Source organism: Hyalella azteca, unplaced genomic scaffold (assembly GCF_000764305.2).
Source record: "Hyalella azteca isolate HAZT.00-mixed unplaced genomic scaffold, Hazt_2.0.2 contig10017, whole genome shotgun sequence".
In the NCBI taxonomy this organism is placed as follows: domain Eukaryota; kingdom Metazoa; phylum Arthropoda; class Malacostraca; order Amphipoda; family Hyalellidae; genus Hyalella; species Hyalella azteca.
This window is the reverse complement of record NW_025940070.1, coordinates 80-72,168: the sequence shown is the minus strand read 5'-3', so window position 1 is coordinate 72,168 and position 72,089 is coordinate 80. Positions and strand designations below refer to the sequence as shown.

At 38.8% G+C, this 72,089-nt stretch overlaps 1 protein-coding gene across 1 annotated transcript; it reads right to left on the bottom strand.

Moving 5' to 3' along the window:
- Nucleotides 1-43,010: 43,010 nt before the first annotated feature.
- LOC108669035 (transmembrane protein 94) lies at nucleotides 43,011-69,209 on the bottom strand. The gene is made up of 29 exons (XM_047882241.1): nucleotides 68,977-69,209; nucleotides 68,700-68,843; nucleotides 68,144-68,280; nucleotides 67,566-67,762; nucleotides 65,310-65,576; nucleotides 64,545-64,973; nucleotides 64,014-64,131; nucleotides 63,629-63,738; nucleotides 62,792-62,796; nucleotides 61,002-61,397; nucleotides 60,635-60,728; nucleotides 60,113-60,244; nucleotides 59,096-59,175; nucleotides 58,632-58,804; nucleotides 58,185-58,315; nucleotides 57,566-57,714; nucleotides 56,869-56,979; nucleotides 53,562-53,603; nucleotides 52,885-53,022; nucleotides 50,588-50,831; nucleotides 50,100-50,308; nucleotides 49,391-49,556; nucleotides 48,925-49,045; nucleotides 48,546-48,670; nucleotides 47,655-48,001; nucleotides 46,927-47,021; nucleotides 46,525-46,618; nucleotides 45,870-46,043; nucleotides 43,011-45,554 (listed from the first exon to the last, which is right to left on the bottom strand). Exons 1-29 carry the CDS (start codon nucleotides 69,072-69,074, stop codon nucleotides 45,482-45,484), a joined length of 4,599 nt encoding a protein of 1,532 aa, XP_047738197.1. The 5' UTR covers nucleotides 69,075-69,209; the 3' UTR covers nucleotides 43,011-45,481.
- Between the last annotated feature and the right edge of the window lie 2,880 nt (nucleotides 69,210-72,089).

Sequence of the window (72,089 nt, the reverse complement as noted above, 5' to 3'; positions counted from 1 at the left end):
GTACACTTCACTGCTTGTGATGCAGGCACACTTCACTGCCTGTGATGCAGGCACACTTCACTACTTGTGATGCAGGTACACTTCACTGCTTGTGATGCAGGAACACTTCACTGCTTGTGATGCAGGAACACTTCACTGCGCGTGATGCAGGCACACTTCACTGCTTGTGATGCAGGTACACTTCACTGCTTGTGATGCAGGCACACTTCACTGCTTGTGATGCAGGCACACTTCACTGCTTGTGATGCAGGCACACTTCACTGTATGTAAAGTAAAACTCTTAGCGCTTATACACCTAAGCGCTATAATGTTTATAAGCACTACCCTGCATTTGACGAAGCTGCACTATACCATCCGAAGAATAAGCCCTCAATTGAGCAAGAAACTTTTTATCCTCGTACGAGATTTTGGATGTCGACTACATGTAGGGAAGCTGTGCAAAATCCACATGCGAATGGGCGGACTCGTTCGCAACTATTCGGCATTCAGAAAAAAAACTGCTGTGATGGAAGCCTGCAGGCGACGCGAATTGGTCAAAGGGAATTTGTGATGCTTGCTCGTGGTAGCATTTGTCGTTAGGCACTTTGCATTTCTCTGTCTCTGCTAACGTGAATAATTCTCTCATTTGAATAAAAGCAATGAATAACGAATTGGGGAGCTTTTAGATGCTTCTTCGTGGCATTCTGATGTCGAAATGCCAGCATTTTGCGTCGTAAATTTCGAAAAATGGAACATAATTTGAATTGAATAAGAAACCCGTGTATCTATTTATGCGTAGATCTGGCCTACATAGACCACAGATTTAACATTAGTTTCAGGTATAAATAATTATTGTTCTAATGATTATAACGTTGTTGCAGGACGACTTCTGCATTAAAGCGGCTCACGATAACAAAAGGTTTCCAATTAATTTGGGGATTTAGGTAAGTGTACATAATCGTATTTTTAATCAATGCCAGCAATTACGATCAAGTGAATTCATTAAATATCACCGGAGACCCTCTCATTTACACCTGTATCTCTGATCCACAAACAGATAACAGCCATTCCCAGCTATATAATAATATAAAATTCACTCGTAAATCCTGGCTGCTCATGATAAAGGGCACGTTTAGGGCGGAATGCGAATTTCTTGCATTCCGTCTGAAAGATGATGGACGATTTCCTGTTTTACGTTTCCTTTGATTCCTCTAATTCCATTTGGCGAAGTGATAAGAAGGAGGCCTGGGTTTTGCCCAGCCTGCGAGGAGCGTAATTGAGACCCACAAGAAAGCCATTGCTCGTTCTTCTCACTCATCACTCTTGAACTGCCGCTTAAAAATATAGCTCCCCGCCGACCTGTATGCTCGCTGCTTCCATAGAAAAAATCTCTCAAGAGGTCCTAAAAAATAGGTGTCAACCTGCAAGATGACTTATGGCGCTGCAATTTCAACAATACAGTGAGATTTTGGTGTGGGGAACGAGGTTTTGCCCTGGAATTTGTTACCAATTATCAGGGTTTTCTCTTATGTTATTAAATTAAATAATTAACAGACGAATGATTTATTGTCACTGATTAAATTGATTCATATAGGAGCAAGAACTAAAGCAAAGGCATGAAGAAATATTTGCCACCAATAGAGTAAAAGCATTGGAGTGAAAGTACTGAATTATAATAATTTATGGTTCTATGATTAATGAACTATACTGACAAGTTTTTTTCGGGAATCTATCCTTGTACAGCAAATGTACCTGCTTTGGCGTTGCGTATACTAAAATTGAAACGATACAGAGAAGATTGACATGTCCCTTCTTAGCAATCAAAGCTCTTCTAATATTCCACGATAATTTCAATATTCTCAGTAAAACACTTATCAACGGAAGACCTGCCAATCTTGACTCAGAAAATGGCAGTTAAGCGACTTAATCTGCAGATCGGCAAAAACATGTGTACTCGAGCGTCCGCGAGCCGGGCGAGCAAATGTCACGGCTCTTGTTTTCCGGGCTCGTAGACTCGTTGCCTACGAGCTGCCCATTAAGAAAACACGATCGTCCGAATTAATGAAGGGACATTCAGCCCAGCGCCAACATTTACTAGACGCGTAAAGGTTCCTAAAGTCTTCAAGGTACCTCAACGACTCATATTGGGTTTGCTCCCGTAATTATTGTTCCCAGTGAGTTTCTTGGAAAAAAATAACATTTGACAAGAAATGTTGAAGTTTGACAAACATTTTGATCGGAAAAAAGCGCTATGGAAAATTACCTTCACAGGTTGCAATTAGTACCGAAAATCAAATTAAGTTTTTTTAAGAATTGTTCTAAAGTTAATGTGTCAAATTATGAGTTTGTATCAATGTTTCCGCTAAAGATTACAACTAATTTATCATTTTGACTAAATTGAAAGAATATTCTCTTGTTCTGGCAGAATGCAAATGAAAAAAGACATACAACAATCAATTGCGATTTCACAATTAAATACAATTAATTACGCGGTTCCAAGAGAATTCCGTGCTGCTGACTGCTTAAAAATTATTAGCAGGCTTCCCAAAATTTATGAGTGAAGCAGCAAATAAAAACCTGCTTTAGCCCATTAGAAGTTGAGCGTTACTTAAAACTTGGTTCCCTGGACAACTCAAAGATGGCAGCGCCTCAGTGTTGCTTAACTTGTGCGTCCGGCCGCTCGCTCGTTCATGGCGAAGAACAACTTTCATCCAGGACAAAATATTTTTCAGGCATAATAATGGATAAATTTAGCCGTGAGCCAGGGGGCATTAATTAAGCACATGGGATTTCATTAAATGCTTCGCAAGGTGCAATATGAACTGAGCGCTCAATTTAGACAAACTGCCTGAATCACAGCACGCTAATGGCATCTTAACGTGAGAATTTACAGGCTAAGGCAGAGGAAATCAGTAAGAGTCCCGGATAAGTTCTACACGGGTCTTTAATTCAGAACATTAAAATTTTTAATTAGATAATAATTATACGTATTGATCGAGAAAAGTACTTTAGGGGGAAACGGCTTGGCATAACATCGATATAGAAAAAAATTAGTTCTCTTCAACGCACGGAAGCGCTTCACTGATTTATATATGCAATAACAATAAAAGTAGTCATGATCATGCAGATATACTCACAATTTTTATCTCGATTGTATCGAATCTTCAACTGAAGCCTGGACAAATGAGCAAGACAAAAAACGATCCTATAGATTTTTTGCGCTTGCAAGGCTCATGAGTATATTTTGTAAGGCTAAGATAAATTATATCTACTTTTCAATTAAAATCATCATGCTTCTGAACATAATTAAATTCAAATAGCTGAAATTTCAGTTCAACTTCACTGTTCTATGACTGAACATCGGTCATTTCGGGCAGGTTGATTAGTCACAGGCAATGTTCGTGCACAATTTTATATGTATGCATTCATAACTATATCATTGTCATCAAAGAGAGATTAAGATTGTATCTAACAAATTAATTTATTTAATTTTTATTTATTTATCTTACAAATTTTTTAAAGAGGTTTTTGGATTTAATGCAGAAATTAAAGGCGAAACTGCATGCACTGTTCTTCGCATGTGAGATATAAAATTTCAAATTTTCTCAACTGGCAGCAATTTTAGAAGAAGAGCAATGCGAGTACTCTCGGGAGTAGAGGGGAAGGACTGAGTGACACACAACCTTCCGGTCCGGCAGCAGGCCTGGCACTGAGGTAAGCACAGTGCCACGAGTATAATATCATTACATTTGTAAATAAAATTGTTTAATCGATGAAGAAAAAACATTGGAAATGTCCTAAATCATATTAGCATTTGAAACCTGTCAAAAAACAACATTACAAATTGCGTTCGATCTAATGAACGTCTGTGCGGAAAACATTATTGGCACTTCAAACGATAAGTGCGAATGATAAATGATACGAATCATTTATGAATATTTACATTTTGAATTCCTGCATCTTCATCAAGTATTGAAATGGGGAAAATTTTTGCTGCAAATCGTGCGCATGACTCTTCATAATCCGCAAATCGGCTTCCTTCGAGACATGATAGTGAGTGATTTCGTGGAATTTAACAATATTGCAGGCATTTATTATCTACATAATTTACCCTCTAGATATTTGTTATGATGTGTTTATACTTGCGCGAACAGTCTATCATGCCAGACTATCACAGACTATCTGTCATATAGTCTGTGCCATGCCAGACTGCAGTCCTCAAACCTGTTACTGAAATTTTTGAAGCATTCTACGTAGACTTTTTATAAGCTTTTTATAAGCTTGTACACATAAGCTTTTTTTATAAGCTTGTACACAAATGTATATTACTGTAGAAACGATCTGTAAAGTACGGACTCTATTAGTAAATTCAAATTTGCCAATTTTATTATTCTGTTGTTTATTCTGAGACAAGATCATTATTTCTCAAGTGAACGCTTCCTCAAAGTATACAGAGTATATATACAACAGAAAAAATCTCTGTCAGGGTGCTTCAAATTTATTTTATTTTATTTATTTTATTTTCTATTTATTTTATTTTTAATTAAAATAGTAGTTCTGTTTTCAAATTAAAATTAATTACTACACAGAATATTTCTTCATTTATTAAGTATAACCTTTGATGCCAACATTTATAAACAATGCTGCAGTACTGTTGAATTGATGGCCAATTTTGTATAATTAAAAGTTGTGTTCGAGATATGCTGGTAATTTAACGTTGACCTAATCGTCAGATAATCAGTGAGAGTGGAGGACATAGAGGCTACTCGACCCAAGCAGGTTGGCTTACTCGGCTGCTGAGGAAGGCCGGAAATAGGCCCACCCTGCTGCTGGCACGGGCCGGAAATGGGCCAATTATCGATTGTTTTGAACAGAGTCCCGTGAGGAACCTGTCGTAGATGGCATTAGATCAGAAGAGATGGATGAGAGCAGATGACGTCCGCTGAACTCCATTGAATGACGTTTTAGTTAAAGAATAACTTTAAGTAAATTTCTAACTAATTATATTGAATGTAGGTGGATGTGCATGTACTTGTGACGTATTGTCTGTTTTGCTTTAGAATTTATAACCTATCTCAAACCATGGCGTGAGATAAAAAATTAAGCGGAGAATTGCATCTTTTACATCATATATGTATATAATTACCCAACGGATAAGTAAAATTGAAAAACCATAAATCGATTAACTGAAATTCTTCCATATCAAAAGTGAGATGAAGCATTTCACGACTCCCAGTTATCTTCTGTCAGAATTCTCGTTTGTGCGTCAAATTGTGCGATGCTGAACTTCTGGACCACAGCTCTGATCCCTCCGAGCCCTGCTGTCATTTCCGGGCTTCCTTCTGCAGCTGCGGGAGCGGACGCGTGGCGCACTCGAACACGAGTTGCCTGTCTCTTCGCTACAGAGATAGGAAATGTAAGTCGCATTTCTAATTTCAAAGAATTAATTAATTACTGTCACAATTCGTTTTTGTATGCAGTTTATTGGCTGTGTGTGGAAAATTAGGACTCGAAACACAAACGAAAGTTTCATACTAATAATTGAATCGGTTAGAAGTCCACAGTAAAATGTAAGGGCGAAATAACTTTAATGTCCATCGTTGTTGAAGGAGCACACTAACTATCGTTGGCTGTTCCATCAAATCCTCGTCGATGATTACGTCAATGAGTGAGTTAATCGTTATTTGTATCGCAAACACACTTCGAGAGCATCGGATACATACATTGAGTTTTTAGTACCACATTCGGTAAAGATGAAGATCGAGGTTCTAACTCTTATATTTTTCGACGGATGTTATTTGCGTAGTATAACACGATAGCTCGCTCCCTTCCTCCATCAAAGGTTTCTCCGTTGATATTTTTGAATGTATTTACGTTCCTCTTCTCTCTGTCTGGATCAGCCCTCAGGCAGAACTCGTCCCCGCGCCTCAGAATGAGATTGCAATTTACATCGTTTTTCCCCTGGAAAAAATCCCATCGGGGCTAATCTTGCAATGTGTACGGAGACACAGCAACCTCCTCTTGTGTTATATTCAAGCCTCTATAATCAACACACAAATATTCAGAGCTTAAACATAGTTTAATGAAGCAGGTGTTATTTTGACGGTTATTTTTTGAAATTTTGAAATTTTGTTGATGCATTTGAATCTAAAGATGTTTAAATTAAACTAATATGATAATCTTAGCTGCATGATCACAAATCAATTAAGAACAGAACAAGCGAAAGATGATTAAATAGATTCACAGTGTAACTTCGTGAACTTTCTTATCATATTAGAAAACTTAATCAATGTCAGAACAAAAAAAATATGCCAGAAGATACAATTTTTCTGAATTATGAATTCCAGACATGCGCTTTAATTTTCAAATTCAGGCTTGCAAATTCAATAGGAAATATCCCACAATTAAAATATACGCAATCTGCAAAATTCATTGTTGAAAACCAGCTTAGATACACCTTATGAGAAAATGCAAAATTATTTGGTATAACTCAAGTGTTTTATAAACGATTAGGAAACCAGTCGACGCAATGTCTCCATGCAACACCGCAGAAGGAAAATCTGAATCGGAGCTTGAGAGGTTCAGTCGGTAAGTAATTATGAGAAAATAATTCGGTAGTTCATTTCCCCAAAAAAACGCGTTAAAAGTCTAGTTTCATTTAAATATGTCGTTTTAATAAACGTGCGATGTAAGAGCGCGCTAGGCGAGAGCTGCTATCCGGGTTAATCCCACAGGGAAAAGGTTCGCTTTGCTGGATGCTTTTATAAAATGAACAATTGAGCCAGAAAGAGCATTTGAAACTTTGTGAAAATGTAAACTTTTAATTTGGTGCCTTTCACTTGCCGCGTTTGCAAAAGGTGCCACCAAAGCAAAGTCTTGCATGCGTTGCGTTCAATGCTTTGCGTCGGGGGTTCCCGTGTCACAAAAATTGCGTCGGACCAACAGACCGAAAAAAACTGTGTATACAGCGTATGAATGTATATGTTTTTAGTCGTTAGTCTACGTTGTTTGCAAGAACTAATGAGGTCGAACTGAATTTTACCAGATTTAAACTATTTGTACGTTTATTAAATTTTATTATGTACGTGTAAAATGTAAAAATATGTATAAATTATGTACGTTTATTATCCCTCGAAGCAGAAAAATACTTTTTAACCTATTCAAGTCAACATAATGTCATGAAAGTAGAATCATATCTAAAATTTAATATCGATGTAGTGCTGGAACTTACGGTGCATTGATTTAAATGACACACGTTGTCCTAAACATACAGTAAATGTCAAGAATCTTTCAGTAAAATGCAGCATGTAAAAATAATTTCCTTTCAGGACAGTCACTATACCCATTGCTTGAGACTTCCAAGGTAAAGAAGGAAAATTCGATGACAACTGAATACTGAAGTTTATTGACCAGGGAGCAAACAAGCGTGGACCGTAAGGCAACACCATTACTGAATTGCAGGCCATCAATTTGAATGAGTGTGTGTACTGACGCCCGCCCATGCCCATAGGCTTGGCTGATGCAAGGCCTACAAGTTTCACGATTGAACTGTTTTAGAAATTAAAAGCACATCGATTATTGAGAGAGCATCAACACTGAAAATATATCAGAAGTACTATGAATTTCAATGCAGATATATATTAAAAATACATTTAAATTTCAAACTAAGAACCGTGAACAGATTACATGTAAAATTTTACATGTAATCAATCAAGTTTTTTACATGTAATAAAGTTCTTTACATGTAAAGAAATTGATTCGTCAGTTCAAACTATTTTCAATACTCTAACTCAAAATTTACATACCTTAGATGGTCGGAAACTAGGATTAAAGTAATGAAAATTTTCCATCGAAAAGAGAACATTACACAGTCACACACACACATGCTGTAGTCTTTATGGATTACTGTAAGCTTTGTGTTCTTTATGCAGGTTTGATGTATTGGAAAAGGGAAGATCACGAGTCAATAGATCATTTTAAAAAATTGTGGCGGCAATTAATAAAGCAAATAATAATGGCTTTAAATAAGACACAACATATAGTCACTAACTCTAACAAGTCACGACACTAAAAGGCACTGACAGATTAATAGACTGTCGGGCTGGCCTGCAATCTCCTGTGCGTGATACCGTAATGAATCTGATGAATGGGATACACGAGACAATAATGCTTGGCTTGATAAGCACAGCCTACGTTTGAACAAATGACTGGCAATGTTTGACTTGCACGCTCATGCACGCCAGATGACAGCATTTTTTGTCCCCACAGTAACGTTGTCGTAACCGAGAGTATAATGTAATTTTTTATTGAATCCACCACTTAGATAGAAACTTTGGTTAACTTGGTAGAAAATATCATCACTTTCGGAAACGACGCATGTAAAAATGTAATGGTTGAGGTAAAACTTTTCCGTAAACATCCTTATTTTTCCTTACAATACGCGTTCGAAATTGAGTGTGTTATGATATCAAACTTTAGTGTAAGCAGGCCCTGGAAGTGAAATCTTGCTTGGATCTAACCTGGATGAATTCATTCGTAAGACAAACAACATCGACCAGAAATGGTGGTTTGTTGCGAGGTTTGAAGACGCGCGGTGTTTGCGTTGAAGTTTGGAGTGGCGGAAAGCGAGTATTGGCGCCCGCACAGCGACGAGGCAAAGGCAAACACTACAAGCCTTGAGCCTGAGCTCTACACAATATGAAGCGAGCCTCGATATGTGCCATACTCGAGGCAAGTCGCCTTTATACCAAACACCACTCAATATTATCAGCAAAGCAAGCTTGGATGAAATTCAGATATTACGTAGACATGAAAAAGTATCGATCAGTCGTTTTCTGTTTGCATGTAATTTTGTTAGTTACGAGCACCATGCTGATGCAGTGCCAATGATGGTCAAATGGGTAGAATGAAGCATTAATAAATGAATATTTTGTTAGGCATGTGATATCTACGACGCATGAACCGAGAGAGCCAATATCACCACACTAAGATGACACATTGACGAAAAACTTTTCTTGAACAAAAATACCCCCTCGATATTATTAGCAGTTCAAAATATAATGAATATGGTGCATTTACAACGTCAAATGAAGCTATGTATATCACATATCATTCGGCAATCGCATCATTTGAGGCAGCCGTGTGTGTTCACCACAAGATCAGCATTTTAAATCTTTCATCACAACTCATCTCTGTAACATAATTAATACTGAAATTTTAAGCATCGTGTCTTGGACACGTTGCTTCAGGTCACTCGTGAAAGCTTCACTATCGTTTCGTTCGTTTCCTTTAATGGAACCTATTACTTCCCACATGACAAAATCCAAACAGTATGTAATTGAATATTTAAATTGAATAACTAATTTCTCTTCACTAGGTTAGTCATTGGCAGCATATACCATTTTTTTACTTGAAATTTGAATGCAACAAATATATTTCTTGACGAAATTTAATTAATTTCATTTTATAAGTTTTAATTTTGGATCATCTGTCAAGGACAAAATACAACAATTATCTATAACAAGAATTGATATGCTCGGTTATTGGTAAGATAAGATATCATATTTCATAAAATGTGAAAGAGATGAATGAAATTTTAGAAATTTTAGAGTGCTTCGTAGTATATAAATGTGTTAGAGAAACCTGTAGTTACATCATGCTTCGTCAACCAAGCCCTTGAAGACGTAGCGGCATAGATAATCTCGCCCATCTTGCGTGAGGCGCATAAAGTCACCTGGGCAGGGCAGGTTACAACATCATCCTGCACTATTGTGCTTAGTTTACTTTAGTTCAGCCATGGAGCTCCCCAATGGGTGATAACACAAGAGCGTGACGCGCATACCAAGGGCCCTTAATGCTGCTAGAGACGAGCGCGATGCGGCCTGGGGCTACTGTGGCGGTCTGAGCGTTTCTGGTCGATGCTCCAAATGTCGTCTTCTTGCTTCTAAAATTTTGATTACAACAAGGTGTATAATTTATCAGCGCAGGTTAAGCTTTAAAGAATCCGGATGGGGCAAATTGTACATTTCGTGAAGATATGTTGAAAAGAAGTCGCATTTTGAAAGTTAATTCGAGTTTCAATACGCTGCATGGTATTTGCCGTCCAATTTTACTTTTAATTTTGCGGATTCATTGGATGAAAACAGCAATTAGGCCTCGTAAAATGTCTTGAACAGTCTGTATGCCTATTAAAATGCACACTTCTTAAAAGAAATTTCCTAGCTACATTTTTGATGGCCACTTAAAGCTAGCCAGGTGCGAAACGATATAAATGAAAGTCATTTTAATCTTCCTTTATCTCCTTTCTCTTCATTGTAAAACTGCGGGACATAATTTCGCACTTCAGTGCAAATGGCATACAAATTTGGCAACGTTGCAAAGTATGAAAACACTGGCTTTAATAAATTTTCCAGCAACAAATAAGCAGGTGTGTCACCTAACGTTCAATCTCAAATAAATGGAATAGTGTCAACATAGGAAACCATTTAAAAACCTATAGGAACTTATATGTGAATGTTGTGTCCAGGCCTATAAATTCAAAAGTTATCACGGGAAACTTACTCAGTCAAAAATGTTAATTATACTTTAAATTGAAGAACTGTAAATCGACTACGATAATATATGAGCAAGAAATATACTAGACAATTATAGCATATTAGCCTAGGAAATGGCGCTACTGCCAGCATATAACGCAATGAGCGGTGGAAGCATGGTTGAATTAATATGTATTAATTCAACCATGGGTGGAAGATCGTGACCCTTAGCAAAGCTACGTCAGCCTTAAGGTTACGAACGAAAAGTACAAGACGCACGCGTACTGGACGTGACAATAAAATATTTGTTTATTTCTTTATCAAAGAAAGAACCATTAAGATTAACAAACAAGCTTCTATAAAATAAAATCTAGAAATTGTCATTAAAATAACTCCTATCTTCGTCTCTACCGAAACAGTTGAAAATTCTTTGCAATGAATGTATTAATAGTTTGACTGCTTAAATCATAATTATCGTACCAATTCCTCAGTTTGATGCAAATTGTCATTTTCTTACGCTTCTCCGCTTTTGAGCTGGCGCCTTTGCCTAGAAACTGTTACCCGCACAAGATATCCCAAATTGAACACAAACCGAGTTTCCATTACATATGGTCGGCAAAGACAAGGTTCGGTCGGGGATCGTCACCGTGGCGTTGCGCATGCGGCGATTATCCACACTTGTCTCGCTGACTTCCCCGTTACAAAACTCCACAAAGTTTGTGAAAAATTTCACAGCTGACGGTGAACAATTCCTGTTTCATTGTTTGGAATTCTTTTGGTCAGAGCTCGGAAGCAAGGAAGTTGGAGAGCGACAGCCGTGTTGGAAGTTTGACTAAACATGTTGAACGGTGAGCGGAAGGAATGGCTAACACTAAAGTTCTATTGCAGCATTCCATGGGCGAAAATAGATTTATTTTTTATTGTAAGGGAACTTACAGGCAACGTAAACTGGCAATTTCAGCAAGAAAACTCTACAAAGTATTTTCAAATCGACTTGTATGTAGAACAGAGTGTTCATCAAACACCTAACTCATGAGTAATGTCATGCAATTGCTCACAGCCTATGGAAGCCTGAATAATTCCATACCTTTGAGATAGGAAAAAATTAGGCCATGCTTCTTGTGAATGACAAGCCAGGGAATGAACTCCAGGGTTTGGATTAATGGAAGCCATTGCTTACTCCTGGGGCTTGTGTGAGTCGTACGTACGTAGACTGCGGGAGCGTAGAAAGAATCTTTTGTTAAAGTATAATTCATGATACAATGCAAAACATTTTGATAGCATAACTCTTTTGTGAATAATCGAGATCGTTTTAGAAATCTTATTGTATACTAGAACCAGTCTATATGTGTTAATTGCAACACTGACTAGTTGTCAATCGCAAAATCACTTTTTAAACCGTAATAAAAACTTGAAAGTTTAGAACACATGCCGGTTGCTTTAATGTTCAACCATTGTTTTCTGAACCTTTAGCCGAAAAATATTGTCAAAGTCGAAATTAAAAACCGAATTTATACCTATTGAAAAAATGATAATTTGATATATGAATTAAGATGAACGTTCCTAAACTAATCAGCACACAAAACTACATTCAAGAAGACAAGCTTTTTGAGGCGTATGAAGGTGTGACAACCCCAGAGAGATCACAAGCGTCAGCAACTGAATCTTTTTGTGTCATATCAAAGCCCGGAAGATTTTCTCGGCAGCGCAGGTCAATTAGGACGTTGTGGCCCTGAAGAGAAGCGACCTCACTCGTGATCCCTTATTAGGAAGAGAAGATTTTCCCTCACTCTTTCTCATGCCCTCGCTTCCATGCAGTGCGAGGGTTGGTGTACAATACTCGCCGTACAAGATAAAGCTTTATTTAAATTTAGGGAAAATCAATTTGGCAGATGGGCCAAATCAAAACTTTATTTTAAAATTCATTACGATTCAAGCTATTGCATCCAGAAAATTTTTTTTTCATTGTAGCCTTCAATTAGGACAAAATATATATAATCGCCCTGCAAACGAAATATTCATTCATTATTGATATTCATGGCGTGTACTTCACGATTGCAACTGAAGAGGCAGCGTAGCTTTATTAGTTAATTCTGTAAGCATCCTATGCGTTCTAACTCTACGTTTGTTCTGAGCTTCCACTTATCACAGTGCACGACACACGTGAAATTTTACGCATTTTATAAGGCACACATTACACGAGAAAGCACTATACCTGAAGTGATATTCTGATTGCTAAAATGTATTTCTTAATAATCTTCGATATTATTCCGACAAAAATTGTGAATGCTTTCAAAACACTTCAAAAGTTTGCTCTCAAAAGATTTGATGCAACGAAGTCAGATTAAACAAGTTTACGAATGTCATAAAATATTGTTTGGAGTTTGGACCGCCTTGGACGCGATTTCACATACAGCGACAATATCTGTTCGATTCGCAGCTGCAATTATGCATGGAAATTGATGCAGGAAGTTCTTGTCGGCTGTGGGGAGCGTAACAGCGTGGGCAGAAAGCTTTGCCAACTCGCAGGTTGTGCAGGCTGGGGAGATTGGGAGTTGTTGCAAACGGAACTTGCCGAGAATGTCGCAGTCGCGTCTGATCGGACCAGACGCCGAATTGACTGCAGGATCTTTCGTAGACATTGGCCACTCTGATCACTGTGATGGATACAAATTCTTCAGCATGCATTTAAAATGCGTTGATGTCAATCAGAATATTTGAAATTAATTAAATTTTCATTCAAGATTTTTGACATTCCTCATAGAAGTCTAATGAATTTTTTTCCCTAACTTCACCGCGTGGAAAACTCTTCCAGATCAGCCCAAATCTGCTCAGCAATAATCTTCGCTAACATTTTTTTTTTTGTTTCCTTAGTGGAAGTTAAGCGACGCAAATCCGATTAAAAATACAGTTAATATTGTGCATTATATTACCATTACCTAAATTACAGTTGCTGTGATTTAGATACTAACTCATCACTGGCGAGATCTGTAAACGAGAATCGGATGCATATGTTTTATTATCTCATTTCATTTCATATTGATTCGAAGAGAGTTGAAAACCAATAGAAGATTGATAAACTATCATGCTTTCATATTTTTCTCAACCGCCACGATTTTTACAGCAAGCTTACGGAAACATGGCTGGCCCGATAGATGTGTTATATTCTATCTTTAAAACATCAAATAGTCCGATATAAGAACTCCTTTTGCTAGCAGATTTATTAACATCCCTGACCGTAACACCCTGGCATTGACAGATCGGGTTCAATTTGGGTTCAATAGCCGTCGTCATGCTCAACAACTCCTGCCTTTAATAAACTGCCCTTTGTAGACAACAATATCCTTTGTTCAGCCGCCGCGAATAATTATGAGTAATGGAAGCATAGGGCGGTGGACCTTGTCCAGCTTCAAGCTATTGCTAGTGAGACGTGCTCGAATTAACTTCAGTAACGGCTATCACATCCTTCAGAAAGATGACCATGAAATTTGTGCGTCAGGTTCAAACAAATATATATTTGCTCAATGACTCAAGTCGTGCAAAATAATCATTCCATTGAGACCAGTTTCAAATATTAGCCACAACATTTGAGTGACTATATTATTCGTTTAGACATCACTTTTAATGTTACATCCATTAATCTTAAGGCTGAGCGTGAATTGAATGTCTCGACGGAAGAAGACCGTGTTTGTTTATAAGAGGAACGGCGTGCATGGGTGGCTCCGCCCCGCTTCCTCTCATCTAAACTTGTAATTGAATGGCAAATGAAGAGACGAATTCCAGTCCCCATTTATTTTAATCTGGCGATGAAAGCCACTATGCTCAATGCTGCATTTTGTCAGCTTCCGTGCTTACGCAATTCAATGCGATTGCAAGCTCAAATTAACTCATGGTTGAATGAAAAAGTTAAAATGACTAGCGGGATGAAAATTACTTTCAATGCTAGGTTGAGCATGATTAATTTTATCTTTGTTTTCAGCTGGCATGTCACACTGTAATTAAAATATTCAAATAACAAGAGACGCCCTGAAGCACTTCAAACACGCTTCAGGATATAATGACAGGCTTTCAGCAGACTGAGCATAGGCGACATGATCACTTTCATTATCTGAAAGGAGCTGTAAACATATTTTTAGACGGAAATTCGTCATTTTATCTTTATAATTCAAGAAACACATTACAGGTAAATGGAAATGAGGAAATGGAAATTAAAATAATTTCATTTTACAGCTCTCAAAATTTTTCTGAATCAATAGAAGCTCTTGTGTATTTATATGAAAATAATGCATTCGACGTTAAATGCTATCCGTAAAAAATTCTTTGTTGTGATATCGTTGGAAGACTGGCCTTGAGAAGCCTTCAACTCTTGCACCTTATACCGTAAATTTTTTAGGATTTTTGTGTTTCGTATTTTTGACAGTCACAGTTTGTTCCGAAAATCAGCAAACTTCAAGGCCAGGCTCGTCTTGTCTTCTTTCTATACTCACTTTAGTGGCAATCTTGTCCTTTGCCTCTGAATATTCATGACTGCGACCAACCTCCGGCAAACTTGACGTAAAAAGCCAGAAAATGCTTTAACTTTACCGAGCTAACTTGTTTATGTACAGTTTGGTCCAGTGTCTGGTCCTCGCTTCAAACGTGGTTCTTTTATTCTCAAAAACATTTACGCGCTAGCAAAGTGCTCACCTTACCCTTATCAATTGTTGACTTTGTTTAAAAATAATCTAACAACTGAAAAATTTACAAGCCTGCATGCAATAACATCACAAGAGGTCGCTTAACAGCTTTAGAATTGGGTGAGAAGATTCTCACGGAACAACCCCGAGCAGTTTGAGTAAAAATCGTTCATTTTTTTAGGAACATAAAGATGAACATAAATCAGGTCAATTAGGTTAACGTCAATTTTTCAGGTTATCGGTCAATTTTTCGAAGAGCAATGTATCTATCAACATTTTGCCGAAACATGTACCGGCATGCTAGCATCTTCAGCAGTTTTTCGAAGCTATTTTTCGATTTTGATGTAACGAGCGATGAATCCTGACAAGCATTGTGCATGCAGCAACGGTCTCAATATAGAAGCGTCATCGTTTTTGGCTGCATGCTCTTCAGTTTACAGCTTTCCGGGGCGACTTGTAGCGGATCTCTTCATCATGGATACCCGCAATCTAGAGACTTTATTGTGGCCTTTTCATCGTTGGGATAATAAAAAAAGCCAGCATCGTTGAGGTACGTCAGACATTTAGGAAATGTTTCGACCACGGAAGCGTTTCATTGGTGGTCTCACAAAAGCAGTGGCAGCGCATGGACGGCTTCGATGATAAAGACCTCCTGATTGAAGAAGTCTTAGGAGTCCTCCTCCTCTGAAGGTATGAAGAAGAAGCCCTTGATGGTCCAGCCAGCACGAGCAAGGTTCACCAAAATATAACATGGAAATCAAAAATGATATTTATTTATTTGCTACTGAATATTTCTATACATGTAGATACGGAAGAGAGATGAATTTCATCAATGATCTGCATAAGAAGTGATATTTTTACTCTGCAGCAAGAGAAGCATTTCATTCTTCTAAAGAATAATCGATTGCGCTAAATTTTGAAAACTATTGAAACATCATCTTTGGAAGGAATGGTGATCACAAAATTGGGCATGAATCTAACATTTAACTTAGCATGATGTGATTGACTCTTAATATAAAAATTTGAATCAAGAGGATCTTGTAAAAACCACAGCCTTCAACTGATGTATGAAGTCACATCCGAACAACATTTCATGTTATTTGAGGTTCGTTGGTGAATATGTTTTACGCACAGAGAGATGGAAAATCTATCAGCATAGTTATTCTTATTTGTAGCATCTATTACTATCTGGTGTTTTTATTCTAATCACTTGATTGAAAAAGACTTGGAAACGAATTTTCACGCTGAAATGAAGTATGTAACCCCGACGTAAAGTAAGACAAAGACTCATCTATTGACCGATAATATTGTAAAAAATTAAATATGCCGGTAAGGGTGAAGGGAGGAATCCTATGTTACAGCCATGTTCATTTATATTGCTTCATTTAGTTTTAGGATTTTAATGCTTCGCGGTAGGAATATAATAAAAAGAGGTTTATTTTATATTTTATATTGTTTACAACAATCGTATGCAATCTTGTATGTAGATATCGCGGCGTCTGAGTTACTGAGTAGTTACTATAAATCCGGTGACCGAGGGCAGGATGTTTTCATCTATAAAAGTTTCTTATCGTAATCTCTATTCCAATGAATCATAGGGAAATACAGTATCATATTATCAGCGAAAAAAATTTTATTGCTGATTACATTTAAAAAAAATGTTTAACAGATCTTAATAAACAATCGATCTTTGTTGGTTCAACGCACATGGTATATATATAGACTCCTGATCTGGTCGCTGCAACCTGCCTATGGAAGACCTGCCGTTACTTTCGTCGCCGAGATTACAGAATATTTTGTGAGATCATAAATTGAAATTTATTGGAGCCATCAAATCAGATACTTATTCATTCTATAGCCTATTATTCAGCAAAATATGACACAAATTTTCTTCTGGCGGAAGAGTGGGGGAACTAAGGATCCGATGAGCTTTAAACGTTGTTCTACTCAACTGTGATTTCGCATGTATAGTTGAATTCCTTACATGAGGAAACAGAGCACTTAAATAATATATTTAATGATCGCATACGAACGTTGCATGATAATCAATGATAGATTAACTGAAAATTTCCAAATTATGTGATGAAGAAAACTGTTGCAATAACACGAGCATGGAGCCAATCCGCTCAAATTGAAGGCGTCTGGAAAACTACTGCAGTTAAACGTCGGCGCGATCGCTGGGCTCGATTATGGCGCAGCGGACGCTAATGTGAGAGCGATGAGGTGTCGCGCCGCTCAATGGACCAATCGATGTGCACAAGAAGACTCCAACTTGTCGCTGTCGCTGACATCGCCTTAGGTAACGACTGGCCCCCCAGGACGATGTCTCATCTTAGTGATGTGAGTGATGTGATCTGTCCACACGAGTAAAGGCCTCTATTGTGCATGTTTAACTCCATTCAATATATGACAGTTTAGACTCTAAGAAAATATTAACATGCGATTAAATTATGAAACGACAAAATAACCCGAATTTTGAAGTATCACTGCGAAGGAGCCCTGAAATGTAAACTCAAATGGCGTTTTCAATTGAGCCTTTTATCTTGCGTGGATCTACCCGATAATTCATTTCAAATATAGATTTGTTTCCTCATTAAATTAATTCCACTTGTTTTTGTTAGGTAAGAAATTCAGAAATGAAATACCTATTTTTCCATATAAAAAGGCTAGCACCTAATTTGGATAACGTTCAACCCACGATCCATATCTGTTAACCGATTAAGTTCATTATTGAATAAATTCGACCCCTAGGAAGCTGGTTCACGTTTTTCTACGCAGCTTCTTCTGATCAAAGATGAATCATAAGTATCAAGGCTGGGAGTGCTTCTCAATTACGATGCCATTAAAGTTGCCCTAAAATTGGCTTAGAATCCTCGCTTCAGATTAGGTTTTGATGAAGCAAATGCGAGTGCCTGTGAATATTCACCCCTCGATTTCTAAGAACTTTAGACGCCTGTCAACCTACGGCGTCTCCACCAGAGCAACTTATCGATCAAAAGTTGTGGAGGGGCGCATATAACGAGGGCAATCTGACTTTGATATCCTCTGTGCTTTGAAACGGTCGCCGGCCTTATTTAGCTTCGAATGATCTTTCGAGGGACAGAAATATTATACGTGGCAAGTTGCCAGTAATGCGAATCCAAGTCCTGATAAATGACCATGTTTCACAAAATTTACGCGCGAACTTGAACGTTGGAGCGTTAGAATGATTGCAAACTTCCAGATTTTTTATAAATATCAGAAATAAAATGTAACTGCATAATAAATACCATCAGCTCCTCAGTCGAGTCAGGAAAGCTCACTCACGTGGTGTTAATGAGTATTATTCAAGAGTAGCATTAAACTTATTTTATGTAACAACAATATCACCTTTTTGCTGCAGTTTTATGTTATGGAAGATAAGTGAGCTTTGAGTGCCGATCGATAAGTTTTTAGCATGAGCTACGGCACAATTTTATAGTAAAATCAACTCCTATGAATGAATGGCCTCGTTATATTTCTTTTAAATCAAGCACAACAAGACCGAATGTTTAAGAAATATATTCTAAATAACGCTAAACATTTAGGTTCTTTGTGTGGATATTTTTGTACAAGATTTGTTCTGCGGTGGCTTCAATTAATCTTTAAGATTTTTCTTCAACTTATCATACATATATAAAAAACCTAACAACTCATTTATTGGACATTGAAAAAGATTCTTTCAAACCGAATGCTTGATTAATATAAATATTGACTGTCGGATGATGACAGTCGTTCCACGGTCAACTGAATTCACAATAATCGTGATTGTTAACTCCAACTTTTTCTACAACAATTCGTCACATCTTGCTTTCATGATCATATACATTGTACGAACGTTTTTCTTGACTGGTTTGAGAATTTAAATTCACTCGTTTGTTTTTATGAGTGTCGACAGCCTCTTTGATGGCCTCAAGCGGATATTGCCAACCTGCCCGATGCGGGCGGCTCAATATCCCTGGAGTCTTTTTTGGAGCCATCAAATTTAAGAGAAATAGTATATTTATAGAGTAATAGTGTATAGAAATAGAGTAATAGTGTATATGATTTTGTAAAAGTGTAATAAAGCTTGCCAAATATGCCAAGAGATATAGTATATATCATAGAGTAATAGTGTATATGATATTGTAGTAGTGTAATAGTGTTTGCCAGATATGCCGAGAAAATAGTGTTTCATGAATTCTTGACAGAAAAAGTCTCTATGTAGACTAGTAACGAATAATAACTTTATTCTCCGATGATTATATTAGAATATACTTCTTCTTGATTCTAAATCAGAATGTTCGAGAGTAAATTATCTTTCTTCTCAGCTCGCGATGGTTGGAATATTAAGCTTCTACTTATATTTTTCCTAGGATACTATAGGAAAAAGATCAACGATATGAAATTTTATAAAAGTGCAAGAGAATTCATCCAACAAATCATTTTGAACAATTTTACTGGTGCTAAGATGGTTGGTTGCGAAAAAATTATGACAATAAACCAGCGCCCTCTGGTTGCGCACGCACACTTCACACATACTGTACGTTGCTCTCATGCAGTAGACAAGATTGCCTAAAATATCTTTATTTGTAATAAAATGTAAATATCTGCATGGTTGTTAGTTCATTAGTTAAAATGTAATGAATTTTGCACTATGACATTTTCTGTTTAATATTTTGTGAGGTTATTGGTTTAATTATTTCGATAAAAAGAATTCAATTTACCTTTTACATTCCGATTGACAAAGTTCAATAATCACATTACGCTCAGCAATACAATTTTCTGTCACACCAATGGGCCAAAGTTTATTAAACAATAGAACTTGTCATTGATCTTGAGCACCACAGTGCAAACAACAGCGACTAATTGGACATTTCTCTCGCTGTATTGTTTGACCCACGCTACTGCAGGCTTTGTTTTCTGGTTACAAAGATGACATATCGCCTCGCAAATTAGGAGCTTGTTCTCCATGAAGTCCTTGGCAACTATCACACCTAGTCACATTACCTTTTTCATTTGTTCCGTTCACTGCCTCGAGTTATTAGGATTGAAGAGGCATTAAACTTTCCTTTAATTCGGAAAATTTTCTTTCATTTGTGGATTTACTTATTCTGGAAAATCAACATATGTTTTTTAGTTTTAAAATAGGCGATCGATAGTTTTATCGTCTTTATCGTCTTAAAGCCCCTGTGCGATTAAGTTAATATAGAAACTCGGAAGATTCAATGTCTACCTTCGCAAAATTAATGCAGACGTCCTCTGCTGCAGGCCATCGAGCTGATTTGACAGCTGAATAGATCTGATAAAAAGACAAAAATAGACGCGAAGTTTAGTACACTAGAGTCGTTGAATAAATAAGGGCGCAAGGATCATTAGTTTGGCATCGCCCTCTGAAGGCGACTCCACTTGCGGCAAGAAAGCTTGTGTGCCAAACACGTTTATCTGGCGTAGACGTCGACTCGTCGTTCGCTGCTTTTTAAAACAGATTTTGTGGCAGCAGATGTCGCGGCGGCTCTTGTTGCTGGGGCTGTTGTTGAAGACCGTTATTGTGATGGCTGTTGATAACGGTTATGTATTGAAAGCTGTTGCTGTAGGCTTTGTTGCCACTTGCTGTTATGTTACTGCTGCTGTTATGACTGTTGCTGCGCATGCTATTATAATGGTTTTCTACAAATCTTTATTATCGATATAAATGCTGTTACATGGATTTGAGTGACGTAACAAATAGAAGCTACTTAATGGTTTTTGCTACAACAATTAATTTGTGCCATTTGTTTCGCCTGTTTAATCTCAAACAATGTTCCCGAAATCAGCGGAGTAACAAAATTTTCTGTGTCCCTGTTGACGAACGCAAGTGACGAACGCTAGAGACGATGATGAACTTTAGTGATGAATGCTAGGCTCAATGCACAGCACGAATCCTGCATGCAAGGTCATGCCTTCCTTTTATTGTGGGCAAGAGCGGTTCCAAAAGCAATAAATTCGCAGCGTAGGAGCTCGTCCATCATAAGAAAGTGAGAGAAATTTCTCGAGCCATCAAATTCTGCGAACGCTCCGGCGGCACGAACGGCAGGTCTTCCAACAGCCGTCCAACGCTCCCGTGACCTCCGGCCAACGCCGGCCTATGAAAATTACTCGTACTTCACGCCCATTATGAAAAAATTCTTTTGCTTGAATCTAAAATTATGAATTAATCCAGTAAAGTTTTTCAGCATAAAATCTTCATTCTTCATTGGTGCTGAATTTGAGACAGAACATGTGGACTTCTCCAGGATGTAAAGAATAGGGCTGACTCGTTAATCTCATTTCATAGCCAATGCCGAGACGATTCTCCAAGTAGCTAAAAAATCCCGAAATGTACTTTTTTCATGCCCATATCATATTGTTTGATCCAACTTGGAAGGATCATTTTATTTTGGCAAGCACATCAGTTCGCTCTGATATCGCTGATAACTTTACAACAATACTTTTACCACATTTCTCCTCCGCGCGGCTATATTACCAAGCGGTTTTAATGTAACTGTTCTTGTTATGTTCAAAATGCGTCTCTGTCACAGCCAGATGCAGGAATAAAATGTTAATCAGTGACAATTTTCATTTCATTAAGAAATTTTCAGAGATAAATGGAATTCATTTGACAAGGATATTTTTCGGTATAGTCATAACTAGATCCAAAGAGCATATATGACCTTTATCTATTTTTACTGCAGTCCATTGTATTTTCAGGTCTTAAATTGAAAAATTGCATACTTTACAATTTTCTGATACAGAATTTGTTCGTGATGGCGTTCAGGGTCATCAACCTCCTGGTTCCGATTCTCTCACATCATTTCAGAGCGTGAATTTCCATGCGAGCAGCAGCCGAACAAAACGAGAAACATACAGCCTCGTAAGATTGATGACGACGGCTGTCAGGCAAATTACTGCAATTACTACACGCACTACACCCCTCTACCCGATACACGCTATTGAACTCATGCCACTCTCATCGATCCATCACCCAGTGACGTATTTAGGCCCACTCCCCGAATGACATTAAAGCATCCACGTTTCCGTTGGCCTCTTGAATATTTCTTTGAGAAGTGATTCACTTTTTCACAACTTACATTTGCAGGTCGTAGCTATACTGGTAATTGTTCAACCTATATGCATACGAATATACATACTTATTTTTTATTTAAATCATCCATATTCAGCATCTAAAAGTGTTTCTTTAGTAAAGTATTTTGCTGCGCACCAAGTAAGCAATTTTCAACCTCAATTAATTACTTACCATTCTGTGAACTCAATTCTTTCTTTACATGAAAACATCGAAAGCATTTCTTCACAGACACCGGCTTCTATCTCCAGTAACCAAACATTAATCCGTGTTTAAGGATTTCTCTCGCGTAGAAATTGAACAGGTTATCTAATATTCAATGCAGAATTAACCTTCTCGGGATCTTAGATTCACCATCAATATTTATTTGAACCAACTGTTAGACTTTCAGGTGACCATAACTGAGGCATGATTAGGTTGTACGCGAAGTTGCTCCAGCCCAATAATAATTACAGGCTCGAAGCTCGACAAGCCTGACGAGAACTTTGCGTGTTCATTAAATTACAGTGGCTTTCAGTCATGGCAATCGAGCTGCTTTCTGCTTTCAAGACACAATCTCACACTTTCCAGGGCTGTGTTATTGTGAGACGTCCTCTGAAGAGCGTGCTCACCGCCACGAGGTTAGAAACATATCCTCAAACATCACAGTTTGATTATTTAACTACTCTCAGTTATAGCGTTTAGCAAACAGATTAATATTTGGCTTAATTGTTTTCTGTGCTATTTTCTGAGCGAATAGCTTCACTGTTGAGTAAAATATAAAAATGATGGGAGCATAGCAGGGTTTAGAGTTAGGTATGCTGAAGGTAGGATTATTTTCTAGGAAATTTATAACGGTTAATGTATTCGCAAACAACTGGATCATTTTTACGTCATTTATAATCAAACTCATTATCATCGAACCTCAAATAAATGAGGGATTTTGTGCATTCTGTATAGTACGAATTTAAGTTCCGTATGAGAAGAATCAAAAGAAAGGTAATGGGAACCGCGATTAAAACTGTTGTTACTCATATACCTCACCAGCACTAAAGTTTACCACCTCGCACCACCAGTGATAATCATCCCCGACACATTACATGCTGATAAAGCGTGTACAATTTCCGTGCAATTTTTAATGCAATTTCTTTAGCCTGCGAACGTGACTGCTATCGGAGAAAGTAGCCGAGGGGCGTTCCCGAGAAAAGAAGATCCCGATATCTCAGCTGAAACTTTCCAAGCTTCGTCATGCGACGATGTGGGAATGGATGGAAGGAAGAGTTGCGTGCTTCATGATCGACATGTTTTATTCAGTATCGACTGCTGAGACTAATGCGTGCAATGGACCAAGCCTCCAGGCAGCCAATATTCCTGCAGACTGCTTCTGATTTACATGGGTACTGGTAACGGACCAACCCATGCATACAGCCTTGTTTATTCGTTGAAAAGACAGCTTTTATTGCAAAAGTGGTTTTGTATTAAACAAAAGTTAAGCAAACTATGTGTCAAACCTTTTGATTTCCAAGGCAGGAATTTGGAAAATTGATTGTTTATCATGGAGATGGGATGCATCAAGCTTGCGATTGTTTGTAAAATTTCATTAAACATGGAAACATTTGCGCATCATCGTACCAAATCTCATCGTCAAAACATAAAATTTTCTTTGATACTTAAAAACACTTGGCTTGAAATTTCTGTATCGGGGCTAATTCCCTCAAGACTCCAATAAACTAGAAATATTTTGCGAAAGAATCATCGATCTAAATAAATTCTCTGAAACGATTCATATCTGTTTTGCATTGAAGCTAAAAACTGGCAATTTTTTTACTGACAAATCTGACGAAGTACAAATCTATGCATTTTCATTCCCTATCTAGAATTTGATAAAAAATATAGGTACTGTCATCATCTTGATCCTTTCAAAGAAGAGTTGAGAATTTTCTCAAGTTGTCGTTCACTCTTGCTAGCGTCTATCACCACGTTCTGGAAAACTGTCGTCTTGACCCATCGAGAGCATCCGGCCAAGGTAACAGCTAGGAAGCAGTTAGCAAAAATGGAATGACACAATATTCTTTGACAAAGAAATGGTTATTCGGTGCTCAGCGTCCTAATACATTGGACCTTGAGACTCCTCCATAGAGATGTGGACGAGCTTTCTGATTCATGTTAAGGGTAAAAGGCTGGATGTTCGACAACATAAAGGTACTTTATGGAAGCAAATGGGTCGTGTTACTGCAATCGATAGCTCGCTGGTCGCCCAATAGCACCCGGCTTCTTTTGTCGCTCCTGGAGCTTATGGGTTCGGGAAACGTCGGTTGCTTTAACTGGAATCGTCGAAATTCCGACGTTTGTTGAAAGCTCAATTATACAATTCGCTAATGAAACTTAACCTTTTTTCGAATAATAGTAAAAATAACAATCTGAGAATTCGTTCCGATAATTTTTGAAGACAAGCACGGTTTGATCAGTCAAGACCGATTGCTTCAGAATTGTTGAGAGCATTTATTAAGCCGAACAGGACTGTCATATTAGCTGAATTCTCTGCAAGGCCATGATATCCCAGGAAATTGAAAGTAGGGTATGGGTGATTCGTCAATTTATATACTGGATTTGACTTTCAGCTGAATCCAAACGCTTCTACATGCAGTCATGTTTTTGGATTGCCAACAGAATTAAATTATGTTAATTTGTCGACTTAACAAATTCACCTTAATGCGTTCGAATGGTATCAAAATTCACGACCATTTCACTACCAACGACAATCTAAGTACTTTTTAAAACTACTGCCTCTCCAGTGAAAACTATCATGGCCTCCCTCTCTGCACGCGCGTGTGCTGCGGCCAAAACTTCTTCAAAGTGACGAAGGAGCGGCCCAACCTGAGACGGCCTAAGCCCAGCGGGATTGGGTTCAAGAAAGATGATATTTGTCACACGCACGCAAAACTCCATTGGGAGAATATCCCAGAAAGCTCCCGAAGATTGCGCAGATCTATTCTAATGCATATTGATTCATGGGAAACTTCTAGAAATTATCTACACGAATTGTAGTTTTCTAGTAAGAAAAAGCGCTGCGACCGCTACTTGGAGTATCATTCGGAATGAGGCATGAGCATCACTCAATCTGAGTAAATTTATAATAGAAAAAAGTTAACTAAATAGCAATTACGAACTTTACGACGTGACATAAATAACGTATTGACATTGATTCCGACTGCCTTGCAAAATTACTTAAGCATTTAGTATAATCATTATTTCATTTATTGGTGATTATTTTTCACTTTGAAATAAATTATATATTGAAAATGCACATATTCGTACATATATAATATGCACTCATGCCTATCATAAAGCACTGAATAACATAAAAATTGTCTGAATTTTTTATTGTTTCACTATGGAAAGTATGTGACTACATTCTTCAAGAAGTGCCGCTTTTCCGTTTGATTTTAAACCAACTTTGATTTAGCCTTGCCATAATTTTCTTATCGCCCATTCGTATGGGGGGTAAGTTCCCGATGATCCTGTAACAATTAACCATACACCTAAAACCCTTCATTCGAGAGGCTTCATGAATGACCTGAACATCTAAATTCCTCTCAGGCCGAGCAAGAATTGCAATCTGGTCGTCATTTTTGGCTCCCGGCAAGAGAATTTCCTCGTTATGCCAAATTAAAGCCTCGCCCGGTGCCTCCTGCAGCCCATTGAGACGCTCCACTTGAGCTGTCGCGTGCTGCTGGTGGTGGAGAGCAAATTGTAATTGCTGAACTCACGAGGAAATCATTATTCGGAAAAAATATTGTGCAGAATAATTCAAATAGTTGTAAAATATGTAATTTTAGAGGTGACATAAAATAAAAGTAATATTAATGTTAGTTGAGCTTGACAAGCTGACAAGCTTCGATAATCAATTGTTTTACGGAGGTTGTTGTTGCTTAATTGTGTGCTGCTTGAAGTTGCATGAAAGAAATATAAAGGCCCAAATAATTTCCAAGCATGAAACATACGAATAATACTTCATTATCGGTAAATCTTCACTCTTAATTTCATTTTGCTCCTAAATACTTCGTTCGCTGTGTTTCACACATCTATATATGGGTTCGTCGAATTGACAAAATAGTTCTTCCGTGCATGGCAGAACCCAGCGACTGCAAACAAATTTTCTTTTGGTGAGGGCGACATCATCAATGCATGATTATATATTAGGCTGATCTTAAAATGATCTTGTTCGATCATCGAGTGGCATCATGAATGCATTTACGTTCACGAGCTCTAAGGTTTTTCTTGTTTCCCAATTGATGTTTCATCAAAAGCGCCACAGTTTATAATTGAGGTAAAAGTGGGTCCTTTGATGTTGTCCGCCATCGACGCAACTTCACCGCCCTTTTAATGAGGAAAAATTTCTCCAATTAAGATCTTTTAATGAATGCTCCAAAAATTGCGGCTTTGATGTCAGAAGCATTTGCACGTTGCTCTAGCATCTCTGACGTAACTTCAAATGCTGTTTGTTCGACTTGTACCGACGTAACTAGGAGTTTTTCTAATAACGTAATTCGCGGGCAAGCATTCTTGGTTAGCATCTGGAAAGAATATCATCTGGCAAAGATGATATTCTTCCTAATCTGCGTAGAGATTATTTGAACGACAATTTCATCGATTGATTATTCTGCCAATTGTATCTGAATATGAATCGATGGCCAACGTCGTTATAAAATAAACTTTGCATGCCACGAGTGAGTGAAATTGCTTTAGATTTGACTCATGTATTCGAATACTTTCATTAGAATACGTATCCAGACACTTGTTAAAAAAATAGCATCAAAGTATAGTAATTTTTTCAGTTGTAAGGTTCTCGCACACAACTATTAAATCTTGTGAGAACATTCAGTACATCTCATATGAACACGAGTGTGAAATGATTTATTTCTACTAAGAAAACACTCTCACCAAAACTTAAAAGCAGCAATAGCTTGAATTTTTACTACAGATTTAACTAACAACGCAAAACTTAAAAACGCGTCGAGGCTACCGATATATGACTTACTGCATCACTTGTGAGAAAACTCGGCGCACTGTCAGCCTTCAGATGAAATAGTCCTATTATAATCTATTTAAGCCCTTAACTTTTGTTATTCATCTAAAAACTTGGATGTTGGCGATGACTGAGAGCTGGGTTGAGCCTGAATAGCATCTCGTTCTTTCTATGCAATCCCGTATTTTCTATTTTCTAACATTCTTCATGTTTCCAGGCACATAATAAATCAGAGTAATTTTAACCCAAGACTTTTCCGAATCAAATAGTAATTCTTAGCTATATGACTCGCGGCTTTCTAGATCAGGTAAAATTTATTGGCCCCACATTATCCCCGTTCCAGATTTATGCAGTATTGCTGACGAAATGATGATGATATAAGGACGCTTTTTATTATCTAATCTATACTAGTGAGCTTCGTTCAAATTAAAAAAGATCGTGATACATGGTAAATAATCTAAACAACGCCTTTATAAACTAACGATTGAGAATGAAACCACTTTGCCGATGAAACAATTTGAGAAATTCTCCACGACTTTTTTAGGTTCTATCATACTATTCATTTATTTCAACTCTGATTAATTTGCTATGCCAATTCCTGTTGGTAATCAATTTCTGTGTTGTAATTTTCAATAGCTTCAGTCCAACACGGAGATTTTCTTGCTGTGAATTTGAGGTTCGATGTGAAGCCTATGCGAGGAAGATGGCAGGGCTGGTGTAGGTTTGCCGGGCGGCTGGTAGGAGAGATTGCAGTCAATGGAGCATTGAACCTGAGCCTAATCTGCGTCACTGGCGGTATTGGGAATCTCGAGAACCTGCAGAGTATTGCTCCTCTCAGCAGTAGCTCGGAAAGAAGCCAAGTCCTGAAAGAAGTGAAAATTACCGAGTTGTGTTATGAGTTGAGAAAATATGTATTCGGGTGAAGAAAAATAACTTCTGGATAGGGAAACATAGCAGATCCATTATGTCCTGCTTAACTTTAAAGCATCGGAACATATCGTGGCCGTAACTCATTTCTTCACCAGTAAATTTAATTTGGTCTCAACGAGGAAATTAAATAAAGCAGTAAACATCAGCATACATTTATCTCTGAAGCAGCTTTTAGTCACTAAGTGTATTGTCGGCGAAATCGAGTCCATCTTGACTTTGCCATGGCCTGCGGACCATCGCTCATTTAATGCCCCAGCCACAACGCACTTTTCTTCCATTATTTACAGCCGCTTGCCGCCTCATTTGTTATGGAGTTGAGCGCACCGACATCGGAGTACAAAATCAAATAAACTGCCGTGAAAAATGGGAAAATTTTATTAAAAGGAGGCACGCTCGAAAACACCTTGAGAGAAGCATAGCGTCTGCAAAATCCCTGAGCAATATTAACGACAGCAGCGTCCGGTGCTTGACGGATTTATCCCAAGCTTCTTTCTATAAAGCGGACCCTGAAGCGTCGTCTCGAAAACAGCGGCGGCGCGACTGCACGTCCCGATCTTTGTACGAGGTCACAGACGCCGCTCATGGTAACAAAATCCGTATTCCTTTTAAAACGGCCGAGAATAATGACTAAAAAAGCTTTAAATTTATGCCTATGATGGTCTTTCGTTTGTCACTAATATCAACATTAGTATGTATGGGGACAAGCTAACAAACAATATCAACTAATCTTTAGTTTCAGTAGGTGTAAATTATTTACACGCTCCTTGTATACATCGCTTGATACACACTATAGTGATACTGAATTTATGCTCGCTGCTGCTGTCATCTCCGGCTGAGTGCTGGGCTCAATTTAATTAAGCCTGGATATGAGCAGCGGCCTTTGAACAGCTCCACGTGACGTCATCGGCACCGGAAGGCACGCGAAATCTTATCAACAATGCGCGTTACCGACTCGTCAACAGTATGCGTTACCATCATTCATGGTATCCACTATCCAGCAATCAATTCATCGCAGAGGTGCGTTACCATCATTCATGGTATCCAGCAACCAACTCGTCGCCGGTATAGTCACGTTACCATCTCGACAAGTGAGTGCGTTACCACAATTCGTGGTAACCCATTACCATCTTATCAACGACGTGCTTTACCATCATTCTTGGCATGCATGTAATATTAGTGTTTTCTGAGCATGTTGTTAACATTGTTATCAAATGTATACGTAGTATTCAATGAGGTTGAACTTCTCTCATTATAGTGTTGTTGTCATTGTTTTTATATTATTTTAGTGACCAGTTTAAGAGCAATTGGACTTCACGGTATAACTTAACCTTTACACACGGCATGATATATCACTCAAGTAAAAATACCTTTTTGAATTTAGTTGTAATAAACATATGTCTTCAAGTTTATTGTTGATGTAAAGAAAACATGCCAACTCCGTTGCACGAATCGTGAAAATGTCTGGAAGGGATGTCATCTGAGATCTTTTCAGCCGCAGGTTTTGTTATGATAAGCCTACCTATTAATCTCCTTAGCAAGTATTTTGAAATTTGCTATCTGCTTTTAATTTTTCAAAATGGCATCACTGCCTACAAGACATCGCGCAACAAAACTGTGATGCCATCACTTGAGGCTCAGCGAAGCAGACGATCTTTCCCTCCTTTGAGCCCACGCTTCTAAGCATCTTATTATCTTTTAGCAAAACAATTAGCAACTTAGCGAGGGAGCCCCTCTTGGGTGTACTCAAAGGGCTCCTAAGGAAAAAAATTTCCTGGCTAAAACAAAGTTGTTTTAGAATTTCAAACTTTGATTTCATTTTAACGAGATTAAAGCTCACTTTGAATCACGAAAGGCTTCATAAGCTTATCAGTTCAGAGATAATGGGACTCGAGAGATGCACTTTGAGTGACAGCCACATTTGCATCATCCGAGCAGCATTAATGCTCTGATAAATCTAGTGCCACGGAGCAGCTCTGATGTCGTCATCCACACACAATCAATCCAACTCCTCAGCATGGCGTCTCCCCCAACTAACGATCTGCTAACTCTGAACTATAATTTAACAAATAATCTCGTAAAACATAATGATTATTAGGCGTTATCTCAGAGAGTTATTGAATAAATAAGTCATTTCAAGAACTTTTAAGTTGAAACGAATTTCATTGAGCTTACGTTCAACGTAGGGATGTTTGCCAGGTTAGCATCACCGGCCGGCCCGGATCGTTGGTGCGAGAGGTCGGTCGATACTACAGAGTTCTTTTGTCAGTCCCTGGATTACCCTTCACTTTGATCCTGAGGCATTTACTGCACTGCTCTGAGCCTGTGATTACATACGTTGAACTCGTGTATTCCAGTGTTTTATCGTGTGTTAAGAGGCAACAAAAAAAATCTGAACAATTCATTCTTTTCACTTTGTAGAAACTTTCAACACAACAATAGACTCCCTTCCGAATGAAACTTTAATCATTTTGTATCCTTATTCCGGCTAAAAAGTTTATCGTAATTTGAAATTTAGCATTCGTTTAAATATTCAAATAATGGTTTTTATTTGCGTTAAAGCAAGCGTGAGGTAAGAAAATCTTATATCTGTTCTATTCAAGTCTGCCGGCAACTCGTAATAACTCGTTTGCATTAGATTTAAACTTTGGCAAGCGAATTACTTTACGTATATGGTCGCAAAAAAGTTCCATAAAATGCTTTACTTCATACACTGGTTTGCAATTGATGCTGTCTTATCATGTAAATGTCAATCACCACTCATTTGCCCTAACTTATTTATTCTATCCTACTATTTGCTCTTTCAATAAGCAAAATGTAGTAAAATGTTCACTAGGAAACCTATTTTTGAATTTGTCACATCTGTTTCTAACTGCCCTCATTAATTCAAATTTCAGCATGAAATTGAAAAACTGCCCGCTGAAAGGTCAGAAGAAATTTTTAGCATCGGTTAAATTAATAGCTTAATAAATAATATGCGTTTAAAAATTACTTTTTAAAGACAACACTTCTGAACAATCCAGTGTCTTGGATGTTACACATGTACAATGAATTTCTAATTTTATTTTCAAATATTTAAAAGAAAAATTATTTTTCAAAATTTTTTTAAGATATCAAAATTTTGTAAATTTTCAAAATTATATATTCTGTCAATTGATTCATGCATTGTCTCTGACTTTGCAATCGTGCAAAATTTCAGATCAATTGGACATTTCAAATTGTGCCATATATGGATTATAAGATTTGTAGCAGACGAAATTATTTTTTTATTTTTTTAATAATGAAAAAAAAATTTTAATTTATACAATTATTTATTCTGTCAATTGAATCATGCACTGTCTCCAACTTTACGCAAGTGTGCCAAATTTCAGATCGATTGGACAGGTAGAAGTGTGTTAAATATCGATTATAAGATTTGTAGCAGACAGACAGACAGACAGACAAACAAACAAGAAGTGAAGTTAAAGAGAAGTCTTGTAAGAAAGTTACTGAGCTTATTACTACAATCTTAAACTGAACACAAACGATTTCTTCTAGTTAACGCGATCAAACGAGAGGAGATTTAAATATATTATACTCTAGAATAAATAAAATATTACTGGGCATAATACTATAGTCTTCAACTGAACACTAGCAATTTCTGCTTGTGAACACGATCAAACGATAGGAGATTTAAATATATTGTATTTTACAATCTAAAAAAAAGTTACTGAGCTTATTACTATATTCTTAAACTGAACATAAGCGATATTTTCTAGTTAACGCGATCAAACGATAGGAGACTTAAATATATTATACCTTAGAATATAAAAAGTTACTGAGCTTATTACTATAATCTTAAACTGAACACAAGCGATATTTTCTGGTTAACGAGATCAAACGATAGGAGACTTAAATATATTAAATACCCTAGAATAAATAATAAATTGCTGGGCATATTACTATAGTCTTCAACTGAACACAAGCAATTTCTGCTTCTGAACACGATCAAGCGATAGGAGACTTAATTATATTCTATTTTAGAATCTAAAAAAAGTTACTGAGCTTATTACTATAATCTTAAACTGAACACAAGCGATATCTTCTAGTTAACGCGATCAATCGATAGCAGACTAAAATATAATATACCCTAGAATAAATTAAAAATTACTAGGCATATTACTAAAGCCTTGAACTGAACACAAGCAATTTCTGCTTGTGAACACGATCAAAAGATAGGAGACTTAAATATATTATACCTTATAATGTAAAAAAAGTTACTGGGCTTATTACTATAATATTAAACTGAACACAAGCGATACCTTCTACTTAACGCGATCAAACGATAGGAGACTTAATTATATTATACCCTAGAATTAATAAAAAATTACCGGACATATTACTATAGTCTTGAACTGAACACAAGCAATTTCTGCTACTGAAAACGATCAAACGATAGCAGACTTAAATATAATATACCTTAGAATATAAAATAATATGCGTTAAAAAATTACTTTTCAAAGACAACACTTCTGAACAATCCAGTGTCTTGGATGTTACACATGTACAATGAATTTCTAATTTTATTTTCAAACATTGAAAAAAAAATTATTTTTCAAAAAATTTTTATATCAAAATTTTGGAAATTTTCAAAATTATTTATTCTGTCAATTGATTCATGCATTGTCTCTGACTTTATGCAGTTGTGCAAATTTTCAGATCAATTGGACAGGTCAAATTGTGTCATATATGGATTATAAGATTTGTAGCAGACGAAATTATTTTTTAATTGTTTTCAATAATGAAAAAAAAGTTTTAATTTATGCAACTATTTATTCTGTAAATTTATTCATGCATTGTCTCCAACTTTGCGTGAGTGTGCAAAATTTCAGATCGATTGGACAGGTAGAAGTGTGTTAAATATCGATTATAAGATTTGTAGCGGACAGATAGACAGACAGACAGACAAACAAACAAGAAGTGAAGTTAAAGAGAAGTTTTGTAAAACGAGACGCAATGTACGTAGTAATTTGAACGGCTGCTTTATTGTTTAAGAAAAGTAATCAGCTAGTGTTTGCCAATTTTTAATCTACGAGAAATTCAAAATCAGCTCATGGCATCCACAAATGATTACAGTTGTGGGAAAGAAGAATATTTTCAGTATGTTTGATATAATATTCTTGAATAATTATACGTGTAATGTTTTAATTATGGAAGAATTTAAATGTTTTAAACGGCCCCTAGCGGCGTAATATCCATCACTATTGTGCTCACTCGTGTACGTAATGCATTTCCTCTAGAGCTCGTCTGTGCCGAGGGTAAATGGTTGTAAATGAAGCTGTGCTGAAAGTTGCTCGATGTGTTTGCCGTGAGTGAGGAAATCAGAATTGATGCTCCAACGAAGTTATCATGACCAAATTTTTCCACCAACTTAGTGATAGAAAAATCAATACTTCCTTTCTATTTTTAACTAAATCTAGTTAGAAATATTACATCAGAAATATTGATGGGAGTTTTTGGATTATTACAACATTCATGCAGTAAATCTTCGAAAATCAATGAGTATTTTTGGAGTATTATATGTATATTGTACCTTATACTTACTTATTATATCTTCGCCGTATAATTGAAATGAAACCATTTGAAATTACATCCATTGATACAACAGATTCCCAAATATTAAAAATTAATGTCACATAAACTTTTTAACTTTTAAATAACCGATTCAGTATTACCCTCTGAAGTGAAAAGCATCCATGATAAATTTAATCTGGATAAATTTGTAATTTGCCTTTACACGCGTCACATTGTTTTAAGCAATTATTTTCCGACGTATTAAAAGAACCTTCGTTTCATAATTGCTCAGCTCAAAAATACTATTAGGTGAACATTAATAAGTCAGTTAAAATATAGAAAAAACTAAATGAGGGATTACAAACTATTATATTGCGTGCTTATGTGGCGGGTTAATGTGCTTGGTGCATCGCAAGCCTCTCATAAAATTGCTCATCCCATGATGCACGGGCGTGTCAAGGTAGCAGGAAAATATTTGGAGAAATATATTAGCACTGAAAGAATTAACTAACGTCATACGAAAAACTCTTCAGCCCTAATTAACCTCGACACCACAGTATTATATAGAAATTTCCTAGGGACAAATTCCTAAAATATTACTACTATTAATAATTGCATAGCTCTAAATCCACGTGCAATATAATATAAACTGTGCTTTAAACTTGCACAATAATCGCATATATATAAACACTCTAATTATAACATCATTGCCTTTTTGGTTGTAATAAGGATTAATGTGATCAGGCCGCACAAGTTATCGGGACGAAGCTATTAATCTATGTTGGAAGAATCTATTTTATGAATCCAGGTATATGGAATATGGATTACCAGCATTTAGTGTAAAATACAGGAATAAATAGAGCATCGAACTGTAGATTCGAAGTGCGTTATCGAATGATATAAATACCTATGATCATTTGAACGATGCTTTCTATTCAAACGCAGAAAAGAGAAACATATAATTTCATTATAAGCTCAATGCTAATGAAAGTACCGGTAAAAACTTTGACGTCAAAGGCCAGAACAGTGATGTGAACTGTCACGCGAATTTTGTATTCATTAAAGATCACAGTAGTAAATGTTGTCAAATGTCATACGACGATGTTGCTGGGGTCACCCAGGTTCGTCCAGCCGTACTTATAGTACTTTAACGTGGACCCCAACAAAGGCTTGCAATAAAAGACACTTCCGAAACCACTCTCTTGAAATCTGTAGTTTCAAAAACTCTCCTAAAGGAAAAAGAACAGAGAATAAATAACCTAAGTAACAAATAAACGAACAAAAGTCAAAGTATGAACAAACCTTCTCATGAATAATCTAATCTAATCTAACTTTACAGAATATAACAGAATAAAGAACATCTCGGAATAATCACAAAATGTAAAACACATGAACAAACAAATAAATAAAGTTAAAACACACCTTGACACTGTGGGTTCACATGCGGGACTGACCAGGACGGACTAAAGCCTACAAATCTAACTTCCGCATTTCTAAACTGAAAATTAAAATTACAAAAATACAAAATTATAACATACTAAATTCTAATTCCCTAACAATGTCCCAGTATCAGTACCGGGGAATCTAATGATAAGCCATTCCATACTGAAGAAAAATAAGCCTAAGCGTCCCCTGAGGTTGGTATTTAAATTTTTCTAATCCGGTTGAGAGAGGAGAATTATTCTCGAATATTCAATGAAGAACGTGATTATGCTGTATGTTTTTTTTTCGGTAGACATTAATAGCCAGCGGCAGTTAATGGCTTTCATCTTGCAGAGCGTTAATTTTCAGTGGCGCGAAACTTGTTGCAAATCACAATTTACTTGGTCTCATCAAAATTTCAGCGCATAAAATTGCATTTAGACTAACTTCATTTATTTAAATACGAGTTATTTCTATTCACAATATCTGACAAATGAAATGAATTAATGTTTAATGCACACTATAGTCTGGTTGCATGTAAAAAGAGTACACGGTTTGAACTCAGTGACTTCTTGGTACGACTGCATGCGGGTCAGGTTGCATCTTCGCAGGCATGGAAAAGTCATCTCCCTCATTACAGCGACCTAAAGAATTGAAGCAACTCTGCAGACTTATGGCCATTAATTATCAAAGGGAAGTTTGAAGCTTAGAAGAAATTTTGTTCGGCCAATCTTTTAAGAAATAAAGTAATGGTAAAAGTTGGACTACAATTTGCTGCTCGTGAGGGGGGACTATGAACGGCGGATGGGGCGCGAAGGTAGAGATTCATCAGAAACTCTGGAAATTTGAAGCGTTTCTATCAAGAAAAATATCAGCTTTGAATTGAAATTTTTGACAGCCGCGCGATTCAATTAAGCCATGAAATAATATCATTGAATCAGAAAGCAATATGTTGTGTGCGCAAAAAAGAAGGGCCTGTTTTTATTTTGCGCACGATTGAATCACAGATGAAAGTGCTTGCTCTAGTCATCGCATCGAAAACTCGATGGATGGAAACAAGATTTTTTACAGACGCGACTGATTTTTAAAATCACGATTAGCAACATGTTTCGGTTTTTTTCGCGAGAAATGAAGGACTTGAAAATCAGACATAATTTGCCTTCTTACAAAAAAATGTTTATGACTCTAATCATGGAGGCCGGATACACGACCGACAAGACGCACTCGCTCTTGATTAATTCTTCGGCACGGAGGGGCGCAATCCGAGGCAATCGAAGGCAATGTCCTGCCACACAAATTGAGTCGCACACTCGGAAGCTCGGGGCTTCCGCTACGACCAATTAGGGGAAATTCGTTGTCAGGGAACATCACCATAGCTTACAGAGCGGAAAAGTGATTCTCAGAAACGAATGTTATTGATCAATTTTACATAGCTATTTTTTTATTAAATGACATTTACAATCGTTCACTACTTTACTGTAGTTGGAACTAGCTGTTGGATTTTTAGTCCGATTGGCTGTTAACTTCAAAAAGTTTTATATCAAGCTTTCAGTTAAATTAAATTAAAGTCTCACTAGATCCTCATAAATGCATTTTTGCAGCACGAGATATCATTATCAATTATCATTTTTCGGATTTTTCTACCATATTGTTCCTCAAGTTTTTTAATCTTCTTTACTAGTAAATCCATCTCAATAGCACATTTTTCGACTCCATAGAATCTTGTATTTCACCAGCCTAACCTTCCCTCCAGTCTCCCCGCAGGATATCGATCATTTCGCGTGCATCCCTCGCCTCCGTGGAAACCTTCCGCCGGCTACACCCGAGCCCTCCGGCTAAACGTGGGAGCCTCGTCCTGGTAACGGAAGTGCGCAGCAACCTCGTTAATCAATAATCATCACCATTGCCTTCAGGAAGCACATCTGCAGCACAATTCCAGGCTTCAAATTCTCTATCTAGAGCTGCTTCGTTAAAGCTCTATGCTTCAAAGAAAACAAATTTCAAAGAGATAGCTGGTATGCAGGGAAAATCACGTATTAGGATTGGTTTACCGTAAAGATATCATGTAGACTGAACATTTTATCCACATGCAGTAGCTAGGATCATTTAGGGATGACTGCATTTGCCATTGGTCCCTTGCAACCGCTTTGCAGGACTGCAGAGTAGATTTTTAAACATTTCCGGTGCCGTCTGCTCGGCCACGATGATCCATCAACTCTTCATCAAATAACCTAACGGTTTATCATCAGGCCTCGAGACCCAGCAGATGTAGCTTTCATACGGAGCTCGCTGGTCTCGAGAGAGGAGCGAATTCCCGTCGCCGGCTTTCATGTAATTTGTAGCATCCTCAAATTTAAATGATACACGCTACGGACGAAGCTCAAGCCCCTTCGACTTCAAAGCTAACCGAATTTGAAAGCCTTTATAGGCCACTCGCTCGCTCCCAGAGGCCTCGAAAATTCTATGTTCACTGATATAAGAAATTTCCCTCTACGGAAGACGCTCAACTTCAGAAAAGCTATGAACATTTTTAGGTATTTGCCTGTTTTAAATCTGTATTCGCCCCTAAAAGATACTAATAACAAACTTAATATATGTAGCTAGTTTATCTGTTATTTTATAAAATTTATTCTTTTTTTAAATCGGGTAAATTTCGAAAGAGAAAACTACTCATGCGAGAGTAGTTTTTCATGATTAGTACTTGAAAATTACAACCTACTGTGAATAAATAACTGAAAAGTTTGGAATTCATTTAACACTTGCTTGTAACAACCACCGTCTCCTAGCAGCGTGAATTGTTAGTTTTTAGCCAGTTAGACCTAATCAATTTTCAGTTCCATAATAACCACGCATGATGCACTTATGAAGTAGTTTTTATCTAATTTCACGAGAATGATGTCTGCTTCGGACAATTTTCTGCACCGTATACACCTTATAAAAATACCTAAAAAAAAGCCCGATAAGAGGGAGTAACCTGAACACGTTAGGCCTACACTGCTGATAATGCAGGTAGGGCTGCAAATTGGGCTCATTTGAGGCATGTGCTGCTGAGGTCTGAGGCCCTCTCAGACCCTCACTACTTGCCCTCTTTCCTTGATCAGATGACCGACAGAGAAGCACGCTGCCCTCTTGTGACATACCTAGAGTCTTAGGGTGATGCCTCCTGTATTTTTAACTAATAATAATAATATCTATTTATTGAAAAGACGAATTTCGTTGCATGAGCAGAAGGGTGGATTAGGGAATACAAAAATGCATCCGCCATACAAGTGTATCTGATAGCACACGCGACGCCTCAGCCGAGATCTGCTCTGTACATATAAAAAGAGTGTTTTCTTTCTCTATGAGTTCATATATATCACGGATATTACAAGTTTTAAGCATAAACATCGATATTTTCTAACCCTATTCGCACGGTAGTTTTTTTTTCTCCAAACAAAATTCAGAATTTCTGATGAGTCGCAACTGTTATACATAAGACATCTGGTTCTGCTGGGCTCATCGAAAAATGTATAAAAATGAAAGCAAAAAATATCCTTACTGCATTCTAAAATTTGCTCATTTTGTTTGGGTATCGGTGTAAGCTTGCTCTTTTAGCAGCACTCAGATATCAATCAAAGAAAAAACTAAATCCCTGGCCAATAAGCTTTAATGTTTTTTACTCGCAGCATAATAACATTTTATTAAATGTATTTCATCTTGAGTTGAATTCATTGCAGAAAACATGCATTTTATTGCATGTTTGCAAATATTATTCTGTAAATTATTAAGAGATAGGTATAGAAATAGAGATAGAAATAAAAAGTTTGGTACAAAGCTCTGGCAATGTTTGTTCCAAAACTACATTTCTGAACGAGGGTTCGAAATTAAGTCTTTGTGCGGAAGACCGGAAAATTATTACCTTCTTTATTCTGAAGTGCCATTCAAATTACTTCCTGGCTTCCAACTTTCGTTTGAAGTTCATAAGACAAAGAACACTCTGTTTGAATGTCACTCATTGATATTACACAAGTTTCGTCATGAGTTTTGTGTGAAGTTCTCTTTGAGGGACCTGGGTATCATCGGGCAATTGCTGGACCCAGGCAGTCATCAAGAAAAAGAGTTCTTTCATTAAGCAGAATTCGACAAACAAGCAAGGAGGTTAAAAAATGTATTCCTCGTCGTCCGAATACGACGCGGTTGACAACTTCAGGGCGACATGTTGCTAAAATGGTGCTACACAAAATCATAAGAACACCTGTAAAATTTTGAATCATGCTAATGTGGTGGTAAAACCATTTCAGCCTTCACAACAGCTTCAATGCGTCTCGCGAGGAAATTGTAAATCAGCTTGGCTTTAATTTTAACATTCAGTTACTCCTACATACAAAGTTTTTCTATCTCTTACAGACAAGACGGCGGAGGGAAGCAAATCTCAACTTGTCACCCGAGTACACACCACAAATATTCGGTGATATTGAGATCCAGCCGCAGAGGGGACATTCCGTGTGCTCTTGCACCGTTTCGCGTTTTTCATACCAATTGTTAACGAATACTCGTAAAGTCGGTGTGGGTCGTTGTTCTCGTCCATAAAGATCCTTTCACTTTCATGATAGAGATTTTGACACATTGGAAGCTTCTGAACACCCAGAATCATAAAAAATATAACTCAGTACTCACTGCAGTGAGTGACAGAGAGCGCATTTTCTCGTCACCGAAAAATTGAGGTCACGGACAGACGGACGGACTGACGGACAGACAGACGGACAGACGGACATGGCGAGCACAATAGTGCATTTTTCCATAAATGAGAAAATGCGCTAAAAATATAACTCAGTACTCACTGCAGTGAGTGACAGAGAGCGCATTTTTTCGTCGACGAAAACTTGAGGTCACGGACGGACGGAAAGACGGACGGACAGACAGACAGACAGACAGACAGACGGACATGGCGAGCACAATAGTGCATTTTTTCCATAAATGAGAAAATGCGCTAAAAATAATCTTTCATGCAAGGTGAACAAAGAAGACTCAGGAAATGAGTGCCAAAACCATTATTGATATTTCTTCCTCTCCCATTCTAGGATCGGGATCCCGATTGCAAGCTTCTCTAAGCCTCTTCTACAAGGTCTGGTCACAAGAGAATATTACTCGCTTCTGTGATTTGGAGACCATTACATCATCTGCCTGTAAACTAGTCAAAATTTCTATAAGAAAGCAGAAGTTTCATGATGGCGGCTCTATAATGGTGTAAAACTTTATGAATCAAAAATTGAACTGATGAAAAATGGATTGCTTTATAAATGTTCAAGTTTGAATCAGTTTCAATTGATCTGGTCCACCAAACTTCCCTCTGAATCCATTTACTCATAATCATTATCGTCGATTTTCATCAGGAAGCTTGGTGGGCCAGGATAAGTTGCCCTGATTGGTGGAAGTCCTTCATGGTTCTTTTAATTTTGACTTGGTTTTCAATGTGGCTTCTTATCTCCGAAATTCTGGCGATCGATGCACAACTTAGGTTGCGCATTCTTACTAAATTAAAATGAAATCATCTGGAACATGATTAAAGGATAGGATGAAGTTAGTCAAGAATTCAAGAAAAAATATCGGATTAATAATATGAGCAATTAGTTTCTGTTACGTGGTCTAACTTCTGTGTTTCTTTGTTAGAAATATGTTATTATTTATCGACTAAAGAGAAAAACAAAGTTCGTAAATATCTATTGCGAAACATAGTTTTGTTTGAAACTACCGTCATCTGTTAGGATTTGAAATATTTATTATCTTTTTATAATTATTTTCATCGAAGTTAGTAACGATTGCAGTCTTAATCCTTCCAACTCTATTGATTGGTTGCGTGGATCCCCGCATTTTCATATCTTTCTAAATTTATGTCGAGAGTTTCCTAATCGAGGAGAGTTTTTCCACTGAGTAAACTGACTCGATCTGATCGCAAGAGAGCTGAGCACACATTTCCTCGACACGGTGCCCCGTGGAAAGGAATTTACTTTTTGTCGTTCGAAAGTCGCTCCCATCAGTCACTTTCTCCATTACCAAATTAAATTTCTTTTGCGACCTGCTGAAGATAATAAAATGCCTAAGTTGCAAAGTTTCTCTTTGTATAAGGACACGTTTTGCTACAACCACGTCTAAAATTTAACATTTGCTGAACTATTTCTTAGGCTTTCTCTCGATTAGGATTAGTTGTGATAACTCCAGAGCTGAATAAAAAGAAAGTCTCATCAAATTTGAGCATCTAAAAACGACTCCATAGTAAATGTTTGCTTAGTAAAATTCAACACACTCGTACAATGTTAATATTACGTGTATGTGCGATGTGTATATAAAGTGTATACTGCATCGAAGAACTACGAGAGCAACCCAGGAAGTCTACGGACATTGCTACCCGTATATAACTATCTTCTCGGTACAATGAATGTGCTTCTCGTGTTTCGCTAGCTACCTAACTGTTTGCAACTGCTTTTAGTGTCATAAATCACCCAAAAGCACCAAGTTAAACTGTCTGCTTCGACAGTAGGTACAGCAAAAGTGAAACTTTCATCTCTTCAATACAAGTGAGACTTCCATCATTCCTTGAACTTCTTCCTCAAGAGCCAAAAGAAATTACTGCCACTTTGTTTGGCTAAGTAATACACTTTCTGTGAACAAAAAGTTCTAAGTCATATTAAATGTAGTTCAGTTTCCACGCATAGTAAGATAAAATCGTGCATGCCCACCGGCAACTGTTAACCTCATTTGACGCTCGTTCTTTTCTAAGTCATAATACTTTGATGCCGAACTCTCTTGATTGCTGGTTTCAACATTAAGTTTCGTATTGCATGTTATTCAATCGATTGGCTTTAATTATTATCAATAAATCCGAATTTCCTTCTCCTAGATTTTCCATTTAATTAAAACAGTGGAGATATTGCAGTGCGAAAATAGCGGTTATTTCAATTATCAAGTGGAAATATTCAATCTTAATTTTTCTCTTCAACATACATCAACCGAGGAGATTCAAAATGAGCCCCTGTAAATTATGTTCATAATTCTAGTAGCTTGATTGTAAAAGGAACTAATTTAAGAGGCTCTCAGAAATGCCGAGCAGCGCGGTGCGGCGTCTCCATGGCAACGGCCGCGTCGCTGGCCGACTCGTCAACAATCAAGCGCCAGACGTAGACGCGACCGTCGCCTGGAGACGCCAGCTCACGTCTGGTCATTACAGATCATTTATTTAGAAAAACCCACGACCTGAATTATGTGCAAGACTTCAAAGGAGAGTAGGAAGACCGACTGTCCTTACGATGACGTAGGAGTGTAATTTTGACGAGTGGATTTACTTACAACTAGCCACTTGATAGAAGGGAAGGAAAATTAACATGTATAGCAGTGAAAATCAGTCTTTTAAATGCCTATTTTTCATGCTATTACGTAAGAGGGCAGTTTCACGAGGAAAATTACTTTCAGAAGATAGGAGTAACAATAAATATAACAGTGAAAATCTGTATTGAAATTAGTCCATTTTGAACATTGAGGTGAAATATTGCGGAACAACCATTATTTCACGCTTCATTTTACAAAAATCAGACATAATCACATAAAGCGTTGGATTACGGTATTAAATAATGAATGAACATTTTTAAACGAAGACGATTTCGCAAAAAGTTTTTCGAGATAATTAAGCTCAATTTAATTCAGAAAAAAAAATTAAATTTTACCCGACAATCTTCTTCGCCTGCAGCAAATGCTGCCTTATCCACGCACAAAAAAGCATAACTGCCTTAGTGGCTCAATAGATTTTATTTTACCGGCAGGATAATAAAAAAATAATATTTTGATATTTAGAGGAGATCGCATAAACAATATAAATGTCTTCTCTTGCAACACATGGGTTCTTCATTACCATTTAGCAGACGGAAATAAGATGTATGTCTCAATAACAAACAGGAGATCAAGAACTAAAAACGTCAAGGTGAATATTTTTCTGAAGTTAAAGTTAATTTTAAAATAAAACTCCAGTCATTGCTGACCCAAAAATTTAGAACAAACTGGAAGAACATACAACAGAGCCTTATGTTGGCACGCAAGACAAGAACATATATAATCAGAACCAATACTTCAATTTTATCCAAGCCCTGAATTATTGCTCGACGATCATCACAGAAAATACTTATACAAGATCACAACCCTGGTTTACACTAACACTACAAGGACAACAGGTGCACTTCTGTAGTTGCACCACCACCATTTCTATGTACCATCACTGTCTTTATGGCACATCAACGCCAGCGTTTGGTGGCCTTCATTTAAATTTGGCCTGACTTTTTTCCGTTAGAATACATTAATATGACCTTTTGCGAGACAAAGTTTTTTAGGAAATGATAATGCATTAGTTCTTATGAAAGATTAAATGGAAAAAATATCAGCAAAATCAACTTGACTAATAAACAATTATCTATCATTATGCCGCTCAAAATTATGCGAGTATATGAACATTTTCTACTTCACTACACACTAGACTCGGGTGTACAGTTCTATTTGCATCCGTAATTGGATACTGATTACGACATTGCTGTAGTAGAAACTAAAGAATATCAAAATATTAAAATTATTAGGAAGAACAATTGTTTTATTTGTTTTCCGCTAATTTGTAATAAATTCTGCACCATTTTTCAGTCGACATCGCCTCAAACGCTTGCAACCACGACACTCTGGCACTTTATTCTTGCTTATCAGACAATACAGACCGCAATAGTGATTGTGTTCACGAGTAGAAGTTTTAGCCGTAAGGTTTAAGCAACTTCAAGAATTTTACATCATGCAAAACAAAATGTTATGTAAATACAATAAATTAGTATACATAAATATCCAGAGCCAAAAATTTTTGAGAACCAATAAAGAATTTCACCCGTAGAATTGGAGCGATAAGCTCTCGAGAAAAATATTAGAAGACTCCAATACGTGAGATATTTTAAAACAGTTGACCAAACCAGCTATACGGGGTTGATCGCAGCAAGACGATCGATATGCTTTTCAGAGGATTTTAAGAAATAAATAATGAGTACAAACGGAGCATGGCTACCGTACGTTCAGAAAAATTAAGAGGCAAAAGATCATGACCTAATTTTGCACACAGAAGAGAGCAAAATTTCGAAAACAAATTTCAAAAATTCAACGTTCGTTATAAGACTCCTTACATACATTCATTTTGGCTTAGGCTGCGTTTTAACGCCATATAATAAATATTCGGAAGCAATTGAAGAACTTCGTCAACATTACAACACCACAAGTATCATAGTGAAATTAAGAAAAAAAAATTAGCATTATTTCAGCAGCTTGCCTCCAATGCACCCATTCGATTTCTATTCTTCAGATTTCTAATGTGATTCAATTACCCATGATGGGGCTCAGATCGGCTACATTTTTGGGGAAATGAAGGGTGAACCGATCGCTTAATGCTTGAGCGAATATTGGTACAGAAGACAAGGGTATTCCGCGTAATTTCAAGGTGGTGTTTAAGGTTAGGATTAGCATGAGGCCTGCCACGCTTGGCTCTCAGGATCATCAACCATCCAAGTCTCCGGAACACAAGATTTGGCACGAGCACGCAAAGCTTAAATACTCAGGCTGAAGACACATATACAAGGCCTTAGAAATATTTTTTTGAAATTTGTTCAAACTAGAATAAATATGCCCACAATGACTGAGTTGGGACTTAATATACACTAGTATAATCACAACGTACACCTTAAAATAAGTTAACAAAAGAACGTCCGGCACGACTTGGCACATTGGAACATTCGCAAGTTTATTCTTGCTGCTTTACACGACTGTTATTTCTAACTGGGTCTTAAGTAAGCGAACCGAAATTTGATTTAGTTCTAATTGAGATTTTTTTCGTTCATCTGGACTATTCATAAGTAAGCATAACAATTATGCATAAAATACTCAACAGAAATAAAGAGAATGTTTCGTGGCCAATAATTCTGATAAAATACTGCAAAAACATCAATGAATTTAAATAAAATAGCGTTGTGGTTCATTCTACCTCGATACACAATACAAAAATTTGCAAGAAATATATCTTCGGGACAATGAGTTCTAGCGAAACGAGAGCTATACATATTCTAAATGGATGATTAAAATTTGTGTAAAATCGTCTCCAGAAAATTGACCGTACGTAGAATTGGAACACGAGAACCTGCAATGCCAGAGACGTGAACGCTGGAGCTGCTTGAAAGCTTCGAGCCATTTTGCCTCGATGTGGCTGGATATTATGGTTGGATATGGTTGAAAATTCTTGTTAAAAAGGCGAGTTCATGCCAAGCTTGGTGCCGAACTCGAGTCTAGCTCTCTTCTGATAACGCACGTTGGCCCTGCAAATGAACAAAAACCATCAATAAATTGAATACAATTACGTAAATTAGGCCTACGAATAACACACATGAACTTTGCTGATAATATCTGTAACATATAAACAACTTGTGGTCATGAGCAATCTGCTGTCAATTATCTAGACTCGTTCCAAAATTTATTCTTCTTAATAAACTACCTTCTTGTGGACATGAGCAATCTTCTGTCAGTTATCTAGACCTGCATCAAAATTTAATATTCTTAGTAAACTGCCTACCTTCTTAGTAAACAATGAAATTTTTCTCTTTAAGAACACGAATGTAAGCCAATATGTGTACCTGATCTCCATCCTCTTGAGCAGTTCATTGATGGGCAGAAGCAGCAGCCCCCACAGCAGCGCCGTCAGCCACGCCTCGTCAGGCAGCGCCGTCAGCCCCGCCTCAGCAGCTCTCGCAGGCGCCGTAGCCGCGTCCCCACACACCAACCACGTGTATAGCAGCTGCAGGGTCACGCTACGGACACATGCACCACTTGTAACACTTTGAGATGAGGTTAACAAAATACCTAAATGACTTAGAAAATAACTTAAACGACATAGAAAATAACTTGAATGACACTCGTGGTGTTTATTTACTTCAGCATCATTAAAACGGTTGAGTAAGAGAACTATTATCAACGAGATACGCTCGATTAGATCGAGCAGATTTTGTAACAGGCTGAGAGCAATCAAGAAGAGTCGAGCCTTCAAGTACATTACTAACTTCATAGCGGACTTTAGCAGCTAAGGGGGCAAATTGTGAAATCAATCTTAACCCCTCTACTTCCTTAACGACTCGAAGTACCATGATTTCACAAGCTGACTAAATTACAGCGAGCAGCGCAGAGTTTCAAATTTTCTCGTCACCAATAAAATATCCATAGATGTAGAGCTTTATAACCAGCTCGTTAAGGATTATATTCAGAATGCTATAAAAATTGTAGCTTTACACTCACACGAGTGGTACGGTGACTGCCCATACGACGTTAGTGAAGGGATTCTTCTTCCAGACTTGCGACGAGCGATGCACGAACGACACCGATACCACGCCTGGTCAACACGAGGCAGATAAGCCATTAATTTGAAGACATACAACAAACGTTACTGATAATTTATATGAAAGCCGACTATGATCTTTGTACGTGAAAATAGAAAGCATACATGTAATTAAAAACATTTGGCTGTATAATTGATGCCAAATTAATAAAAAATTTGAAACTTCTTGTGTATTTGCACTCGATCCAGTCTTCGAAAAATTATTGTCAATTTTGAGCTCATGTACGAGAAACTTAAATATAAATTGTAATTATAAAAAAGCAACTAAGAGTTGTTTATTAAGCAACACGAACACAACTCACACATATAAGACAAGAATACAAAGGCCGTCCAGCACTGAACGCCGCGTACAGACGCCGCATAGTGAGGGCCCCACCCCACCAGCTGCTGCTCTCCTCTGAAGACATAAGGAAGCAATCAGGAAATTACAAGCGAGTTTCCCTGGGAAGATAATTACTATACGATATTTATCATTTGTAAATAATTTCATAAGATATTCCACATATCAATAACAAGGCTAATCATTTAGTTGGTGATCCAGTCAGCTAGTGAACTTAGTTTATGAATTTGGCAATTAGTATTGTGGGCAACCCTGAATGACTTGAAGCAAAATAGACTAAAAGGGCCTTAGATGCAGAAACACTGGATCGCTTTAAAGAACAGATAATAAATTTTCGAGCATAACATGGTAACATTTAACAGCTAACAGCGATAAAAGGGGAAGCATTAGATAATTCGGGGTGAAGACGGTAATGGGGCGCAACTGAGCTAATAGGAAGAAGGAGCAGGAAACGCCTGTTCTCTTTCCTGAGCAGGAAAGTTTAAAGAGAACAGGCGTTATGAAGTTATTTCTTATTGTGGATTTACTGGCCATCACGAACAACATGTACACGTAAACACGACTCACTGCTTGTCATATGCAACTCTGTACACGTAAACACGACTCACTGCTTGTCCTATGCAACTCTGTACACGTAAACACGACTCACTGCTTGTCCTATGCAACTCTGTACACGTAAACACGACTCACTGCTTGTCATATGCAACTCTGTACACGTAAAAACACTGGGCTGACGGCTCCACAATGGCTGCAGCTGGCGCAAGTTTCTCAATCAACGTCTCATTGCTGGAAGACGCATTGAGAGCAGCATCATTGAGGTCGATTTCAATAGACGATGGCACTGTGACGTAGGAAGTGTCCCCGGTAGGGCTGGTAGAGACATTAGCGCTGTCGCCATTAGAGCTGGCAGAGCTGGTGGAATGTCTGCCACCAACAGAATGACAGAAGCTCCTGAGGGCAAGACCACTGCAGAGCAGCAACACGAACAGAGACGGCAGGAACTTGCTGCCGTAGTGAGTGCATACATAGCGCAACAGCTGTGGACAACGAACAACAATTATGAATGCCAGGTTCGTCTTTAAGCTTGGAATCAATGAAGGATTTTATTAAAACGACATCATGTCAGAAGGAATATCAAAAACATGAATGAGACAAAAAAAGCTATAGATAATTCTTCATATTCGTAAAATCGAATGAACAATCAGAGATACCGTAGCAATTAGGTAATTAATTAAAATTCGAAATTATATACTACATATTTTCTGGCAAAAATAAAAAATTAAAACTCTGTTGCGGTAATACAGATTTAGAGGCCATTTCATTAATTTTTTTACATGTTTGGGCGAAAAAACCATTAATCACTCATTACCATTGTCACTCATAAATGACTATCACTCAGTAATAGTCATTAAAAAATTACTATCACTCATTACCATTATCACTCATAAATGACTATCACTCAGTAATAGTCATTAAAAAATGACTATCACTCATTACCATTATCACTCATAAATGACTATCACTCAGTGATACCTAGTGATTAAAAAATGACTATCACTGATTAGCCTTGAAGGAGCGGACCTGAGAGTTAGGCGCGAGGATATTCTTGCCCGTGGCGATCTTCATGACCTCAGGGTTGTGGGGCGTCGCCAGCAGCGACAGCGTCAGCAGCGGCAGCGTCACCAGCACCAGGAAACTCACGTCCACTGGTACACACACAGAACATTCAATTCAACACAGCATTACTTTGAATATTTTTATGTTCTTCAAACTCCACATTAACTATCATGACCAAGCCAATAAAATTGAGAATAACCAATGAATAAATAGCTATCAGACATTAGAGCATATTATTTATAAATACAAATCAATTTATAACTGCGCTATTATCTATAATCGTTAGAAGTCCCCGGAACGGCACGTATTAAAATAGGTGTAGCAATGGGTAGCTGCAGGTTACCGGCATGCAAGGCAGGCGGCAGGACGGCAAGCAGGGCCAGGAGCTGCAGCAGGACGAGCGTGCAGCAGCAGCCTGCCCAGAACTGCAGGCAGTTGTTGCTGCACTGCACCAGATGCCGCGCCTGCACAGTGCAGGGTTAATATTAGCTGGAAGTCGTTTAGCCAAATTCATACGTGAACCAGTTGTATATAAACGATTAATGGGCCATAAAAATTTCATAATGCAGCGAGAAACAAACGGAATTCAGAAATAATCGGCGTACGGTGCCTTTGAAATGAACGACTGAGCCGATTTTGTGTAACCCATGCTAACGTATACAACCAATCGAAGATTTATGAAAGACGTCAAGTGATAACGCCAACACCAGGTATCAGCGTTAGGTGACCCAACACCAGGTATCAGCGTTAGGTGACCCAACACCAGGTATAAGTGTTGGGTGACCCACTACCGTGTATATTTGACCCACCTTCTCAATGAGCGGCACTAGGGAAAGCGGCGACGACGTGAAGTGCAGGGCGGCGGGCAGGCAGTGCAGCCTCGTCGCCAGCTTGGTGGGCGACAGCGCGCACGACGGCTCCTCGAAGACGCGCTCGCGCATGCACACCACGGGGTACAGTGGCTCCACCCCCACGCTGAACAGACATGTACTCACAATTATAAACGTGCATCAGAAGCCGTACTACCAAAAATAATTACGAGTTTCTAACTTCGTCAGCCAATCAATGGAAGATTTTCCAGCTAAGCACGAAGCATAGACGAGAAATCGACCGCAACGTGGACTTGAGTGAGTTTAGACCGTGCGGCCCTAGGGCAGACCAGCATGAAAACCGAATTCTTTGTTATGGTTAGCAATATTGGCTTGCGAGTCACAGAGCTCCAACATGAAAATCTCGTGAAATTACACCTGATAATCAAGTTGTAACTCATCGATGGTGGGAAGCGATCCAAATAAATTCAGAAAATTTATGGTTATCATTTTCTCAAGCATCAATGAATTTGTTGTCAACGTAATTGGCTTTTCTATGAAATTTACAGTGTATTTTGACTCGTCAGAAAAATGAACAGATGAAAACGAACACATTGGTAAATTTAGCTGCAAAATTATGATAGATTTCAGCAACGCTTGGATGTTTTATTATAAGAAGACGGCAGCTGAAGTTCATAACTTGAATGACCTGGCATCAGATCTGACGAAGAGCGGAACATTGTCGAAGTTGGCGGAGGAGCCCATGACTAGAACCACTTCATCGTTCTCCTGCATGATCTCCAGCATCTGCTGAGTCGCGGATGCCGTGCAGTCCGTGAAGAGCGACACCAGCAGAGGAACGTTGTCCACGTCCTTCAGGTGCGGCCTGATGTTGTTGATTCCTTTGGGTAAGCGAGCCTGCACGACAAGTCTCTTCGTAAATAAGAAGAAAAAAAATCAGCAAGTGAAAAACGCTTGATAGAAAATTGTTTAAAATATTTTTTTGACGAAAATATTCGATTTGGGTGAACTGGAGGAATGTTTTATGTGCGGTCCGCAGAGTACGACATACTTGGACCTTGGTAGAGTGTCGCACCAGACATCCATGGGCCTATTCATACGTCGTAAATGAGACTATTCATACCTGACAGCCACTGATAAAGTAACCACAAACAAGCGAATATAAGTTACACGCACCCTATTGGACATATCGAAGTTGAAGCATGTGGAGTGATCTGAACTTTCAGTTGTATGTGAGGGCTCCCGGGAGCTGTACGAGGGATGGTGGAAGTCCTTCAGAGGGTCCTTGAGGAACCTGTCATCCTGGCCCTCGGGCTCATCAACCTCAGTCTCACCACTGAATTCTTCGATGCCAATAGTGACGGTTGCGTCGGTCGGAGTATCGCGGTGACCATGAACACCAGCGCGAGTTTTGTAGCTCCTGAGACAATGGGAACATTCACATCCAGAATAATGAAATTCCCCTCTAGGAGAGTCAGGAATCTTGGGATGACACTCAGACGTTAACAGTTGAGGACTTCCTGTACGAGACTGAGGGAAAGACTTGGGTGACTGCGGAAAGTTGACGTGTGTCGAGGGAAGCATTCCAGGATTGCGTATGGATGAGAGATGGTGTGTGTGTAGAGGTGAGTAACCGAAGTGACTGTGAAGGAGAGAGCTGTGAGGCGCAAGAGGCAAGCCAGTGTCATGGTAAGAAGGATGTGCAATGCCAGCGTCCACACAGGAAACAACACAGCCACGATGATCAAGAGCACATATAGACCTGCAACACACACGGCAGTGTTAAATAAAGCGTTACATACATCTAGCCCGATACTGAAATTGATCATGCATGAGATAACAATAAACACACGAAAAATTGACATTAGATCAATACAATCATGCAGTGTCACGGAAGACAACAAAAATTTACAGGAGTCGGTCAAAAATCGCGCAAAAACAAGCTCAGTTGATTGGTACATTAGATGAAAATTGAAAAAAACATATAGACACAAAAAACATGGTGGATTAAAGCAGTTAATTTAATTTGAAATGTCATCACAAGGTTTGGATTGAGTATTGAAAAAACAGTTATATTTGGGCTCGGAAATCTGAATTTATAGCTAACTGTACGTTGGTGTATAGAGAAATCTGTACATTGTATGTCGCTCCACACAAAAGTAGAAGAATATTTTTTATTTTGATTCATTAATCAAAAAAATCATAGATTTTTCTTTGGATTCATAAATGAATCCTTGAAAATTTTCTCGAAACGTGAGAAAGTGTAGCATTTTTCTTCATGAAAGAAAATTAATATGGAACTATTTCAACTTAATCGTCCAGGCAGCCAAACATAATATTATTTGTTAGTGAATTGAAAGAAAGCAGTTAATAAAATGACAGGATTAACAGTAAATATAAGCTTAGGAAGACATGCCTGGCCGGCAAGATGCACGGCCATCAGCCAATCATTTCAGTGAAGCAACACGCGTCCATTGTAAGCTCTGAGAGCTTCCTTGTAACGAATGACTAGCACAAAACACTGATTACAGAACATCTATCAGCTGAGGGAACATCTATCAGCTGAGGGAACATCTATCAGCTGAGGGAACATCTATCAGCTGAGGGAACATCAATCAGCTAAAACAAAGTCAAACTCTTATTCACAATCCTTTTAATTTTTCTTCGTGAAAATTACGGCCTTTCAAAAGCATGTAGAGGTTCAATCATAATAATTAATTAGTTCACTATATCATTCATAAGCTATCGATGAAATTAGAAGAACTATATATATATAGAGGAATTTACAAATGAGCCAGGGAAAGAAGCAAGTGATGCTACAAGGAGAACATACAAACACCTATCAGTTGTTCTAGCGAGAAGCAGGCATCTACATGACCTACACTGCATCTGCATGACCTACACTGCATCTGCATGACCTACACTGCATCTGCATGACCTACACTGCATTTACACGACACTGCATGATCTATACTGCGCTCTCTACTACATCTACATGCGCTATTGTGGCACGCATGGTCGGGCGGACTCCGGCCAAGCCAGCAGCCGATGTCTTCATATTCGTCATTTAAAAGAATGCAGTTGGCGGAGGAACTAACTCACGTCAGTTTGCTGACACAAAATTAGGCCGCCAAAAAATGTTGTTACAAACCCTTTCCTTAATGCATCGATCCAATATTATGTATTCTAGTTAGCCGGGCCAGCCGCTTATAAGAGAAAAACCGGGATGAACTGAACTGGTCAGTTTAATAAATTATTTCAGGATATTCGGATAAAATTGAAGACGTTGCGACGTGGTCAGCTCGACCAAAAACCGAAAAATCAACCGAAAAAACAATACTTCGTATTTTTTTCCAAACATTACCGAAAAACAATACTCACATATTTTTTCTAAATTAAATTAACGATTTGCTAACATAGCGCAGAAATGAGCACATGGTATAGGCGAGCAGACATGCGAAGACACAACTGACCCCAGGTGACGATGCAGTACTGAGGATGAGACCGAGGAGCAGACCGAGCCGTCGTCCTCGCACCTCACGCCCTCAGCCTCTACGTTGATGGCCGCGGGGGCGGAGTGGCTGCGTACCTTCATGCCGTGCAGGGCGCTCCTGAGAAAACAGACAATGTATATATTTACCATACCTAAATTACGCGCCATTTATGGCATCTTTCTGAAAAAATAACCAGAAACATCGGGCCATGATTCATAAATTTTGAATAATGCGGACAGCGAATATACCATACCAAAATTACGCGCCATTTATGGCATCTTTCTGAAATAATAACCAAAAACATCGGGCCATGATTATAAATTTCGAATAATACGTAAATGAATACCGAAAACGCAAGTACTTTTCGGGATAAGAATGAGTAACATCATCTGCATGTCAGGTTCGGCATGCACAAGTCGTTCAAAGACTTTTATGGTAATAAATAACTCTGGAGTTTTCAGGACCAGATAATTTCAATTGATGGCTTAAATATGGACGATTTAAAGAGAGAAATCTTGTGACATCCTTTTAGAGGAACGATGGGCATAAGTTACACATAATTCTGTGCATGTATAAATTAAAGGTGAAAACAAAATGCAATGGTTGCCGGGGCTTGAGATAAGAACTAATGTGAAGCACGAATTATCTTGACTTACTTGCCAGGGACCAGTCGTCGCTTGAGGCTCTTGCTACGCTGACTGCACGAGGGGAATTGAGGGGAAACGATACACCAAAAAATGAGGGATTATAATGCCCCTCGGGCAGAGAGGGAAGGAAGGTCACGGTAAAGGAGAGGTGGGTTCCCGGATACGGGGATGCATACGGGAAGGGATGTCACGGGATGTTAGCGAAGGAGGATGGCAGGCCGAAGGATCGTGGTGGATGCAAGCGGTGCAAAGCGATGATATGGAAAAAAAGCAATGCGTTGCCTTAGTCACACCAGCAATGACACGAATAGTGCATTAAAAGACGAAAAATTAATTAATATTTTCAAATTCAACTGAGCGTGCAGTGCAGTGTGAGTCAACTCTCGTCAAATCAACAGCAATTATTCTAATAAATATTGAATATTCACATTAAGTACTACATTAGAAAAATAATCCCAGCGATATTCAGTCGCTGGTAAAATTCGTCGTCGAAATAATCATTACAATGAGAATGAAAACAATATTTTTGCGGAGGAAAAAGCAAGTTAAGAATATGTTTGAAGCGAGACAAATGTTAGAGGCAGGGGTATTTGGGAAAAGTGTGAATTATTCGGAAATAATAACAAAAAAACTCCCCCACAAATCACAAAATTTGAGAGAAAGTTTTACTCCGTAGCTAGGAGGTATAAGATGATCAGAGTCTCAAATCCAGGAAAAATATAAGATAGCAGCAGAATTATTTATTAGGGAGCAGGGTACATCACACTAGTGTGACGACGACAGTAGCAGGGTTGAAAGTTAATGCACCATATATAAACGCATTAATCAATTAGGACTGAAGGAGAGATGCAAGCGAGGCATAGAGAAGAAGCAAGCAGACGTGTGGACGACACGGCGGAGTCAGAGGAGAGTTTGTTGACCGTATAGACGAGCAAGAAGTTCCAGGGCAAGCCATGTGAAGAAAAAACAGGCAATAACTGAAAAATTTATCCCAGGGTGCCATGTTAAATTAGCGATTATTGAAGTTCAGCAGCAATTATTGGGAATCATTTCACTTCATTAATAAGCGTAAACAAGCAGTTTTAATGTAGAAATTTTTAATAATATAATTAAGTCTAATCTTAAAAACCTGGCAATATCATGACTGACAGTTTCATATGTCGGTGTTCATTAAACATGCTAAGAATTCAATACTTTCACAAAGAAACTGACAGGAGGAAAAATCTTAAACAAAATAAAACAAATATAGTTGAAATAGAAGAGTTGAGTTAACAGGATTAAAGCGTTTCATCATTTTTCTGCATACATAACATAAGTTTCATCGAACCTCATCACAGAATGGATCAAATTTCCATGATGAAAGATTTAGCAAGAAACAATCGAAAAAATCTAAAACTTTCAAACGTCTTAAAAGTTAACTTGAAACTTCGATTAGGCTTGCAAAATAAGACTTGAAATAATTTATAAACATGTGCAATATTATTCCAAAAATTGAAGCGAGAAACCAGTAATAAAGCTGGCAGTGGAACTAGAAAGCTGGCCGGTCATGGAGGACGCTGGTTACGATACTGCGTGAGACATCGGTGTTCACGACTCACCTCCCTCGACTGGGTGCCAGCCAGTGACATGGCGTGGAGAAGCAATTGTCATTCATGAATGTCAGTGAATAGTACGGGCAATGACAGAACGACAGTACAGCCTCGTGAATGTCAGTGAATAGTACGAGCAAAGACAGAACGGCAGTGCAGCCTCGTGAATGTCAGTGAATAGTACGAGCAAAGACAGAACGGCAGTGCAGCCTCGTGAATGCCAGTTAATATAAGGTTCAAGCTAAGTGGGGTAGTTTACTTCAGGGTAATATTCACATTTGGCGTAATAACTTGAACTCAGTAGCCGGTCACAAGCAACTTTTACTCAGGCCGCCAATCCATAAGTTTGCCATACCTGTAATCATTACATTTGTATAACCTTTGAAACATTTAAGGGGCAATGCTAATTTTTCTTGTATCCACTCCAGTTCTGGTTGGGGAGACTGTCCGATACACTCGAGTTAACAGCAAAACTATCGAGACTAACACAGCATTCTGTCTTCCTCATAAGACCTATTAAACTACCAAGTCTTGTCAGTTCTCTGATTCTACCCCCAGTCGCCTGGAATTCATCTGTCAGTCGTCTATGATTCTACCGTCAGTCGCCTGAGATTTAACCGTCAGTCGCCTGGGATTTAACCGTCAGTCGCCTGGGATTTAACCGTCAGACGCCTGAAATTCATCCGTCAGTCGCCTGGGATTTAACCGTCAGTCGCCTGGGATTTAACCGTCAGACGCCTGGGATTTAACCGTCAGTCGCCTGGGAATTAACCGTCAGTCGCCTAGGATTCTACTGTCAGTCGTCTGTGATTCATCCGTCATTTGCCCAGGATTCTACCGCCAGTCGTCTGTTATTCTACCGTTAGTCGTCTGTAATTCTAGCGTGGGCTATCTGCACTCCTTCGAAGGATCTTGCCTTGTTCCTCCAGAGATTTCACCTTATATTGGTTACTAAGTTGAGTATTCATTCCTGTATCTTTGTCCATTCCTTTCTATCCAATTAAAATTTTGTTATCCGTCCATCATTCCCCATCAATTCGATTGATGCCGTTCAGCCTCAGAGATAACCTAGCCTTGGATAGTTCGAGCAATCACTGAGCGAGAATATGAATGAGACACAAAAATTGTAGACGTAAATAAATATTCAAGTCGGGAATAATACCATGTTGAAAAATCAAGGCCTACAAACTAAGCCAACATTCGTTCCTTCGATGAAAGTCGCATGAAATATTTAGCGAGACAGCAACAGGCAAGCAGCAGAGTGACGAACAATACCATAAATTTGGTTCAAGTAAAGTTAGGTTTTAGAAGGTGTGTTATAAAAAAGAGTTTTGAAGAGAATTAGAGATGAGATATGTTAGAAATAATTAGAATTAATAGGTAACTGTTCTTTGTATGGACGAGCGTTTAATTTGTCACTGTAAATTTAGTGTCCAGTGAATATTTGACCAGAACAGACGTAAGTAAATTACAGCCTTATTATGACAGACGTCATAATAGGATTTTCTAATCTTTATGGAGTATAAATCCTCTATAATCATATACATAGAGTATTCTGAACTGACCGCTTGAAGGGTAAGAAAAAGTAAATTAATGAAAGTTTGATTTTCACCTGGACTTTGAAGTTTGATTTTCACGAAGTTTGATTTCACATGGACTTTAATATAATAAAAGTTTAACATTCACCTGGACTTTGAAGTTTTATTTTTACGAAGTTTGATTATCACCTTGACTTAGGCCGCGCGCTGGCAGCGGTGAGCGTCTCCTTGCAGGCACGCGGCAGCGACTGTCCTGACGCGCGCAGTGACGCACACGCTGCGCTGCCGTCGCCACTGCCTCTGCGTAACAAATAATTCTGCATCAGCCCAAAACTTATAATTACGTAATATTCCAATATTTCAACATTTATCGAATATACAAACGAAAATGGCGATAAATCAGATATTTACACTGAAATTAGTGAAATGTTAATCAGTGACAGTATTCTTACGAGTGTCAGTGTTATAAATGCACGTTAAAATAACCTACGAGTCTACGAGTGTCTGAATTGCAAGGCCAGTCTGAATCAACCGAGTTCTTTAACGGACCACATGAATATAGCAGAGCAACGGGCTACACCCACACACGGGCTACATCCACACACGAGCTACACCCACACACGGGCTACACCCACACACGGGCTACACCCCCACACACGGGCTACACCCACACACGGGCTACACCCCCACACATGGGCTACACCCACATACGGGCTACACCCACACGGGTTACACCCACACACGGGCTACACCCACACGGGTTACACCCACACACGGGCTACACCCACACGGGTTACACCCACACACGGGCTACACGCACACACGGGCTACACGCACACACGGGCTACACGCACACACGGGCTACACGCACACAAACCACACGCACTTATTCTTGTCATCCAGCAAGGAGATGTGGCAGTTCCAGCCGCTCTCCAGTCCCATCTTCTCAGAGAAAACTCGGGAGCGCAGTTCGTTTTCCTTGCTGAAGTGGACGAAACGAATGCAAGCTGATTCCAGCTGCTCTATCAGCTGAACCTGGAACAAAAGGCGGTAAGAATAACAGTAAATATTTATCTCTAAGATCCATCAACAAGATATAATGGTTCTACAATTGCAAAACTTTGTCATGCATTTCAGAATGTGAAGAATAACGGAGGGCATGGGTAGTATAAGTCTGAGGGAAATCATTACCAGCAGTCTGAATTTTACTCAAGAGATACTTCATAAAAATTCTCGCCTTTTTCATGATTTGGTCATTTCCTGCAGGGTATTACGAGTTACCTATTAACGAGAAACTAAAGCATGGAATTTTCCTGGAAATCTACCTTGAGCGCGTAACTATTCAATATCATTCGGAATACATAAGAATTATAAACGGAAAACAGAGCTTTGAGCGTGTGTCTATTGAATAGACACACGCTCAAGGCTTTGTTTTCTTTTTTTCTTATTTTCCTTGTTTTTTTTATTTTCAATAGGGAATGTAATAATGAGCGAGTGGCACTAACCATGTCAATCTTGGCCTGGTACTGCATGGTGACCATGCCGATGAAGATCTGCTTGCACTGCATGTGGAAGAGATCGTCGACGTCGTTGACTTCTTCGTACTCCGTGTGCGCCTCGTCACCAAACAGCGCCTCTGAGACAAACTAAATCTGGTCAGCGCATCACAGTACAAGCATAACGTGAAAACTATTGCAACAATAACGTATATTATTTCCGTTTAAAATCTTCAGTATCCGTCGATAGTCGATAGATAGAATTACCTGTGCTGTTGTAGGACGTGGGGCTGCGGGTGTAGAGGTGGGCTAGGTCAGTGGGCAGCTCACCTGTGCTGTTGTAGGGCGTAGGGCTGCGGGTGTAGAGGTGGGCTGGGTCAGTGGGCAGCTCACTTGTGCTGTTGTAGGGCGTAGGGCTGCGGGTGTAGAGGTGGGCTGGGTCAGTGGGCAGCTCACCTGTGCTGTTGTAGGGCGTAGGGCTGCGTGTGTAGAGGTGGGCTGGGTCAGTGGGCAGCTCCATGTAGAGGTGGGTTAGCTCGGTGTTCACCACGCAGGGGCTGGGGCGGTACGAGAACGCCGTGCAGTACGCGGACAGCGCCGTGCGCTGATAGAACTCCAGCAGCTTCTTCCTGAACAATATATTGAAAATAATTAAGTGAAGGATGAAGCGCGTCCTTATATTCTGATTCAGGTGGTCAACGTCACCCTTCGACTATTTATAATGACTCGTGTTAACAGGCCTATGAAAATACTGGCGACGGTTGATGATCTAAGCGAAATTAAATAGTGTTATTTTTAATACAATATAAACAACAATGATAAGGGCAATGCTTAGCCTGCTAACTAAGAGATCTACGAAGATAAAACTAAATCCCTAATCTCATCTCACGGAGGATCGAAACAATATTTAAAATGATCACCTGTCTTTGTCAGTGAGCGGGGTTAGGTCTGAGCCGTCCCAGTAATCTGAGCAGGAGTCCAACACGATGTCGGCGGTGCCCTGGAGAAAGCAATAAGACAAGACCTGTTATTTTCGTGAATGCTGCACGGCAATTCAAATCATGAATTATTGATAGTTACAACCTCTATCATATAGCCAAAAATGTTTCGAAATGTATAGCCAAAAATTTTTCGAAAAAAATATCTATTTCTAAGACTTACGATTCTTGTCAATCAAGCACTCCACATATCGTATCATTTTTCCTAATAAATTTTGTACAGCTGCGTATGTGTGGCCATACATCATCTAAATACAGCCCTCACAGTTATATAACAAGAGGAAATTATATTTTATGCAACCGAATATATTTAGTTATGGACACGAAAACATGAAATGATCAGTTAAGATCTTTTAATAATATTTTCACAATCTAGGTGGGAATAGCATCAATATAACGAAACGATGAATTTATTGTACTAAAGCAATGAATTTATTCGTACTAAACCCTATGCCCAGCAGCGGGGAAAAGCGTTTCAAATACCCATTGTTAACATTTCAAGACGTACAAAGTAAGTATACCTTCTTGCTGGGGAAACATTAACCCCCCAAAGCCTAGACAACTTCACGTACAAAAGCTCGTTGAAGCTCTTGTACATGAGCACGTAAATGAGCTCAATGATAGCCCTCAATGTCGGGTTCACTCACACACACTTGGCTAGTCTATCCCAAGTCTCACACCGCCTCACTCATGTGCTCCAATGATGAATGTCATCAAATTAAAACACGCCCACAACTCAGCCGCGGTGATATTCACTCGTTACATTCTAAAGGAAACTAGCAAACATTCTTGTCTGAACTGGTATCAGAAGGAGACAGAAGCATGCACATGCAGATTATGCATGCACATGCAGACCGTGCTTACACGCACATGCAAATCATGCATACACACACAGAGATCATGCATGCGCTATGAGCAAGCCATAAGGAGAAAGGAGACCTGCGTGAGGAGCTCCAGCTTGTGCGTGTTGGCGTCCCTCATGAGCACGGACACGAGGTGAGGGAAGGGGAACTTCAGCTTGGAGACCATCAGCGACCTCGCCAGCCTGCCCTTACTTGCCAGCTCTGAGGGCTGGTCAACGTCTTATTACTGATATGATTTACCCTGCATCATGATCTTATAGAGATTTAACAACTAATTAATGTTTCCTGTTCCCTTTACTAGCCAGTTCTGAGGGCAGGTCAACGTCTTATTACTGATATGATTTACAAGGAATCATGATCAAATACTTATAGAGATTTAACAGCTAATTTACATGTTTCCTGTTCCTCTTACTTGCCAATTCTTATGGTTGGTCAACGTGTTATTAACGACATGTTTTACCATGAATCACGAACTAATAAAGTTCATTAAGATGTGTACCTTTCAAACACTATAAGTAATATTTCAACGACAGAGAATTCATGATTTGTATTGCACGAACACAGGAAAAATACAGCATAGGTCCTAGCTGGCACCCACCACGTGTCTGAACACGGAGAGCTGATGCTCGAGCTTGAAGGGGTCTTGGGCTGTGAGCGAGAAGCCCATCTGGCGCGCCAGCTCGCATAGACATCTGAAACATTATCAAATTACTGAATATACTACAATTCTGTTCCCTAGATTCAAGTCAATGCAAATCACTCACCAAATATACTGCAAAGCAGACACTCAGCGAATTCAGTCAAAATACAAAATTAAAACAATGAACCAGAAAAAATCACAGAATTGGGGTTCTTGCATATACTAGCAAAACGTGGCGAGTGTAGGCCACTATTCACAAACTTGTTTTCTGCCAAAAAAATATAATTTCCAGGGTAAAAAGCAAGAAAATTTGCCAAATTCTCGCCTTCGCTGGGAGACGGGCACCAGGTCCTGGGTGTAGGCTGCCTCGTTGGCGAGGTGGCCGCAGAAGGCGGTGTAGTGCGCCTGCGTGTCGGGGTGGCAGGTGTTCAGTAGCACCGACAGCCCCAGGGGCTTCAGGGAGCCAAGGAAGTCCCGCCACAGGGGCTCGTCAAAAGACAGGCCAAAGGGAGTGGCGTGGTCGTGAGTGAGGGACAGAAGGATGGGTTCAGACTCGACAGCTGGTGGCAAGTGGTCAGGAAACTCCGGGCTGACAGTGTTGGCAGATGGCAGGGTGGAGATGTCAGCACCGTCGGTGTTTCCTCTGCCGACGCTCACGAGATTATCCGAGAAGGCATCTTCGTCAGCAGCGAGGGAGCCGCTGCTCGAGTGGAGGTTTGTCCTGTTAGCGACAGTAGGGAGTTGTAAATACTTTAGGAATATCTAAGCAATTCTTATCAACCAAACAAAACACTGATTCCCGATGAGTATATTTTTGTCAGTCTGTCACCGGACGTTCGCCGCAACCTTTAATCTTGTCGGATTGTCTCGAGCCTTACGGCCAAACGCAGGCAACTATCTTGTAAAAATATGATGACTTAGCTAAAATGCACTTTATTGCACTAGGATTCTGTCAATTAAAACTTCGGTTAACACGGATAAAACTCGACTTTTATTTCAGTAAAGAACACTTTAAAACAGGCACATTCAAAAATAGGATTAACGTAATAAAATAGAGTGAACAAGCTTTCCGAGTGCAGCCACGATGTCTAGAGTTCGGGCATAATTTCACAAGCAAGTCAACAAGGCAGAGTGAGCTCAGCGAGAACCTCACTGTAGGGCTGGCGGGACACGAATGACTTCTTAACCCACAGCCACACAGACCTGACCTCGCGCTACGTAGCTCCAACTGCAGTAAGGTCTGATTATAAAGTTACTGGCGCAGCTTCGCCAGACGCCACATATGGCACATAATAATTTAGCCAAAAGAACAAAAATGCACATGGGAATAAATTATCGTATCAATCGAGCAATAAATATTTGTGAACGATGTTCATCGTTCACTAGTCGAACACACGGAAGGTTCGTCACGATAGCGGAGCTGCACACGAACAGAGTTGATTATGTGCACCTACTGAAATCATTATGAAAATAGACTCAATTTTTAATGTGTAAATGGGTCAGCTCTTATTTTCATTAGAGCTAAACCACAAATATGCTCCATTGTTATACTCGTTGATTGTGTAGAGTGAGGTAAATAATTCATGAATCTGTCTAATAATAAATAATACAATACAATAAATCAATAATGCACTTGCGTTGGAATAAATAATAAGATAAGGCTGCAGTCGCAATGCAATATAAATACAAGTACGGCAGAGAGACAGAAATTTGTTTTGCTGAGGTTTCGGCTGGCATTGAGAGAAGCGTCAGCACCGATCATGATCTCAATGAGATCTCTGGTCCCCAGATATTGCCATTCGAAATAATCACAATCTGAGTTCGCAGAACAGAAACTGTTCACATTTAAGCATGAAATTCACGATCTGGCCATATCAGGGCGTTATAACGATGAATTTGAACTGAATGGCAATGAAACAAGGACATGACTTTGACCTCTTGCGCACCATAAAGGTGCGATTCAGTGGGGGGAGGACTCACTTGCTCTTGGCATGGAGGGGGACTCACTTGCTCTTGGCATGGAGGAGGACTCACTTGCTCTTGGCATGGAGGGGGACTCACTTGCTCTTGGCATGGAGGGGGACTCACTTGCTCTTGGCATGGAGGGGGACTCACTTGCTCTTGGCATGGAGTGGATCCCTTGTGAATCAAGTCACAAAAAGTTCAAGAATCGGCAACAGGCCATGGGCCTATTTCTTCAACGCCGACACTTCTATTCTATTCTATTCTAAGGCCCTATTGTGTGGGAAAAACATGTAATCTGTACGTAAATCTAATAAATTAATTGCGGAAATCTTTTCCATTTGCATTCATTGCTTACATGATTTTCAATTTCAGTGGACATATATCAAAAATTTCTGCTGGAGCTTCGATAGAAGTTTTAATTTACTTCGTCACCTTCATTCTATTCATGTCAAGTATATTCGTTGAATTATATGATATATTAAAGGCATATTTCAGTTTAATTCAAGTTGTCTAGCATTTTTAGTAGTTTGAAGCTTCCATCTAACTATCAGAGCCTTCATCCATACGGTTCCAATTTAAATTGCTGTTGATTAGCAGTTTCAGGTTACAGTGATTTATATAGAATCATTGTATATTTTTATCCCCATGGCATCTAACTCTCTTATTATCTATGGAAGTATAAGCAAAACCATAAACGAAAACTTTTAGGAAGGCTATATTAATTGCTACTGTATTTGGTGCTACACAAATGAATTAGTTATGAAGCGTGAAGTTTAAATCTATCTTTTTTTGAGGCTTCACTAATTTTCATTCCAGATTGAATGACATCTTATGAGTGAAGTGTGAAGATCCAATCAAATTCTATCCGAGGCTGCAGGAATTAGGTTATTTTTTGCTTCCCCATTGATCTGTTTCTTAGTGATAAAGTTTCAAGTTTGATTGTCCTTTGCAGGAACACTTCCTTCTCAGGCAGGTGCAGGGACTGACCGTGAGGGAGGCGAGGACGTGCAGCAAGTTGGAGCTCCTGACGCAGGTGTTGGGGCGGCCCAGGGCGAGCTGCAGGACGTGGGGCCACACCTCGGACCAGCGTACGGCTCCTGCAACACAATGGTACTGTATTATAATGATCCTGCAACACAATGCTTCTGTATTATAATGATCCTGCAACACAATGGTTTGCTACACAATGCTCCTGCTACACAACGCTCCTGCAACACAATGCTTCTGTATTATAATGATCCTGCAACATTTTTTTTTTTTTGAGCTATGTAAGGGCAGGTCAAGGAGGTGTCTGGATGCCGCTGCGGGCAGGTCAAGAAGGATGCTGCCAAGGGCAGGTCAAGGAGGTGCCTCGCTGCCCCTGAGGACGTACCAAGTTTGGGGGAGTCTGAGCCCCGCGACCCGTCCTCAGTGGGGGAGGGAGGGTCAGGGGGGCACAGGTGGGCAGAGTCTTGCCCCTCGCCCCCGTCCGAGTGACCACTGCCACGCCTCTGAGACAAAAACCATCATCATAATCGTTTATGCGCTTGACACTCACTGATTGTGATCATAGCTATCTTGCGCTAGCATCCTAATTATGAATAATATTTGCACACCATGTTAGCATCCTAATTATGAATGACATTTGCATACTACATCTAAAAATAATAAAGTTACTGGTTAGATTACATGCAATAATATAGTCAAACGAAAACTGCATTTTCCACTTACTATTTTGTTTATTGTCATCCGTTATTAGAAGCTTTTCAAAATATTTTAAATGCCAACTCAATATATGTGTTGTTACTTTTGCGATAGCCAGTTCAAAATTAAGTGGAGATGAGATTTTATTGCCTTGACGAAAATCGGAATTTATTAACTTCAACGATCAAATAAATAAAGGAAAATCCATTAAGATGTTTACCTTCCTGCCGAGCCCGTTGCTAGCGTCAGCGCTGTGGCTGTGACTTGTTTTGCCTGCAGCTGATGCGTGCAGCGACAGCACAATCGAGGACGACACGATCCTGAACACGGACCAAACACACGGCAGGAGCAGCGGCAGCAGAGGCAGCACCACACAGAAGGGCACTAGGAACAGCGCCTCCATCAGGTCCCCGCACGCTAGGCTCTCTCCTGTAGAGGCTGCGTCACTGAAGCAGCTCTGGCCGCCGGTCTCGGTCACAGGATCGGAGGGACTTTCAGTAGCTACAAGCCCAGCGCTGTCGTGTGACGGTAAGGATGTGACGTGAGAGGAGTTGTACGGGAGGCTGTAGTAAGACGGGTGAGGTGACAGTGCAGAATTCAGCCAAACTCCGTAGTAGAGTCGAGTGCCGTTTACCAACATGCAGGTGACCTGGCGAGAAGTCAATGAGTACCGGTAATACTTTTAAAACCTAACAAAAAATTAGGTATATTCTAATATGAAAAAACTTTTCATGGATGAATGAAACTTCCAATTCTAGAAAAAGGTCTTGAAAATAAGGTCAAAGAAGAAAAATGGAGAGGTTCTATTGGGTGAAAGTATGAAATTCGTGACAGAGAAACTAATTTCTTTCACTAAAACAACAGTATAATATTGGGTATGTTAAAAACACTACCTGTACCTACGCAATATCTCCATATATTATTATAACGAATTAAAAATGTACGAAATAAATAAATAAACTGATCAGATAATTGTAAATCTCACGAGCAAAACTGGCACAAGTATGGCCTCCATGACCCAGGCCATGACGTTCCTCTGCTTCTGGTGGACCGACACAGGACGTTGCGCGGCCTCCTGCAGGAGCGTGCGCAGCACAGGAACAAAGGGCGTCTGCAGCACGCGGTGCGCCTTGGGCACATTCGGGAGCCGCACTTTGGGCGACGCGAGCGCCTCGCCGCTCTGGCCCTCCACGGACGTCGAGTAAATCGAGCCCGCCAGCAACGTGCCGCACTCTGCCAGGGGCTCGTTGTGCTGTGCAATTAAATAAAATGAAAACTAAATGAACATAAAAAATAATACAAATACGTAAACACAAACATAAAATAAAATAAAGAGAAAATGAAAAATGAAATAAAATGAAAGAGTCGGAAAGTATCAATTTAGTCAGAAAAAGAGCCACTGGATGTTCGCCGCACTTTTCAATGTTGCCAGGCGGCCGCGATCTATACGGCCAAACGTCGGTAGTAACTATCTTGTTAAAATTACTGAACTGAATAAAATTTCAATCGCTGGTATTTTTTGCACTTGGTTGTTCATTAAAACTATAGTTCAACCGGATAAAACGTAAATTTCTTCAGTAAAGAACATTTTAAAAGCAACACGTTTAAAATAGCAAAACCCAGCGTAACAGACATTAAACTGCTTTATGAAACTTTTAAAGCACAGCCACAAGAACTACGTAGCGTTGGGGCACAAGATCGCTAGTGGCGCAACAGAGCGAGGTGGGTTCAGGCAGCACCTCGCAGTAGGGCTGACGGGACACGAATAGTGACAAACCACAGATTTTTTAGAATCCATTCATTTTAATTTCCTCATCTACTCAAGATTTGGACCAATTTCTTTTATTTGATAATGTTGGTATCCATGATACTTTGCTGGTCTACTTATGGGAAATGAACTTGAGTCTAAAAAATATAACTCAGTACTCACTGCAGTGAGTGACAGCGAGCGCATTTTCTCGTCGACGAAAACGTGACGGACGGACGGACAGACAGACAGACAGACGGACATGACGAGCACTACATCGCCTTTTTTTACCATAAATGAGAAAATAAGCTAAAAACTCTCTGCTTTGCCTGAGAGTTTTAAGAGAGAGAGAGAGTTTAGATAGAGTTAACAGTGAATGAGTTCCATAGTTCTAGTATTATAGACTTTATACATAGTGCAAAAATAATCACGCAAAAGAAAATTTTCTTCCAGGAAAATTAGAAATGGCGAATGATAGCAATTTATAAAAAGATTTTTTTTTTTTTGGTTAGAAATGTAAGTCAGAAATGACACAAATGGATATCCCGGTTAAACAACGCTGTCATTTTAAAATAGTTAAAATTGAAAATCACGATCTACAAATTTTGTCTATATAGTTTACAAAAATATAAACTGGCAATCTTTCAAGATTTCCACCGTGATTTTAAACTCAGTTACAAACTTTTTCGAGACAGGCATCTGTATTTAGATTCAGAAAAGAAAACTATGACTATACCGTACTACAAGAAGGCAAATGACGTATCTCATTTCCTGATACAAAAGGTAATAATTCTGTCAGAAATTTGAACATAGAGTTTTTCAGCTAAAATGGAAAGGAAATAACATAAAAGAAAGTTTTCATCTTAAAATTTCTTTACCTAATATTAACGAAAAGCCATAAATTTTTCTTTATAAGTAAATCTTTATGGTAATTCTCAAAGGGCATAAATGTTGTACATCTTCTGTACCAATTTCCTATTACCATGTTATCCTTATTCAACCATATTATTTTTGCATGACCATATTATCTTTTTACTATCAAATTATCTTTGTACGTCCGTGTTATCTTTGTACTGCCATAAAATGATGGGTGACCTCGACCACTGACAGGGTGACTTCGACCACTGACAGGGTGACTTCGACCACTGACAGGGTGACTTCGACCATTAACGGGAAGACTTAGTCCAGTGACAGGGTGACTCAAATAATTTTTAGCGCTTACGGTTGTGTGACACAAATATTCACGTAGTAAATACAGCATATTAAATATATCTCTTTATTGCATTTGTAGGTTATCTCATTGTACTTCATGACCCATCAACACAGTTTTCCCAGGAAAATAACTTTTTGTGTATAGGGTTTTCTTCTCCTAAATGGCAAAACTTTCTAAGTCACCCTGTCAATGGCCTAAGTCATTTCCTATAATGGTGCCCATATTGTCATTGTACAACCATATTCTTTAGAGTCCTAAAACAATAGTTCTTTACTACTCACAGGTCCCATAGGCACGCAGTCGGCCATGAGCTTCTGTCCTGGTCGCAGCATGACGGTGTCGCCAGCAACAAGCAGTGCAGCAGGCAGGTTGACAACCATGCCGTCCCTGACACACCACTGCAGGCTGATGCACGGTGACTGCGGTGAGTGCAGGTGAGGGTAGTGTCGTGCTGACCACTCAGTGTACCCTGCTTCTGCTGGAAACCCAAGGCCAACTTAAAGTAATACGCCATATGGTATATAACATATAGTATTTCTCACAGAACATCATAGTAGAAGTAATTTGAGAATGTCTCATTAGTGGATGTATCAGAAAATTGTTTTAAATACAAATATTAAATTATTTTTAAGGCCAAAAAAATTATAAACACTCTAAGATATCTGAAATATCCACCAAGTTTCAAGGTCACATAATCCGTTTGGGGCATTCATTCTGACAACCAGAATCCACCCAAAAATGTACCACAGCATTTGAAAATTAAACCTTAAAATTCACCCAATTTTATTCTAAAATGAACACAAACAAGTTGAATTCTAGGAAAAAAGACTCACACACAAAAAATGGAATGGTAACGAACATTTTATGAGAGCCAGTAGGTCAGAAGCAAGAGTGGTCATCTCTGAGTGACGTAAATAGGCTTCCCTGAGCACAATGGTGACGTCGAGACACCACAGCAACATGAGCAACAAACCAACTCCAGCCACGCAAGAAAACCTGGATAAGGAAACATGTTTAGTATTCAAATATTCGTTTTTATTCCTATGGGCAATCATAGGAGAACTACAAAGAACAAAATGAATTTCATGCATTCACTGCAAATTCTTCAGGAGATTTGCTGATAGTTGATTAATAAATTTAGCAAACTATACCTATTTTGAAGAAATATTTAATTACTAACTAAAAGTTTGCTATATTTTATTTTTTGTACAGTGAATGGTGACAATTGATAGTATATCAAGAAAACATCAGTGATATTAAAAATAATATTCAAGTTAGCCTCTAATAGAAATGAATACAATTAAAAAACTTCATTTATCTAGTGTGATGAATAGGTACCACTTAATTAGAAATTTGCAAAACTAGCCTAAACAAATTCATGCATATCACACACATAAATATTGAAACCTGAGCACCTGATGCTGTTGCTGTCAAGCAATCCCACAATGAGGAAAACCAAGGCAGCACAGAGGAATGCCACACCAGCAGGCCATCGGAACACAGAAAGTGTACTACGGTGTCCAAATGCCTCCAATAAAACTGTGTGCCACAGCTTCCATCTGTAGGAATATGCCATTGACTATTCTGGAGGAATTACATTCTCAAAAAATATAAGTTTGGTATTATTCAAAATAATATACATGGGCAACAACAGATAAAATTTAAAATGGAATCACCAGTACTAGAGCTCACCTGTTAGGATAAATATGATCTTGAATAACACTGTTGAGGTCATCATGGAGATGAGTCAATGCTTCATAAGTGGTACGGCCTTTGGGGATTTCCTCCATTCTGCCAGGATACTCAGCTAAGTGAGCAGCTGGTCAGTGAAATTCTACTTCTAGCAATTACATCAGAATATAAGCCCAACATAGTTCAAACATGAAGCAGTGATGCACATTTATTTTGGAGAAAAATCAATGATCTGGAAACAATAGAGTTCATTTCAAGCTTTGGCAGCTCATGGACAGAGTAATGGATTGTGCTTAGCAAGAACTAGGTGAGGAGATTAAAAATGAACTGATTCTAAAAAATCTGTGGTTTGACACCATGCTCTTCACTCTCACTCAGTCATGGGCCCATGGCAGCAGTCACCCCTGCTGAGTAGTGAGTGCCAACACACCCACTATCAACACAATCCAATCGTCTCCTGTTCTCTCATACAATCTACATCACACTGATCACAGTAGATCACAACATCACCCTCACCCAGTCACCCCTCCCAACCAGATGGTCAGTTTGTGTGACTGTGAGATAAGCACAGTTGCTCCATGTTAAGTGACTATGGAGTGCTGAACACTTTTTTTTTCTTATTTATTCTTATAGGAGCACTGGAAGCTAGTCCATAAATGATAAAGCCCCATGCCTAAACTGGGTTTAGGTGTTTGCGGGTTGTAAGTGAAGAAGTTGCACATTGACCACTTGTAACACCTTAAACTGGGTTTAGATGATGATGATGATGTCTTTTTTGAGGTGTAGTAAATGACCTCACACAGGTCGGTTGTCACACCAGGACATGACAATTTATTTCAGGCTTGTAGTTGCATTATCAGTTGGGAGCCACTTTGCTTTGATTAGTGTGACCTCACAGGGTTTCCAATCTTCCGGTGCTTGCGAGGAATGCAGATAATGCCCCAATGATGAAGTGCTGCTCCTGTTTTGTGATGACTTCACCTCCAAGCAGTGCACGCACAGTTAGCACCTCAATGCCAATGTTTTCCAAGGGCTGCCTCATTAGTTGACGAGCATTCTTCCACTCTGCAATTCTCGCACAGTGGTAAGTCAGACATTTTGATTTTCTCTAATTGATGCATGATGCAAGATGTCTGCCTTTGCCAGACTCAGCAACAGTTTGGGACCAATTTTCTTCCCAATTTGACAGAAATTTACGACGTAGACAGTAGAGGGCATCAGAATATTCTATGGTATGGTAGGTGCTATGATCTAATCCATGACCCAGTTTGGCTGCACGATCAGCTAGCTCATTTCCAAGTATGCCCGCATGGGCTTTAACCCACTGCAAGGTTACATATCATTGAAGATTAAGTCTTCTGAGCAGCCTACAAATTTTTAGGACCAGCAGGGAGCATCTGGTTGACATGCCTTGTGGTGAACTCAAGAGGAGCAGCGCCGAACGAGAGTCAGAGCATACAACCCAGTGTGGGTGATCAGATTCCTGTACAATAACCAATGAGTGATAGATTGCCGTACCGTCAACCGGGTCTACTTGGGATGGGCGGGGTAACTCAGGACAGTCCTCCAACACGGCGTAAAACTGTTTTAGTAGCAAAACTAATTGGAATATTGCAAAACTAAATATAGTGGCACATAGTGACAAAGCAGAGAGTTTTTTAGACTCTCCCTCAAGTTCATTTTTGAGTCCTATAAGTAGACCAGTAAAGTATCATGCATAGTGGCAAAGCAGAGAGTTTTTTAGACTCTCCCTCAAGTTCATTTTTGAGTCCTATAAGTAGACCAGTAAAGTATCATGGATACCAGCATTATCATACTTAAGAAATTGGTTTAAATCTCGAGTTTTAGGAAAATTAAAAATGAACTGATTCCAAAAAATCTCTGGTTTGCCACTATGTAGTGGCATAAACGTCAACATTTTTCCTATCTATGTAGTATAAAGGAAGTTCAAAAATACTACATTTACTAGCTTTGAAAAATTCCTGAAAAAAATGGTAAAAAACAATATTTTGAAAAGTTACTTCTGCTAAGGTCTGTAGTAAAAGAAATTTTTGCCGTATTAAAAAATTATGCATAGAAAAAAGTGGCAGACAAGTGTCAGCATGAAAACTTTATTTATGGAATTTACATACCTCAATCCCCAAAAAAATTGCGGCCATTTCCGGACGGCGGGCTACTAGGGACACCACCCCGGGGCTATTCGGGACACCCCCAAAAACGCATATACAGTAGAAGATAAGTTAGCAAAGGCTCCAGTTAAGAAAAAAATTGATTAAAAACAAAGAATATTGATTACATTTACCTCGCTCAGCGAAAAAAATTTCAATTATCAAAAAATTAGTGCATCATTGGTCATCACAAAATTGTGCATAGAATGTCATCTATAGAATTGTGCACCAGGCATCATAGAATGAAAAGTAATAGACCTAAACTATGATTTAGTTCTCCAAAACATAGGATAGTTGTCACTAAAACATTCCTTTCTGTTTCAGGTATGTTTTTCATGATCTTTTTTTATAGTAAATTCACTTAACCCAATTAAAATGGTGTGAAATTACAAGCCATCCTGTAAGCTTATAGATACAGAAAATATGCTATAAGGCTTCTGATATAAAGCTTGCAGTGGACAAGGTTGTTGTAAATGCTCAATGGCATGTTCATGGATATGATAATATCACATCAATAATATGGTAATATCGCATTAATAATACGGTAATTAATGTAGGTATATGGTAATATATCAATAAAGGAAAAACAAGTAAAAATCACAGAAAATGTCATTGGGGAGTGTTCCAATCGAGCTCCAATCAGAATAATAAAAGGATACGTCTCAAGTTATTATATATATGTATGACGGTAAGTCGGTAAGCCAAAGTTTACACCACATCAATAATTGATTCGTCTCGTTGCCAATGACGGAAAACCCCTGATTTGGGGGGCGCAAAGCCCCCCGGTTTTACCCCGCGCCTCTACGCGTATTGTGCTTTGCACGAGCTGTCATTATTCTACTCACAGTACGTGCGATTGTAGAGCGAGGTATGATCTTGATCTTCTACTAGTTGACGGCGTGTTCCACCAGAGGCGATTCTCGCCGTAATCTGCTTATTTATTAA

What these genes read in the sequence shown, in the direction of transcription:
- LOC108669035 (XM_047882241.1), bottom strand. Translation starts at nt 69,074, where the DNA reads ATGGAGGAAATCCCCAAAGGCCGTACCACTTATGAAGCATTGACTCAT. An exon ending in ACTTCGATATGTCCAATAGG is followed by an intron (nt 50,309 to 50,587) that starts GTGCGTGTAACT and finishes CTTGTCGTGCAG; the next exon opens with GCTCGCTTACCCAAAGGAAT. An exon ending in GCAGTCACCGTACCACTCGT is followed by an intron (nt 46,044 to 46,524) that starts GTGAGTGTAAAG and finishes ATGTGTCCGTAG; the next exon opens with CGTGACCCTGCAGCTGCTAT.